Source organism: Papio anubis, chromosome 14, assembly GCF_008728515.1.
Source record: "Papio anubis isolate 15944 chromosome 14, Panubis1.0, whole genome shotgun sequence".
Lineage (NCBI taxonomy): Eukaryota > Metazoa > Chordata > Mammalia > Primates > Cercopithecidae > Papio > Papio anubis.
In genome coordinates this window covers 35,912,597-35,984,685 of record NC_044989.1, presented here as the reverse complement: position 1 = coordinate 35,984,685, position 72,089 = coordinate 35,912,597, and positions in this window count along the sequence as shown.

Below are 72,089 nucleotides of genomic sequence, written 5' to 3'. Positions count from 1 at the left end.
ATGTAACATTTATGATTTTTTGTATCTTTTTTGATAGGTAAAACATTTTCACTCCACCTAGGCATCTAATGTTGCTTCTCTGCAGGAAAGGCATATTTACACAAAGAGTTCAATAATGTCTTTGGTTACACTAGGGTACAATTAAATATCTACTTTTTAAGAAATGTTTGATTAAATGACAATAATATTTAGCTAAAAGAAGCTGTAAATGTTAAATTCCATGTACCAGTGAGGAAAAGGACAAGTTATTCTGAAAGGAGCAGGAAGTTGATGGTTGTGATAGTTACAGGAAGCAGAGAAATTCTAGGCAGAAAAGTGGCAGATCCCTGGCGGGAAGCCCATCCTCAAGCCAAAAAGCCTGAGACTGCAGCCCAAAGTGAGAACTTCTATCCCTGTTTCCCTGCTCAAATGTTGCCTTTTCCTAGACCACCCATGGCCCTGCCCTGCCCCATCATGTGCCTATAAAGACCCCAGACTCAGCTGGCAGAGAGAAGCAGCTGGACATCGGAGACTACGGCGAGATGTCAGAGACAAGCGGCTTGACTTCAGAGGGACAGCTCGACGGCATAACTTTGGAGAATAATACACCTGGAGATGGTAGGACTTCAGGAGAAGATTTACCCACCTCCTCCCCCGTCCCCTTTTCAGCTCCCCTTGCCACTGAGAACCACTTTCATTGGCAATAAAATCTTCCGCATTTACCATCCTTCAATTTGTTCATGTGACCTCAGCTTATTTTCGTGGACAATGGACAAGAGCTCGGGAGCCACGAGTGCGGATACAAAAGGCTGTCGTACAGGCCCTTTACCCTCGCTGGTGGAAAGCAGCCGTGGGTCCACTGACCTGTTAACATTTAAGCCATCCGTGGATGGCAGAGCTGTAAGAACACTGTAACACGGCCTCTGGGGCTTCAGGCATTGCAGGCACCCCCTGCTAGACGCTGCTGCAAGATGTGCACAGAGTTTGCTCCTGCGGGCACCTAAAAGCGCTCACCCCGGCTCCTGAACCTGCTCACCTGTGCGATCTCTCCCATGAGGGATGAAACATAGCAGGCCCAAGTGAGCGGAGCTCCCTTTTGCTGGTGCTGAAGTGGTCAGCTGGTTGCAGCACTCATGTACTCCAGTTCCTGCCTGGTTCCCTGCCTTGTTCGCTCACATGCTCCCTCCGGCGAGGAGTTGAGAGCAGCGGGCTGAGTAAACAGGGAACCCCTGCCCTGAGTCCCGTGAAGGGGTCAGGGAAATACCCTGCTGCGGTTGGATCCCTGAAGTCAGATTGCAAGGATAGTTGCCTACTCAGCTATCTGGGATGAGTTTAGATCATCGTCATAATATTTAAGAAGCTTTTTAGCCAGGATGGTCTCGATCTCCTGACCTCGTGATCCGCCCTTGTCGGCCTCCCAAAGTGCTGGGATTACAGGCTTGAGCCACCGCACCCGAGAGGCGGAGCTTGCAGTGAGCTGAGATCCCGTCACTGCACTCCAGCCTGGGTGACAGAGCCAGACTCCGTCTCAAAAAAAAAAAAAAAAAAAAAAAAAAAAAAAAAAGATTTTAAAAATATTCTGTGGCTTTAAGAACAGAAATATCTTTATTTCAAAAACTCAGTGGAGTACATTATCTTTTTCCCCATATTGTAATGATGTATAGGAGTTATTGAGACAACACTCTTGATAGCCCTAACACAGTACTTCGGAAATCTCACAATGCTAAGCCAGAATAACAAAGACTAAGAGCACAAATCAAGCAGAATTAATAAAGCAAACTGAATATGAGTGAATGTAGCCCTTAGGTAAACTACTTCCTGGACTGAAAACGGAAGCGACATGGTAAACATTTTTAACAGTGCCCTTGAGAAAACTGGATTTGATTCACAAGGTCACATCTTCAGAAATGCTGTTGAAAGATGCACACTATTTATTCATTTTCATGTTTTCTCTGTCATTTTCAGTAGTGTCAGCTAATCAAATATGTCCATTGTCTTTTTCTTGTAGCAGCCTTTCAACTTGGGGAATAAAAATACTATGTTGAAGTTAGAGATAAATTTTCACCCCATGTTACAGGGCTATAACTGCTTGTTTATAAAGTGATTTTCACTGTTGATAAATATGGTATTCTGTCAAATGTTGGTAGCAATGTTTCCTTTGTCATTTAATGGCAGCGTTGAAACTCCTTGTACCTAAAGGACAAGTAGTAATACTTACACTTTGTGTTTAGGGTTTTATTTTTGTTTGTTTTTGTTTTTTTTTAAAGAACTCAATTCTCCTTTGAGAGAGACCTACCCTGGCACTATGGAATAAACATGCTACATTAACTTTCTAAAGGCCACTAGGGAACAATTTAATGAATTGCAAACTTAAAGGTAAATGTAGTGCTAAGTGGTATATCCTTCTATCCTTCAAAGAGTTTATTGGGCTCCTGTTTCTGGTGATTAGGGTTGAGATACTTCATATGTTTGTTTCACTCAAGGTTGGCTTTTGTGACATGCAAAATGAGAAGGCAGATATACCTAAAAGAGCATAAAAGGCCTAGATTCTCTACCCAGATTATATTTTTACTACTTACTAACTTTTGAAATTAGGCAGTTTACTCAGAGTTTTCTTAGATTCACTTTACTTAACTATTGTAGGAAAAATAATTTGTAGAGGTTTATCTAAATATTTCACATGGATATTCCAGGGACTGAGTCAGTGCAACATATGAGGTATTATGGTTTTGTAAACTACCAAGCAAAATGCAAATGTAAGTTATTATTATCACAAGAAATGAATATCATCAGTAGTGGTAGACAAAAGTTTCTTTGATGCTTGATTTATCCTCTTCCTGTTTGATTTATCTCAGTGGCATTATTATTTTATTATTAGGCATATGGTACCCTTAGGTTTACTTCCATATTCTGGAACAAAAAAGTCTTCCTAGAAAGTGCCTGAGTTAAATTTTCGGTAATTATGATTCTATTTACTCTCCCTTGCAATATTTTCATTTGGTTTTTCATATTTGAAGGCAATATAGGCCTTGATCAGAAGGAATGAGGCTAAAATAATAGAATTCCATGTAGGATGAGACACTTTCTAGAGACAGGGCATCCGTTTTTCCTAGGTCTCTGAGTCAGGCTTTATAAAAGGTTAATAACATTAACAGTCTTCAACCATCTTGAGAAAGGGCTGCAGGTACCTAAACGTGTTAGTTATTTGAAATTTATTTCATACATTTTGAGACCCTTTGTGATGATTTAAAAAACGTTGAGTTGGCACCAAACAATAGCAGAGAAACAACTTAGGAACTTGGGAGATGAAATCTGTTACGTAATTTATGCTCACAATTTGTCTGTGAAAATAATGAGGTTATAAATCCTACCTTCTACCGATGGAACAATTGAGTCCAGAGAAGTTGAACAACTTGTTGAAGATGACAGGCATCCCTGTGGAGGAGCTGAGATCTGACACACGCGTTGTGAGCACTTTCTCCGTGGGGAGTCTAAAGGAGTGGCTGGCAGGGAGCAGATCCCTTCTCCAAATGGAGCAATTTTGTGTGGGCTTTTTCTGTTTTATATTTGATATTTTGTTTGAGAAAATTAAAAGTGTGTGGATGCACACTTATAATTATAATGTAATTATAAAGAATTGGTTGTTCATTCTCCCTTCCAACATATTTACTGATTATATAAATAAATAATGAGCAGAAATTTAACATGAAAATATTAATTGTTGTTACCAGACACTTTTGGATTGAACAGACGTGCAATATACATATATTACACAGTTTAATTAAATCAACAAAACTAAAGATGACAAATACTTGGCATGCAAGCTCATTCTTCAACAGTGGGCTCCAGGCAGACATCCATCCCTAAGCACCAATCTTTCAAACGAGCAGTGGCTAGGCCTCAGAGTCCTCCCTAACATGTCATTGTAGGAGACATAATTTGTTCATTAGATTTGGCATTCTAAGTAGTGTAGTACTTTTCTGCACCAAAATGAATTCAGTTGTTCAAAATTACTTTTCTTCCTAGCTCTGGTTTACGTTGAGGAAAATACCAAAGACACAGCTAAGTGAACTGCAGTGAAAGCAAAAGATTTGCTGGAGGTGGTGTCTGTTGGCTTGTTCTCTTTCTCTTACTATTATAAACTTGAAGCTGCTTTCTTCCTTTTGTCTTTATTAATTGTCGAAATATAAGAAACCCTTTTCTGGATATGTTGTCTTAGGGAGACTGTCATACCTTTGATTTCCATTTCAAGGAATGCAACCATTCCTTGAAAACCTTCCTGGGCTATCAAATTCCCAGGCATCACAGATAGAAATTAGCATCCACAGATAGTGAAAAGAGAAAACAAAATCACAAAATTTTATCCTATGCTCATGCCTGAACCCATTTCTCAGGAAAAGGAATGAGACCTCTGCAATAGACTTAGACAGGTGAACAGATTCACTCTTCTCCAATAATTGTTGAAAGCAGCTCCCTGAAAATCATGGTTATTTGAAAGAAAGTAACGAAAATGGGGTTCAGTTAGAAGGAAAAATGAGGAGGAAAGTTGAATAGGCAGTAGACAATGTCTGTCACATGGCAGCAATGTGACCATCTGATTTATCACGTATAGTCAATTACCGCCACAGACTGCCACAACACTGACTCCTTAGTCCCATGTCTTGCTGTCCCTCATGGAAAGCAAAAGAAACCTACTAATATCTTAGACCTAGAATCGATTAACTTTTATTGGACATATTATGGCTTAAAAACTGATTGATAGAGGCTTGCACATGAATTTTATCATAATGTTTGTGCTTGGTGGTGTGTGGGTAGGTGATTGGAGAAACATTTTCTAAAGTGTAGGAAGTGTTATACGGACTCATTTAACTGAGAGTCAGCCCCTGATCTAAAGAGCCCTTATTTTCTCAGAAGAGAAATAATTTTGAAGATGAGATAGAAGTGATTATTACAGGAGCTCTATATATGGAACTGGTCATGTTACATCAACTCTAACAGAAAAATCCATTACATATGTATAGTAATATCTTCAGTATTACAACTAAGTAATGTATCCAATATGTGTAAAGACTAAGACTAAAGATAGCATATTCAAATTTAAACTCAGAATAATAGATCTACACATCTATATCTACTTAAATTATGCACAATCTGTATTAAGTTCTATTTATATATTTTTTACTCTATTATCATTGCAGTTCTGTTTCTTGTCATATTTTAATCTATTGTTGGGTACATTTGGAAATTGCTGTAGAATGTGATAATATGCCTATAGAATCACATTACAATGATTTGCAAATAATGTCACTGCCACTATTGCATTCTCCATTTGGAAAATGTCTTACTTAGAAAATTTCTCTTAAGGCAAGCAGTAAACGATTTCATCTGAAATAGTTATTTTTTAAATGGTATTTTTCACAGTTATTGCCAAGTTTTTTACGGGGTGTGTCATCTTTGTAAATTTGCAAGACTCCAGTGATCAGTTTTCTTCAATTCTTCTGTATCCTCTATGATATGATTGTATTTTTCTAAGCATCAAAATCTGATTCATCATGAGATAGTGAATGGATAGTCTTACTGTAATGGTCTTCTATCTACCCTGTAAACATAACCTTAGAGGACCAAATAAATTATGTATTACAGCCTCATTCCTTATAGATTTCCTAAGGCCTCTAGGTGCAGAATGGACCTGGGCTCTGTTGGATAAATTTGGTTGAGAAAAAAACATTTTGTACTTACAGAATTAAAAGGAGAAGAATCTACATCATGTGAGGTTAGATGACTTGATTCACTGACGTCTGTGATGGGTGTGTTATGGAGATGAGCTGAGAAGAAAGAGCCTGCTTTTTCTTCTGTTGAACTATTCACAGGAAACCACCCATGTCTGTGTTTTTCAGAAAACATGAAGATATCTCCAGCTAGTGGAATAGCAGCCTCTTTTCAACTGCCTTTGACTTTTCTTTCTGCTGCTTTTGAAATGACTCTAAAAAAGTGAAAGATTAAAGGAAAGCAGTCTGCCAAATACCTGAAAGAAACCCGTTTTTGGAGCTGAGCTTATAAATGTAAGCTTATAAACAAGAACTCAGGCTCCAACAGAAAAAGAAAGGATAAAAGGGCCAAGGAATTCCTCTGTCCTCTGTACTCAGAGAATGTTGCTTCTTTGTTAAAGGGAAAAAAATGAATAGAATGAACAGCTCTTGGCCCCAGCTTGTGCCAGGATGGTGTTGAGGAGGAAGATGAACTTTCAGACGTGTGTGAAGGGTAGCATTATTTTCCCCATTATCATTTTAGACTGTGTGAATTCACTCTTCGCAGGGGCCACCCTGCACCATTGCAAGGGCAAGGCTGCAGGAGAAGAGGGAAGTCACATGCTTGGGCTTTTTTTGTAATTGTTCATGGGTTCGTAGTCAAGCTAATTTTGAGGCTAAGAAAGACGTTTCCCAATGGATCTATGCTGCCAGCTGATGTGTTGCTTTCCCCTTTAAACCTGACACAGCGATACTCTTGCCTTTATTTTTCAGTGTTCTTTTCAGTTGAACCCTTCATGCAGAGTATGTGGCTTTTTATGGGTGTCTAGTCTCTCTCAGCATTCAGCCAAAGTTTCAATATTGTTTAAAAAGACATGAATACAGGGCATCTTGGCATGATGAAAGAAATTCTGAACAATTATAGCTCCCTTTCTGAAGTTTCTGCTTTGAGAAGACTATTTCATATCTCCCCTTAGTGCCTTCATATTGTCAGTCCAAACCTTGGAGCATCTTCCTTGAATAAGTCTGAATTCTTTTGCTCTACCTATCTTCAGTACTTTATGTTGGTTCTCACGGATGATTAGGTTCCACTTAAATATATTTTTTCATATGCTGTGCTCCTCCTAGCATGGTAGAAATTGTTGGAAAACTATTTTTTGAACCATTAGGAAGGCTTTCTCTTATTTTGATATTCATCACTGCTTTTATTATTACCACAATAGCAAAGTGTGATCTTGCCCAAAAGGGAGATCATTATTTTACGTTCATAAATTTAGAAATACCTGTCATGCAAAATGCTGAAGGCATTCTTTAATTATTATTGTTTCTTTCCGATAAGCAAGAAAGGTACATCATATGATTCATTCCTGTGTCTAAGCCACATGAACATTTTAATTATGATAAAAAAAGGATATAATTTAAATTAGTGGGTACCTGGCATAATTCAAGTTTTGTAAGAATGAGTATCCTCTGGCAATGCAACTGTCATAACAATTTACATTTCTATTGCTCTTCTTGTGATTAATATCTTTAAATGAGAAGCAGTGGGAAACAATGACAACAAACTCTTGAGAAGGAGGAGCAATTTAAAAGTTATACTTCCACTATGACTATTTTTAAACTTAACGATGAACTATAGAATGGTTAGGGAGAGTATTGAAAGGTACTTTTTAGTGCTCTGACTGAAGGCTTGTGAAGAGAGGGACTCATGGTTTATGAATAAGTAGAAGAATAAAGGGGATCTGGTTGCAAAAGGCTAATGATAGGGAGGAGACCTGTAAGCACGGAAAACATTGCTGCCATAAAACAGTGCATGGAAGCTAGATAAGGAAGGAGGAAATGAGGACCATAGATTATAGTTGCAAACTCTCCTCAAATACCTCTTCAGATCACTAGCAATTCTCACAGTGCACACAAATATGAAGGTATTTTGCTCGTTGTGGTAAACTCCCAAGAATGATTTGATGAGACCTAGGCTATATGTCAAGCACTTTTAATGAGCACTCTTAAATGACTGGTTTGGCATGTTGAGTAGAAACAAAGAATTTTTTTAGAAGCAGATTGAATATCTTTTCAATAAATTCACCTTTATTTTCAGGGTTTTGAATATTAAGCTCAGAGCATCAATTGTTAACATCAGTCACAATCATTACAAATTTCTCCAACTCTTTCTTGCATTCTTAACATGGATTTCAGGAAAATTTTAGTGGTAGTAGTTGCATAACACTAGTTCCAACCCTGTGTCATGGCTCAAAAATACATCAGAGTCTAGAAGAGATGAGTGAAAGGAAAAGCTGCTGTGTTGTGTTTTAGAAGCAGCGTCTTAGGAAGTGGCAAGAGCTGAAAGAGGTGGCAAGAGTTGAGGCAGGTGGTACAGGTTAATGGTGTTAAATGTTTAATTTTGTGTAGGAAGAGCAAGTGTACAATGGAAAGTACTAACTTGTCTGCTCTCACCTCTTTGATGTTTCAGTAAAGAGATCATGAACTATTCCCACCTCATTCATATCTATTTTACATTCATCTAACCTGTCATATGGACAGAAGAGTGAATGAAGTAAGCATTTCTTTTTCTTTGTTTTTGATGAGTAGAGATTATTACTTGCTGCTTGACAGTCAAATTGTGAGTTGAAACTTATAGGTTTTGGATTCTTTGAGTTATTTAACTAGCTTACTTGTTTATTCAGCTGTTGGAGATCACCTTGTTACTAAGTGCATTAAAATTGTTAATTTATATCTTAGAAAATAAAAATAACCAAACTCTAAAAGAGATCAGTATATTCATAAAGATTTCTTTTTTGAAAGCCAACTATAGGTGCTCCTTGATGTGAGATTGGATTGGATAAACTCATTGTAAGCTGAAAATTTTCTAAGTTGCAAATGCACTTAATACACCTAAGCGACTGAACATTATAACTCAGCCTAGCCTATCTTACATATGCTCAGAACACTTAGATTAGCCTACAGTCAGCTAAATCATCTAACACAAAGCCTATTTTATAATAGACATATAAAAATTTTGAATCAAAATTTAAAGTATAGTTTCTACTGAATGCATATTGCATTTGCAACATTGTAAAGTTGAAAAATTATGCCAAACTATTATAACATGGGGATCATCTATATAAGACTATTTTTAAAGTTATACTTTTGTGAAAAGTCTTTTAGTCTTGAAGATAGCACATCTAATGCAACATATTTTAATTATTATGAAGTGGGGTGACTATTTGTGTATGCATAAATCCTGGTTATATTCTTCAACTGGTCATAAGATGCTATTGACTCTATCCCCAGCTTGACTTCCTGTTAAATAAAAGTATTTGTATTAAATTAGTATACAGAATATGGTAGTCCAAATATTTTTTAGATTATAATATCCCAAATATTTATAAAAGATTGGTTGTAAGAAAATTGTTCTAAAAGTTGTCTAGAGAATAATTGTCAGAAGAATATTTGTGGAAGGTTGTCTGCACAATTCTCTATCGTATTTTATATGTATATATAAAATATAAGTTTATATAATGTGTGTGTTTATGTATGTGTGTTTATGTGTTTGTGTGTGCGTATGTGTGTATGTGTTGTCTATAGCTTTAGAACAAACTAGGTTCCCTGAATCATGGTATACCCACAAAGAATAAAAATAAAAGGTAAGAGTTAGGGTGTTTGTATTAGTCCATTCTCACACTGCTATAAAGAAACACCTGAGACTGGGTAATTTACTAAGAAAAGAGGTTTAATTGATTTAAAGTTCCGCAAGGCCTCAGGAAACTTACAATTGCAGGAAACTTAAAATTATGGTGGAAGGAAGCAGACACGTCTTACGTGGTGGCAGGCGAGAGAGAGCATATGTCAACCCAGGAAAAACTGCCATTTACAATACCATCAGATCTTGTGAGAATTCACTATCATGAGAACAGCATGGGGAAAATCGCCCCCATAATCCGATCACTTCCCACCAGGTCTCTCCCTAAACACCTGGGAATTACAATGCAAGACGAGGTTTGGGCAGGGACACAAAGCCTAACCATATCAGTGTTTGAAAAATTTTCAGGGTTAATTTATTTGTGAAATACTGGGTTTCAACAATGTTTTCTAAATCTTCAAAAGGAGAAAGCTGTTGCTGTTCTAGCTACTTTAAATTTCAATCTTAGTGTAATTTAGGATATTAAATCATTATAGTCTTGGGACACAATGTTTTGGCTTTCATTGAGTTGTAGTTTTGTGAGTCATTGTCCTTCATCATGGAACTTCCTAGACTAGACCTCTGAAACATTGCTAAGTGGTACTTCAGGAATGTTGAAAAGTTGATTTATTACAGTCAAACTTTCCCCCTTTATAAGGTCCCATGGGACAAAATTCCCTCAGGCCTCACTGTCAAGAGCAGATTTTCTTCTTTAAAGAAAGGTTATTACTATTCATTACTATTTTAAATTCTTAGGAGACTGATAAACTGAATGTTTGAATATACTTTTCACTTTATGCTATCAGCAAGTTCAGAGTCAAATTTGCCACTTATCTCTAAAAAAGCTTCTCGACCTTTAGTATACTTTGGTATACTCCTAACTTTATTTTATTTTCCCTCATTTTACTTCAGCATCTCCCAATCTTCACCAAGTTTTTAAAACTAGTTTTATTGCATCAGTCTGTTTAGAGTGATTGATATCTTTTTGGAATGAGATGGAGACAGATTCTATGCCTTTTCTTATCAACTACTCAATTATAAGCTTTCCCATGACAGCATTCATGTCTTAATCGTGTGTTATTTCTGTCACAGATAAATAACACTATCTTGTTCATAGTACATGTTTTATTCATTTGTTTACCTGTTACATCTTAATCACCACATAGACCCTGGAGAAACAGTACAATGCAGAGTGTGTCCTAAGGAACTTACAGGATGGAGTTGCTATTTACGAAGATGAGGAAGACTGCAGGAGCCCGAGTTTGTGCTGAGGATGGGAAATGAGAAGATCAAATTTGGACAAGTCAAGTTTGAGATGAACACATTTGCAATTACATTTTCCTAAGAACGCTTCTAGTCCTTCTTATAAGCAATGACTCACATTTAAGAAAAACAGTGGCATAGATTTTGGCCATCGCCCATGCTCTTTTCCCTCTTTCTCTGCACAATCAAGCAGCATCTAGTTCTTCGGGGCACACCAAATACATCAGGTCCTCTGAATCCAGGTCTCAGAGCTTGATTACTAAAAAGATAAATGAATTTGCAGTGACGATGGGATGGGTTCTTGACCTTTCGTGGTCTAGAATCAAGAGAAAGATCTGAGGATTCCAAGCCGAGATCAACGATCACCACAACATGTTTAGCAGAACTCCAGGACTCAGCATGCTCTGCTAGTCCTTACTCATAAAGCACTCACAGGTCTTCCCCACATTTTCTACCCCCAGGGAAGGACAGAATCAGACCACTGAGGCACTGACCTCAGGGTTAAAAGCTTAAGGAGGCACTTGTCAATCTTAGCAACCAAGATCAGTATTATTTTAGTGCAATGTTTTTAAAAATCAGAATTATTGCAAAAATCTATGGATTAATAACAGTGCCATGCCCATGCCCATTGGAGTCTGGGACAAAAGGAAAACATTAGTAATACTGATTCTACTTTTACTTAAAATTCTGATAAGTTTTTTTTTTTTTTTTTTTTTTCAGAAACTCATGGCTTGCTCATGGTCATTTGTTTATCATGGATTTTAAATGTTGGCACTACTTTAAATATTACCACTGAAGTCAGTGCCTTACTCCCCCCAACCCAAATCCCAGACATGTCTAGATTGATCCATTTTTTTCTTTTATCTCTGTTTGTGTCCATTGCCACGGGACTATCAGGTTTCATACCCTGAGCTGTCAAACTCAAGGTTTCTCCCTTTGTCTCACTCCATCCCACTGTTACCTTTCACCTTGCCTTCCAGAATTCTTATAAGACCTTCTAAGAGTTATATTGAGTTTATCTCTTATATCTTCAAGTTCATTTCTGACTGCTTTCTTCACTTTTTCCATAGTTTTACTGTTTTCCCTGTTGTCCTCTCTAGTGATGGCTGTTTTCTTTCTTTCTTTCTTTTTTTTTTTTTTTTTTTTGGAGACAGTCTCCGCTCTGTCGCCCAGGCTGGAGTGCAGGGGCATGATCTCTGCTTACTACAAGCTTCGCCTCCTGGGTTCATGCTATTCTCCTGACTCAGGTGATGGCTGTTTTCTTTCTCCCACATCTTATAAAACTGGCCTTGGGATGGGGTAGATGCAAAGGCCCGCTATAGCTGCGTCCAGGCCCCCTTTCCTCCCTTCTCTCTGTAATCTCTCAATTTTTAATATCATGTGATATAAATATACCATAAACCACACCTTTTTTTTTGTAGTTACCCACTGACCCCAATATTTGTCCTACTCAGTTATGGTCCTTGCTGATTTCAATACTCATTTCACTAAACCTTCAAATAACCTAGTCACAAAATTATTTGCCTAACTTTGCTCCCATGATGACATCCTTCACTTTAGCACAGTCGTTCACTTCTGTGACCATAACATAGTTCGCATCATTACCAAAAGGCAACACATTTATAGCCTTAATTTTAAGCATCTGCTTATCAAACATCTCTACATATGGCTGGGTGTGATGGCTTGCACCTGTAATTCTAGCATTTTGAGAGGCCAAGGTGTGAGGGTTGCTGAAGCCCGGAAGTTCGAGAACAGCCTAACCAACAGAGTGACACTCTGTCTCTACAAAAAGTAAAAACTCCTAGGCATGGTGGCACATGCCTGTAGTTCAAGCTACTTATGAGGGTGAGGCAGGAGGATCATTTGAGCCCAGGAGGTCTAGTCTGCAGTAAGCCATGATCGTGCCACTGTCTTCACTCCAGCCTGGCGACTGAGCAAGACTGTCTCAAAAGCAAAAAGAAAAATATCTGTCCATGTCTTTTCATCTCATATTTCCTAGTATCTCCAATTCAACAAGTCTTTGAGCACATTGGTATAATCTATGGATTCTGCCACTTTTTTACCCTCGTTCACCATCCTCTCACATCTGTAGATGCTTTCTTACTCAGGTTAGATTCTGTCATGTGGCATCAAATATTTCCTTTTACACATATTCTCCACTTTCTTACTCATCTCATCTTATACTTTCCAGGAAACATGTTTAAATATGACTCTCCACCTTCACTGTCCCTGCACCTACACAGAAAATGCAGTTGGAGCAACATATGTAAAACCATGCTGACTGGTCTCACTTTACATTTATGACCTTTAATCTCGAGGGAGCCCTCAGTACTTCAGAGCCATTCTCTTCTTTTGCCCTGGTTTATTGACTATCACTCTCATATACAAGTGTTCAATACTTCTCTCTTTTCTAAACTTCTAGTTCTTCCATCCTCATCCTTAACCAATTATCTCTCCCTCTACTACACTGAGAAAATAATGAAAATTTGCAAACAATGTCTATAAGCTCTCATCACTGCATCTATCTATAATACCTATATCTGCACCCATATATTATGCTTTTTACCTCCATGGTTGGACCAACTGTGCATCTAGTAAGGATGAAATGTCCATTTGTGTAATTGATCTACTCTCCTCACACCTCCCTGGCTGAAGACATCCATCTAAATATTTTCTTCCTGCTCTCCTGATACAAAAGTTTTCCTCTTTCTACTAGATTGTACTAGTTGATTTATAAATCTTTGCAATTTCTCCCATCTTTAAACAAACAAAATGAAAAACAAAATGCCCTGCATTCTCTCCTGGTGACTTTTCATTTCTTTGTCACCTTTTAGAGAATAATAGTTGAATCATTGTCCATACCTGCTGCCTCTGATTATGTCCAGCTTTTGTCTGGAACACTCCTCGGTCAAAGTTTTCTTCCACCTACTACTTTATCAAAGCTGTTCTTTTTGAGGAACCAAATCCCTTTTATTTATTAAACTGAATAATCAGTTCCAAGTCTTGATTTTTCTTGACACATCAGCTGCACTTGACCCAAATGTCAACCTTCTTCCTTGATGTATCTTTCACACTTTGTTTCTGGACAACCACACACTTCGGGTCACTCTTAACTCACTGAATTACCCTTTACTTCTTCTTACCTATCCTCTCAAACTCTAAATATTGGAATACTGAGTTGGAATATTCAGTCCTCAGAACTCTACTCTTCTTTTTCATACACTCCCTTGGTAATACCATCCAGCCTCATGGTTTTAATTAACATCCTTAAATAGTAGAATCCCCAAATTTATCTTTAGCCCATTCGATTATCTGATAAGCATCTGAAACTTTGTGTCCTAAAGTAAAATTTTGATTTACCATCTTTGATGGTTAGTTTTATATGTCAACTTGACTGGGCCATGAACCACTTGACAGTTGGTTAAATATTATTTTTGCTTGTGTTTGGGGGGTGTTTCTGAAAGAGATTAGCATCTGAACTGGGAGGCAAAGTAAAACAATGATCTTTCCAAATGTGGGTGGTGGCCTTCATCCAATCTGTTGAGCAACTAAATAGAACAAAAATGCAGAAAAAGATTGCATTGGCCCTCTGCCTAAATCCGTGAGCTGAGACATCAATCTTCTCCTCCCCTCAACACTTGTAGTTCTCAGGCCTTCAGACCCAGACAGGAATCTCCACCATTGGCTCTCTAGCTCTCAGGCCTTTCAACAACACCATTGGCTTTCCTGGGTTTCCGGCTTGCAGACACCAGATGGTGGGACTTGTTGCCCTTCATAATTGCTTGAGCAAATGCCTTATAATAAATCTCTGCATATACCTATATCTATATTCTATTGATTTGGTTTCTCTGGAGAACCCTGAATAATACACATCTGCTCACCCCCCTCCAAATGGAATTGTTTTAGTCCTCTCCATCTTAGTGAATGACTAATTTACCCTCTAAATTCTCAAATCTAAAAACCTTGACCATATCTATGATCAAATCCTACCTTAAAATACATTCTAAATCTAAGGATTCTTCATCATTTCCATTGATTTTAGTTTGGCCCAAATCAATATTCTCTCTTGGCTGGAAATTCTCAAGTAATTGTTTTGTTTTCTCCTCTTTCCTTCCTACAGTCTAATTCAACATAGCAGCCAAAATTATCCCTTCAAAATACAATATCAGATGATACCACATGTCTGTTCTAAATATTTCTTGGCTTCCATCCCCCTCAGAATAAAGCTCGGGTACTTAAAATGGCATATAGGAGCCTACATGGTTCACCCTCCCACAACATCCCTGGCCTCGCCTTCCACTACTGTCTCTCTAGCTCATTCATCCAGACACACTGCCTTCTTTTCCATCCATTGAACACATCAGTCATGCTTACATAGTCTCAAGCCCCTTGTCCTTGTTTTACCCTGTTTGGAAGGTTCTTTTTTTAAAGAAATTAACATGGCTTATTTCCTCAATATCTTCCAGTGTTGTCTTCTAAGTAGCACTTTTCCTGACTACCTTATTTTAAATGATCTTGACCCAGATTTCCCTCTTCCCCTTTTTTGCTTTATTTTTCTTAAAACCAGTCATCATGATTTGATCTATTATGTTATTAATTGTTTATTACCTATTTGTTTCCTTGCTTTCCCTAAACACAAACACTAGACAACAAAATCTACGAAGGCAGAGATTTGGGTCTCTTTTTTTCACTGCTAAAATCCAACATCATGAATAATCCTGGGAAGTACGTTCAATAAGTATTTTTTCAATGACTTGGTCAATAGATATATTTATGTGTGGTTTATTTAGATTTAACACATTCATTTCCCTTTGTTCATTGGTCAACTTACTAGTTCATGGCACCAAAATATGAGATGAGAAGAAAGGCATATTTTTCTACTGTCAACAGTCTGGTGGGAAAGAACCCTGAGCAAATGTATTACTTATATCTTTTATGTAAAAATATAATTAATAATATTAAATAACCATAGCTGCAGTGGTTTATCTCCTAATGACTACTAATACTTTAAAGTTGATGACATTTTCATATATGCAAATCACCTACATTGAATATTCTAGATGACTTTAGTCAAATGCCTTCAGAGTTCAAGAAAAAGGCATACATTTGTGAGAGGGGCTATTAAAAAAAACAGGAAATGCTTTCCCCATCTGAAGTAGACATCCCCTACTCAGACTCAGCCTATAATTGCTATGTTTTTATGTAAGTTAAATATTACCAGATCCTCAGGGTTTAAATTGGAAATTTGTATTTCTATCTGAAATCTCACCATGTTCAAAAGTAGGCAATAAATTACAAACACGAACAAAAACATTGGAGCACACCAAGGACCTCCTCAAGTTGCATTTGCCTCCTGGGTCTCCTGCTTGAAACCTTTACTTTTGGTCCTTGTGTGTTCATCTGGACAAGCCCAACCACTGCTAAGGTTTAATGCCTATTGTTAGTGTATGGACAGAAAGCCCTCTGACTCCTTGATCATGGCTTATAGTGTTTTCAGTTTCTGGGCAAATGGGGTCGGAATTTGACAGGCTCTTTATTCCAGATTGTTATAGTGCTTCTAAGGTTTATAAAGAATATCTTCTCTAGATAAAGTCTGCATTTTCAATTTTGAGATGGGACTTTACAGGGTATTGTACTTTATAAATTTGTCCCATTATGTTGTGCTCTGTTCTTATCAACATAATTCTAGAACACTCATTCACTTGTCCATTAAAAAGGTATTTAGTGAGGGTCTATTATATGCTATGCACTGTGGTGGGTGTTTCTATGTGCTTGCTCAATGACAGATGATATTTGTTAAGACAGGGAATCAATATGTATTCTCTTTTCCCTTAGTAATAGCACCAGGTTAATTTGGGATGGCAATGTATCTAGCTAAAGATGACATTTCCCCTCTTGATTACAGATTGTTACAGCCGTGCAACTAATCCTGCCTAGCGAGGTTCTTATGAGTTGACTTGTGTTCCTCAAAAGAATATGCTGAATTCCTTAACTCTAGTACTTTGGAATGTGACCTTGTTTGGAAATAAGGTCTTTGCAGTTGTAATAAAATAAGGTCACTTTGGAGTGCAGGAGCTCAATCCAATGGCTGCTGTTTTTATAACAAGAGGAGATGAGACACAGAAAATGCCATGTGAAGACACAAAGGAAGAACACTATGTAATGACAGAGGCAGTGATCTTCGTGATGCAGCTGCAAGGAAGGAACGTAGAGCATTGAGTTGCTGACAGTGGCCCTCGAAGGAGGAAAGGAGGGATTCCACCCAGGATCTCAGAGGGAGCATAGCTCTGCTGACACCTTGATTTTGAACTTCCAGCCTCTATCACTGTGGGAAAATAGACTTCTGTTATTTTTAAAAAACCAGTTTTTACATGTTATTACAGAAGCCTTAGGGACCTAATACAGAGGTATAAGAAAAAGTTTTCAGGAGGAATTTCTGGGAATACTTCTTTATATGAGCCTTACATTTAACTGGAAATCTGACCATGTTAATCTGTGTTCCTGCTAGCAAGTTAAACAACGTGGCATATTTGAGGATGGGATCCACATGCTAGGGATGGTAGAGAACTGTGGAAGAAGCTGGGTAGATGGGTCGTGTTGTAAAGCTGCTATACTAGTCCTGGAAGCCCTACCTCTGGCCTTGTTTAATATGATATTTAGATAAACCTCTGTCTTATGTAAGCGTAGCATTTGCATTTGTTGGTTTTCTCTCTCTCTCTCTCTCTCTCTTCTTTCTTTCTTTTCAGTCTTGCACCCAGGCTAGAGTGCAGTGGCAAGATCTCAGCTCACTGCAACCTCCATCTCTGGGGCTCAAGCAATTCTCCTGCTTCAGCCTCCCAAGTATCTGGGATTACAGGTGCCCACCACTGCACCTGGCTAATTTTTGTAGTGTTAGTAGCGGTAGGGTTTTGCCGTATTGGCCAGGCTGGTCTTGAACTCCTGACCTTAAGTGATCTGCCTGCTTCAGACTCCCAAAGTGCTGGGATTACAGGCGTGAGCCACTGTACCTGGCCCAGATTTCTTGTTATATGCAACCAAACCTAATTCCAACTCATATACTGGATGTGACTTATAGACATATATCATTATACACAGATGTGAGTATAGTGGAGAGCAGTGTTGGGGAGGCAGGCAGGGAAATTCAGGAAATGCATCATGGAGGGGGAAATTTGTGAGCTGGGGAAGGAAGGTAAAAGAAAAAAAAACTGACACAGACAACACTTCTGACACCAAATGTGTTGGTTCCCTGCTCCTCCCACCCCCCCTCCCGCCCCCCGCCAACCAATCAATTCAACTCTCGGTGAATAGTGAGTGAATGTGCTACCATTCAACTTAATTCTGGCCCTAACTGCTCAGCGTTAATTCAGACTCCACAGGTTAAGGCTCAGTCCCACAAAACTGCCCCATTTAGATTCCAGTCTGGCCTCTGGAACTTCGGATCTACCAGCTTCAATCGGGGGTCCCAAGACTGCCTCCTTTGATTTGATCATTTGCTATCGTGGCTCAAAAAACTCAGGGAATCACTTACTTCTATTTACTGGTTTGGTATAAAGGATATTACAAAGGATAAGGAGAAACAACCAGATGAAGAGGTACATAGGGCAAGGTATGGGGCAGGGGCAAGGGCAGGGGCAGGGAGTGTCCATGCCCTCCAGGCACATCACCTTCCCAGAACCTCCATGTGTTCATCAACCCAGAAGCTCTCTGTACCCCTTTTTAAAAAAGTTTTTATGAAGGCTTTATTACATCGCTATGCTTCATTAAATCGTTGGGCGCTGATGATTAAAGTCAATCTCTAACTCCTCTCTACCTCCCCAAGAGGGAAGGTGGGGCTGAAAATTTCGACCCTGAAATCACATGGTTGGTTCTTCTGACAACCTGCTTCCATCCTCCTATAGTCATCTCATTAGGATAAACTCGGGTATGGTAGAAAGGGGCTTATAGTGCTCCTCTCATCCCTATCATTCAGGAAGTTACAAGGGTTTTAAGAGCAGAGACATAATCCTGTGCCAGGAACTGGGGATAAAGGTCAAAAACGTATTTATTATTATGTCATAAGGTCACAGAAGGAAGAAATGGAATTGAGAAGGCACCAAAAATTAAGGTCATTTCTATTATATAATTTTCTGATGGCTTTACTGATATCAACTATCACGGTGACACCAAAAACTACCTCATATTCATACTGGCCATTATGTGCAAATGCCTGCTTTGGAGAGTTGATTCCTAAAAAACAGTGAAATGTTAGAAAAACAGATTTTCTTAGGTTCAGCAAGTCTAGGCTGAAGTGTTTCCTCCCTGGTCCTCGTTAACTGTGATTTATGACTTGTTATCTAATATATCTCACCCTCAATTTTCTCATCTATAAATTGGAATAAAAACATTTGACCTACAGACTCTTATGAGAAATAAATGAGATACATGTAGAAGTATCTAATGGAAAATACATGAGAAATTCATCTAGAATTAAATGAGGTTTAAATGAGACATGACAAACAAATGTAGACATTACAGGTAAAAGTGCCTTAACACCTGATTATGTATTAGATATTCGATAAATGTTATTTCTCCTCCATTCTTCTTGTGGGGAGGGAAAGGCAATTCTTAATGCAATTTTTTAATGCTTTGCTGTGTGTAGCATATAATGTTGCAATATACTAAAAAGCCAAACTAGTGTGTTTAAAATATAGCTTCAGAGCAGATAATATTTGCTAAAAGGGGTTGATAGGCATATTTAGAGCTTCTGGGGCCTGCTCAGTTCAATCAGCTTAAGAGTATATTTATCTCTCAGGTATTAAAAGGAAAATTTTAATACCTGAAGAACTTCTTTAAAATACCCTGGGAGATATAAAATACATGTGGGAAAAAGCTATATCCATAACTGTAGCCAACTGTGTTATTTTTCACTTACATCTTGTTATAGAATAGTGTTTTCTAAACATAGTGTGGCTCCCAATGGAAAAAATATAGATACTCTTAAGCTTAGCTTGACCATTTGGTTAATATGATTAGGAAATAGGATATCTCTAAAATATTATATTGCTTACTTTTAGTAACATTTTCTTTCTTCGAATGTAGCTTAGGACCTGGGAGTAATTAGGGAATCCTCACACTGTATCATGTCTCTCCATTTCATTTAGAAGCTTCATCGTCTTTCCTACCCCAGTCTCAGATTTTTCTACATTTTGAGCATAATTCTTTTCTTGGATTGGAACTATCTAATTTGTGACTTGAGTAACGCAGAGTAACATTTTATCTTTGATTAATGACCTTCAAAGCTTTCCTAGTTATCTTCTCTAGATCCCAGTTAAAGGTGCCCAAATAAACTGCCACATGGTTCTGATTTTGCACCCACTTGTTTATTTCTGTGACAATTTCCTCTATTCCCTTTGACTTGAGCCACCTTTACTTAAAGCGCTTGCCCCACTCTAGGTTTGCAGAAATAACTTAGCTCCCAATGGGAAAAATAGAGATTCTTCTTGGAGACCTGTCTTATTCTGACTGTTAAGATGGTTTTAATAATCAGGCCATGTGCTACACTTAACTAGATTTCCTATTCATTTTATTAGGCGTGAGTGCATTTCTTGGTTTTCTTCTTTAGATCTTCATAAAGTCTCTTTTATTCTGTGCATTTCACATGGGAAGTGGCTTTCCAACTTTGTATCCCCATGCACTTCTTTTGTGTTTGATCTACCTGACTCTGACTTCTGATCTATATTTCTTTTAGTGCTAATGTAAGGGCCTGCCTTTTGCTCACCGTGAATATACTTGAAATCAGCTACTTGTAACTAGCCATGGCTGATGGTATGCACTTAACCTTGCTTGAATGAGGAAGAGGAAGACTGCTCCAAGTAAATCTTCCTCCTGCCAGATTCTGGCCACTTCTGATTTAATCCACACTCTTGACTGAACCCCTGCTCTGACTTTTTTGACTTAACTGATTTTCTTATGTTGGATTCTTCAACTTTCATGCCTGTACTCGTAAGAATAGATAATGAGCTTGAATAATTATATTGTTTGTTTTATGTGCATATAGGAACAAAAGATTAAAAATGTTAAAGTGTAGCTAAGCAGTGTCTAAATGTGGCCTTTGAGAAAGCTGTAATGCAAGTCAAGTGTCTTCTTTTTTTTATATATATACTTTATGTTCTAGGGTACATGTGCACAACGTGCAGGTTTGTTACATACATATACATGTGCCATGTTGGTGGGCTGCACCCATTAACTCGTCATTTACATTAGATATATCTCCTAATGCTATCCCTCCTCCTCCCCCCACCCCACAACAGGCCCCGGTGTGTGATGTTCCCCTTCTTGTGTCCAAGTGTTCTCATTGTTCAATTCCCACCTATGAGTGAGAACATGCAGTGTTTGGTTTTCTGTTCTTGCGATAGTTTGCTGAGAATGATGGTTTCCAGCTGCATCCATGTTCCTATGAGTGCCCTTCCATCTCCTCCTGAGGTGGTCCTTCTCTTTCTCTCCCTCTGCTCTCTAAACCATTCTGTAATCTCTAACTGCCCCAGGTCGTCCCAGTTGGAAGTTGAGGGGAAAACTTTTCTATACTGAGCTGTTAATGATAACCTGTTAATTCTCCTGGGATATTTGCAGGATGAAAGAGCACTACAGAAAGGATTCTTGAGAAATGTTCAGGTTGCACCTTCTACTGCATTACTTTACAGAAAAATATCTCCCATATGGTTTGATTCAAATGACTATATTGATTAACCAAAAGTTAGGAGGATAAACATATGGTTATTAACCTTTTTACTTTAAAAAGAAATGACACACAAAAATGGATCATGCATCACCATCATTTTATAAATGAAAGAAAATCTTAAGAAAAAAGAGACGACATAATCTCAGAGTAAAGGACAGTGTTTTTGATGAAAGAACATACATTGTTAATTCCCAATGCCGAACACTTACATGAAATTTTGTTTTGTATGTGTTTTTGTGCTATAAGTATTTTAAGTTGATATATTTAATAGTAACATAAATAAAAAGAAGGAATAAAGGAAAGAAGAAAGGAAGGAAGGAAAAAAAGAAATAAAGTAAAGAAGTGTGAAAGGAAAATAAATATTGGGGCTCCCAAATCACAAAGCTAAAGGGAAAGTCAAGCGGGGAACTGCTTAGGGCCAACCTGCCTTCCATTCTATTGAAGGTCACCCCTGTGTTCACTGAGATAAATGCATATCTGGTTGCCTCCTTTGGAGAGGCTAATCAGAAACTCAAAAGACTGCAACCGTTTTTCTCTTACCTACCTATGACCTCCAAGCCCCCTCCCTGCTTCAAGTCTTCCCGCCTTTGCTTTGAGTTGTCTTGCCTTTCCAGACAGAACCAATGTTTATCTTACATATGTTGATTGATGTCTCATGTCTCCCTAAAATGTGTAAAACCAAACTGTGCTCTCACTACCTTGGGCACATGTCATTAGAACCTCCTGAGGCTGTGTCATGGGTACGAGTCCTCAATCTTGGCAAAATAAACTTTCTAAATTAACTGAGACCTGTCTCAGATTTTTGGGATTCACAGAAGAAAGAAAGAAAAGAAAGTGAAAACCAAATGTTCAGTTTTCTCCAGGACACTAATTTTTAAAGTCACATACATTGTTGAAAATCTAATTGCAGGTGGGTCTATTTATGATAACGTAGGGGCCAAGGGCCCTCTGAAAGTTTGCTGGAAAAAAGAATCGACTCACAAATGCAAATAAATACGAGAAAAGGCATACACATTTATTTCATTCTGGGATCCTTCAGAATGAAGACTCAAACCTCCAATAGGGTACAGAAAGAATGTGGGCTCAGAGTGTAGCAGGACAAGCCACAGACAAAACTCCTCAGACACCGAAATAAAGAAGGAAAGAGTTTATTCGGCCGGGGGCATCGGCAAGACTTCCGTCTCAAGAGCCGAGCTCCCCGAGTGAGCAATTCCTGTCCCTTTTAAGGGCTCACAACTCTAAGGGGGTGCGTGTGAGAGGGTCGTGATTGATTGAGCAAGCAGGAGGTACATGACTGGGGGCTGTGTGCATCGGTAATTAGATCGGAACAAAACAAGATAGGGATTTTCACAGTACATTTCTATACAATGTCTGTAATCTATAGATAACAGAACCAATTAGGTCAGGGGTCGATCTTTAACTACCAGGCCCAGGGCGCAGCACTGGGCTGTCTGCCTGTGGATTTCATTTCTGCCTTTTAGTTTTTACTTCTTTCTTTCGAGGCAGAAATTGGGCATAAGGCAATATGAGGGGTGGTCTCCTCCCTTAAGAGCATGGCCAAAAACAGGTCTTAGTGGCATGACAGGTTACCACAAGTGGCCTTGTTATGTAGACAAAGCCTCACTGGTAATAGCCCTCAGAGATAATAGATGGTAAATGTGTCTTTTCAGACTTCAAAAGGTGTCACTTTCAGTTAATTTCTCCTGGATGTGGGAAAGACCTAGAAAGGGAATGCCTAACCGCATTAATGAAGATTATCTACATATACAAATTTCTCCCACAGAAGACAGTTTTGCAGGACAATTTCGGTCTGCTGGCCCTGTGGCAGCCATCTTAAAATATTTCAAAAAATATACTTTGGGGTAAAATATATTGATGTCCTTCAATAGCAATGGTAAACTTTATCTGAGTCCTGTGCTCCTAGAAAGCAAGGATGGTTGAAAAATTAATCCCCTGCTTTTCTGTTCTGAGAAATGGCTCGGTTGATAACTAAGACCCCTGTGATGACCTAGCATATTGCCAGGTGTTATCTATTTGCACCCTTCTTCAACTACTCTCTTGTTTTATAAAACCCTAGGTTCTCTCTCTCCCGTCTTTGACACATTCCTCATTAATGGATGTTCTCCCCCTAATGCAAGAGCTGAACAAAATAATCTCTTTGTCTGTGTATTTTGTCTTTCACAGTGAAAATACTGAAATTCACTCTCACTCACCCGTTTCTGTTATAATTCAAGTATTCTTTTTGAACCAAGAAAAGTCAAGGAGTAGCTGCTTTGTCTCTTTTCTTCCTGCTGAGAGAGAACAAAAGTTGGCAAGGCGACTGGCTACTGCTGGCTCCCAGTGGCCCTGTAGACAATGGATATTCAGCCAGGGCTGACTGGTTATTTACTCAGTATGGAACAGGCAGGTATTTTGCTGATGAGAATGCCATACATTAGTGTTTTTTTCTTATTTTTCACTCATGGGTTGAGGGAGAAGCTTCTGTAAGCAGAAAAAAAAAAAAAATTGCTCCTTGAGACTTTACATTAGAATTCAGTTTATTAATGTGATAGTTTAAAGCTTAATTTCCTTTAAGCCCTTAAATTCGGCATGTCAATTTTATTATACCATTTATAAATCTAGTAAACTTTAAGGATCACTATGCGGGGGTTAATAACATTGAATAAACTGAAATTGAAATGAGTAAACTTATTTAAATAATCAGTTTCATTTACAATTCTCTATTAAAAAAATTTTAAACCTCTTAAAATATGCGTACATTCTGTCATCTCCTGACTTTACAAAGGCTTCCAAAGTACAAAGTAAATTTAATCATCTATATTTCTAAGTATTGCCAGCATTGAAAAACACTTTTCCACTGTGAATATAGCTTTACTATTCCAGGTAAGTTGTGGTTATCATCCCACAAGAACTGGGATAGCTTCTTGGCCTAAGGTTTTTCACCTTCTACCACTGAGAAAACATATATTCTGGCTTCTTGCTGCTTTTATAACAGCAATTTTTAGTCTAATTGTAACTGAAACACAGATTCAGTTGCTGGCCACTTGCAGAGTTCAATTAACAAGAGTGAAGTCTGGTGTAGAGGAAGTGACTTTTTATTCCAAAGCTAGCTCAGGAGAAGAAGTACAGGCTTTCTGCCTAAATGGTACCACCTTCCCTTTGGAGCAGAAAGCAGGTGCTTTTGAAGGGGGCTTGTCATGAATGGCACACAGGGAAGGAAGTGAGCAGGTGGAGGGTCCCTGTGCTAACTTTGCTGCCTTATCTTCCAGATGGTCAAGCTGGTGACTGCTGTACCTTCGTGGGCAGGACTAGGTCGTAAAAGCAGCTGAAAACTCTCCAGGTGGGAGAGTTTCAGAGAGAGCATACTCTGGGTTGTAGATTGGCTATTGTTTCTTGGGGCAACCACCTGATGAGTGAGAGTTTCATAGCAGACATACTTTGGGTTGTAAACAAACTGTTATCTCTTGAGGCAGTCTCTTGGTGGGAGGGAGTTCTGCTCTGGAGCTTCAAAGCATATAGTCAGACGAATGTACCCTATGGGAGGTGTCTGGTGAAGGGGAGGTAAAAGGTTATAATTTCTAAAGGGCTAAGTAGGAAGTGGGGAACAGGAGGAAAAAGAAAAGGGAAAAGTAGAGAAAATAAAAAACAGTAACTCATTCTTTTTTAGAAAAATGGGGGTACTCAGTTACATAAACTCTTCAAATTCAATTGGTTTCTGTTAGTTTTAAGTTGTAGATTACCATTTTTTTTTCTGATTTGAGTCTGCAAAATCTCAAAGAGCTTGTAGATAACTTCCTTTAACAATCTTTCACTGATTAATTGAATAAGGGATTATTTTTATGTTCTTCCTCTCTGCCTAGCCATCGCTGTTTTGTGGATATTAAAAAGACCTGCAATTACCATTGTCATGCGCGTCCCTGTGAAGAGACCACCAGACAGGCTTTGTGTGAGCCATAAAGCTTTTTAGTCACCTGGGTGCAGGCGGGCTAAGTCTGAAAAGAGAGTCAGCGAAGGGAGATAAGGGTGGGGCCGTTTTATAGGATTTGGGTAGGTAAAGGAAAATTACAGTCAAAGGGGGGTTGTTCTCTGGCGGGCAGAAGTGGGGGTCACAAGGTGCTCAGTGGGGGAGCTTCTTGAGCCAGGATGAGCCAGGAAAAGGACTTTCACAAGGTAATGTCATCACTTAAGGCAAGGACCGGCTATTTCCACTTCTTTTGTGGTGGAATGTCATCAGTTAAGGAGGGGCAGGGCATTTTCATTTCTTTTGTGATTCTTACTTCAGGCCATCTGGGTGTATACGTGCAAGTCACAGGGGATGCTATGGCTTTGCTTGGGCTCAGAGGCCTGACAACCATTATTCACAGTGGCCAAGATCTGGAATCAACCTGAGTGTCCATCAATGGCTGAATCAATGAAGGAAATGTGGTGTGTGTGTGTGTATAGTATTACATACTATATTTATACATATATAAATATATACTATATAAATACATATATAAATATATACTATATAAATACAATAAAAATGCTATATTTATACATATATTTATATGTATATTTATACATTATATTTTATACATTTATATATTTGTTTATACATATATGTATATATATGAATATATACATAAATATATTGTATATTTGTGTACAATACATAAATATATTGTATATTTGTGTATATATTCATATATATACATATATGTATAAACAAATATATAAATGTATAAAATATACAAATGTATATAAATAATGTATATATGTATATAAGTATATAAATGTATATATATAATATGCATACATAAAAATGGAAATATAAATATATAATATGTATATATAATGTACATATAAATGTATATATAAGTATATAAAAATAAATGCATAAAATATATACATATATGTATAAACAAATAAATTTATACATATGTGTATAAATATAGTATTTATATAACTACAAATAAATATATATTTATATGTATAAATATATTGTATATTTATACTATATATGTGTATATATTATATTTATACTATATATACATATATACCATATATGGATAAATATATATGTATATATGTATAAATAGGTATCAATAAATACATATATAAATATCGTATTTTGTATTTATATAGTATATAGTATTTTATACAACAAAATATTATATATATACACAAACACACACATACAATGAAATACTGTTTAGCCTTAAAAAAGAAGATTCTGTTATTTTCAACAACATGGATGAACCCAGAAGACAGTATCTTAAGTGACATAAGCCAAGCACAGAAAGATAAACACTGCATGATCTCACTCAAGTGTGAAATCTATAATAAAAAGTTGAACTTGTAGTAGAAAGTAGAATGGTCACCTCCAAGGGCTGTGGTGGTTGGCAGGGAAAAGTTGGGAGCTGTTGGACAAAGGATATAACATTTCAGCTAGATAGAGAGGAGGAATGAGTTCAAGAGATTTATTGTATAACATGATGACTATAGTTAATAAGAATGTATTTTGTTCTTGACAGTTGCTGAGAGTAGATTTTAAGTGTTCTCACCACAGAAGAAAGGATAGATCTGTGAAATAATGCATATATTAATTAGCTTGATTTAGTGTTTTCATAATGTTGCATATTTCAAAATAAGAACTTGCATGAGATAAATAGATGGAATTTTTATATGCAATTAAAAATAAATTTAAAAAAAGAAAGAGATTTACAATTGGATTCTGTGTATTTCCCATGACTTGGTATGTCTCTAAGATCACAACTTCTAAGATTCCACTAATTACATCAATCCACACGTAATTCTTCATGGACTAGTGTTTGTAACCCACTGGAGAAGACTATCACAGCCTAGCCCAGTGTGGAAACCCAAGAATCGAAGATTCTAAAAGCTAGGGAGAAGATAGAGAAATATATGTTGTAGCCTAAATGCCAATGTAATTTTTGGTGTTATACAATCTACAGCCTCATTTCTTGACCTGTGTAATACCTATTAAAAGGTGCATAACAAAAACTCAGTGAAATCACATGCTTGGAAATCTAGTAACTTTTTAATCAAATAAATTGGCAAATTGTATTAGTACATTTATGTTTATCTTCATTTGGATATAAAATAATTCTTTAAAAATAAACATCTAAATTATATTTGATTTTTAAGAAATTTATTATGAATGACAGATGGAATAGAGAACACTATGCAATAAGAGGAGTCCTTCAAATTTTGTGCATGAGTATATATCACAGAATAAATAGTTTGGGTAATAAACAACCCAGCTCTGCTAAATAGACTATGTGACACAAAATATGCATTGCTTCTGAAGTAAATTAAGTATGACTTAGGAGAATGAGCTAAAGAGACAATTTCTGGGACCGAGGGGCTAGAACCTCTTACAATAAATAAAATATATCCTAACAAGCACTCCTTTTTTTCCCCTTCAGGCCTTTCCTATTAAAGTGATAAATGATTACAAAACAAATATTCAGCTACATAACTAAAGAGAGTGAATAGAACCGAGGAACATTTAGAAAGAGTAATTTTCATTCAAATTTACTTCAAACTTCTGGAAACAAAATTACTTTTGGATAAAGTATGAACTTTTAAATCAGAATAGCAAATGATGAAGAAACCTTTAAATCTGTCTTTTTTTCTTTCTTTCTTTCTTTTTTTTTTTTTGGTGATTGCATCTTTTTGGATCCTCACACTTAATCTCACGAGCGAGCTAGACTTACAGCCACAAATCAAATGTTGAGAAGTCCTTGGCTGTCTGAGTCTGCCTGCCCTTACCCAGCCAGCTGGGCTATAAAGCACCTGGGTTGATTCTATCCTAGAGGGGAGAAGCAAAGTTTCTTCTCCCCTCTAGGATAGTGCAAACCACTATGAGAAATGACTTCACTAGGGAAACTGTTGTGTATCCAAAATTTCTTTGTCTTCCCATTGTCTTTGTGGCATCTGTTCTCTCTCAGCCTCTCACACATTCTCAGTATCTTAATGTTCAGAGTGCAGAATCATGCTTCCTGATCATAGCAGCCGTTTATCAGTCCAATGGTTTATTAATAGGATTATCAACTCCACCATTCACACAATCTTCTTAGTTATCTGTATCACTCCCTCTTTACTCTGCTTTTTAGAAAAAAAATAGGTTTTTGTAAATGTATTTTCTATAAAATCATCAGTGATACTTCAGATTGCTCAAACAAAATACCATAGACTAGGGGTCCTAAATAACACACATTTATTTCTCACAGTCTGGAGACTAGAAAGTTCAAAATAAAGTGCCAGCAGGGTCAGGGTTTAGTAAAGGACCTCTTTTTAGCTTGTGGGTGGCTGCCTTCTTGATGAATTCTCATATGGCAGAATATAATAAATTCTAGTCTCTTCTTCTTGGAAGGACAGTCATCCCATCATAGGAGCTCTCGTCTCTTGACCTCCTCTAAGGCTAACTGCCTCCTGAATATCCCACCTCCAGATATCTCACATTTGGCATTGGAACTTCAGCATATAAATTTTAGGTGGACCCATTCAGTCTGTAGGAATCGGTGAATGAATTAGCCATTTTGTTGTCTTTCCAAGACAATCTATTAAAACTCTGTCCATTAAGTTGTCATTTGAGTATAGCAGGGAGTGGCAGAGAAATGAGTAAGTAACAGGGAGGGGTGGAAAAATTAATAAGTAAAGAAGATATTTTAGCAAGGGCCATATTTTTATTTAGCCCTCTTCATATACATACATATAACCATTCAGGAGACATTCTCCTTTGTCTGGGGCTGGTGCAAAACATGTAAGGTTTGGTCGGAAGCGTGCCTCATATTTTTTGTATTTCATAAACAAAGGGAGAGCTCTACTCTGTCTTTATGCCCAACTACATTTCTAGATAGCTGTCTTAGGGACAAGGTGACTGCCTGCAATAGACTATGCTTCTGCACATTCTAGCTAGAAGTCAGTTATTCTAGTTCTGAAGAGGAAAACACCACCACCTTCTGTGGACATTTCTAAAAGAAGAATGTGGATGCTTTTTTGGTGTTGGCTTAAGGGAATGAAGAAGAGGACCTGGAAAACACAGCTTAAGAAGCCAATGGCAAGACCTAGAACCATCTGAGCAGAGGAGATTAGACTGGTAGGACTCAGCTGTGGGAGAGAGAAGCTGAATAAACAGCTCTGGCAGAGGAGTCCACATCCACAGCACAGAGTAGGCAGGGATCGGAAAACTGGAATAGAGCTGCCAAGCAAGAAAGAGCAGGTGGCAAGACCAAAGTCAGTCTGAGGTTTCAGGGAAGGGGGCTGGAGAATTCATGGGAATCGGAAAAGTAGGGTAACATAAATATAAACCAGAGCTGAGGAGAGAGGCTCATTGAACTGCCTTTCCAGGCTTTCTCATGGGAGGAGGCAATGCCTGGCAGTAGAGGAAAGGGCAGTAGGTGTGTCCAGGCTAAGAGAGGCCCTACAGAGGACAGCAGTTTTCTGTTAGATAAATCCTGATGTTCTGTGTAGCTAAATCAGCTCATATCCCTCCACCTTCCATAGTCACTAGCTGCAGTAGTTAGAGGAATTCTTCAGAGCATTCAGAACAATCAGAACTTTTCATCAGACCAGAGACAGAGGAGAGAAGTGTTCCATAAAACTACCCGTTTCTTTTTTGTTTGTTTGTTTGTTTGTTTTGAGACGGAGTTTCACTCTGTCATCCAGGATGGAGTGCAATGGCATGATCTCGGCTCACTGCAACCTCCACCTCCCGGGTTCAAGCAATTCTCTTGCCTCAGCCTCCTGAGTAGCTGGGATTACAGGTGCGTGCCACCACACCCGGCTAATTTTTGTATTTTTACTACAGATAGTGTTTCACCATGGTGGTCAGGCTGGTCTCGAACTCCTGACCTTGTGATCTGCCTGCCTCGGCCTCCCAACGTGCTGGGATTATAGGCGTGAGCCACCGCGCCTGGCCTGAAACTACCCATTTCTGAGAATCAGGGAATCTCAGAGTGGAAGGAGTCTGTGCCAGTGAGCAAACTTCCTATACTGAGATCTCTCCTTCAGATCACCTGAAAGCTTTCCTTTCCCAAAGGCAAAAGCCCAGAGTCCACTGGAAGAATCCTGAGCCATGTCCCTTTGTCTTCAGTATTGCTTTGTACCCAAGACATCCTAAGGTAGAAGTGAAGTTAGTTTTGACAGTCTTATAATAGGTATATTACTCAGTATAAGGCAGGGAGCCTTCTGCTTACTTCAGCTCCTATGACACGCTACCATATGGCATCATTTCCTAGGGCTGTAGTAACTACCACAAAGTGAGTGGCTTAAAACAGAGATTTGTTGTCTCACCGTTATGGAGGTTAGAAGTTCAAAAATCAAGATCTTGGCAGTGCCATGCTTTAAAACCTGTAGGGGAGTTTTTCCTTGCCTCTTCCTAGCTTCCAGTGGTTTGCCAGGAAACTTTGGTATTCCTTGGCTTGAGATTCATCACTCCAAATGCCTGTCTTCATATGGCGTTCTCCACGTGTGTCTCTGTGTTCACATGGCCGTCTTTTATAATACGCCAGTCATATTGGATTAGGACCCCATTCCACTCCAGTACAACCTCAACTAGGTAGTTTTTAGGTAGTGGGGTTAGAGACTTCAACATATCAATTTGGGGAGATAGAATTCAACCCACTACATCTTACCTGAGGCTGTTCTGGCGAGATGAGATGAGGAAGCACTCTAGTTTCAGCCCTAGTAGCCCCAACACTGCATTTGGGTTATATAAACTGAGGACAGAAGAACTGATTTTATTTTTACAGGATTTGTTTCCAATGTTAACTGAAGTCATTCAGCAATAGTATGACACATAACCCCCTCTTATGGTTGACCCTGGACCCATAGTGAAGGCATATGTCATCAGCTCCTGTGTATTACAGATATTAACAGTACATACTCCTAAGTCTAGGAGAGTTATACTATACTACAAAGAGGAATATGATTTAAGGAAGGTTTTCAGGTTTCTCCAATATGCCGTCTTGAGCAGCTTTATTTCTAGTTTCAGTATAAAAGTATCTAACGTCAATATCAAGAGTTGGCAGTCAAACGGGAGATGGGCAATGGTGGTGTCTGCTTTGGAGTGCATACTTGTGTCCATCCCAAATGCATACGTTGAAGTCCTAATCTCCAATGTGGTGGTATTTAGAGATGGGGCCTTTGGGATATAACTAGATTTAGATGAGGTCATGAGGGATGGCCCTCATGATAAAATAGGACCATATAAGAAGAGACACCAGAGAACTTGCTCTCAGTCTTTCCAATATGTGAGAACATGATGAGAAGGCAGCCATCTGCAAGCCAGGTCAGACTAAAATCTGACCATGCTGGCACCCTGGTCTCAGACTTCCAGCCTCCAGAACTGTGAGAAAATAAGTTTCTGTTGTTTAAACCACCCAGTCCAGTCTACGGTAGTTTGTAATTGTGTTAGGCCACTCTTGCATTGCTATAAAAAAAAGTCTGAGACTGGATAATTTAAAAGAAAAGAGGTTTAATTGGCTCACAGTTCTGCAGGCTGTACAAGAAGCATAGCATTGGCATCTGCTAAGCTTCCGGGATGCCTTAGGAAGTTTTACTCATGGTGGCAGGCAAAGCAGAAGCAGGCATCTCACATAGCAGGAGTAGGAGAAAGAGTGAGTTGGGGAGGTGCCACATACTTCAAACAAACAAATCTCATGAGAACTCACTACCATGAGGACAGCAGCAAGCCATTGATCATCTGCCTCCATGACCTAAACACCTCCCACCAAGCCCTAACTCTGACATTGGGGATTACATTCCAACAAGAGAATTAGGCATGGACAAATATCCGAACTATATTGGCAACCTAGGCAGACTAAGATATGTTCTATTTTCTCATGCTACCTCACAATTTAATTTCTAAGTTTATTTAATGTTCTATATTCTTATGCTACTTCTTTATTTAATGGACACTATTAAAGAAGCTTCTTGTAGGCAATAGACCGCTCTTTCATGCATAATGCATTATAATGCTTTACAGTTAACACATAACCCCCACATTTGTATTACACTGTGTATGTCCCTATTTTACAGATAAAAAATGAAAATTAGAAAGTACAGAAAGTTGCTGAATTTTAGCTGAATTGAAATTTCTCTCACAACCTACTGCTCTTCCCTATTCCCATGTTTATAGCATAGTCTCAGGGTCTTAAGCATAATTTTGTTAAATTGAATTCTGGCTTAGTCACTATAGAATGTTGTAGACTGTGTGGGAAAAGAGGAGACTGTCAGGGCCGAGTCCAGTAAAAAATGCTGTGTTTAATTTTGTTTCTTGGTTTTCCTTTGGTGTGTACTTGTAATTGGCATTATTACAACTTTATAGATATCCTTGTCTCCTAAAATCTGTAGAGGCAACAGAAGTTTGGAAAGGGCAAGAGCAGAGATACTCATCAGCAAAGGCAGGGAAGTCAGGGAGGAAAGAGAATGAGCAGCCCTTTGTGATGGGGAGGCAGGTAGAGTATCTAGAGAGAAGAGTTGTAATTTCACAGGTTCATTATGCACAGCAGGGCTTTTGCCTCTGCTGTGGTTCTGTACTTTCATCTCCCTGATTGGTAAAGGCCACAGACAGTTTTGTTCTGGTTCATGAGCATGATGACATGTGTCCCAGCATGGACAAACAAATGGAGGAACCTAATCAAGTGGCTATTAGGGTCTTGAAGTACAAATCAGCTCTAAGAGGTATGATATTTAAAATAATCTATTATCATTCAGTTACCAATTGTGTTATTTTTCTTTGTTATAACTAACATCCTAAGCCTAAGTATTTAAAGAGAGATTAAGCAGAGTAACAACACTCTCCTTACTAGATACATATCCTGTATCTTCTTTGGCTCCTTATCTTGAAATTCACAGAGGAAAGGAAAATCTTAACAGAATCAATAGGATCTGGGAAGGAAGATCCAAAGTTAGCCATTGTAGATTCTTTGGGGATTGGGTGAATGTTCCACATTCTGAGAAAGCAAGGTAAATTGGTAGTGATCCTTCCTGTTTGTAAAGCATTGTATTAGGTATCTTTAGGCAATACTGAGGAAATGAATGCTGTTCCAGACAGTGAATAATTAATAATCTGCAGGTCACTGGAATAATTTAGAATGGGTGGAGCTAGGAAGACCTATTTTCAGAGGGAAGTTTCGAGGACCTTCATTTCATCAGATCTAATGTGTGTATAGATCTGTAGGTGGGTTGTTAATAATGCAAATTTCTGGAACTCACCCCCAGAAAGTGATTCATTATGTTTGAGGAGGGCATTTTAATAATTATCTCGGGTGGTTCTGATGAAGATGGACAGAGCTAAGAAACATCGGTTTTGAAAAAAATAGAATCTTACGGTTTGGCTGAAAGAAGCTCTTTTAAGTAATAAAACAAGTGGCATAAGATGAATACAAAAGTGAGGCACCATAACTTGCTAGGCTAGAGGCAGAAGACAAATGCAATGGATGGGTGAAGAAAATTTAGCCAAACCAATGTAAAATTTGGAATACTTCTTTTTTAAAATCCAAAGTTAATTACTACCTCTATTCTTTCTTCAGTAATTTCCTTAATGTCAGCCTATAAGTTACAATTTTAATATAATCATTGCTACCATCACTATTGTTCTGCTGGCTATTTTAATGCTTTTGAAGTCAAGAGACTATTGTTTTTCTTCTTTACCCGGCATGGGACAATGCTCATCAAATATTCACTAATAGTGTAGTTGAGAAATACAACACAGATGCATAAGGCTGACTTACCTCTTCAGATTTAAGCAAAGTTATCACTTCATTTCTTAATTTTTTACTATCATTCATGTCAATTTAACTTCCCTTGCATATTTTTCATCTCATTTCTTTCTGTTATATTCTGGATGGTTTTGCCAGGTATTTTCAAATTTATATATTTCCTTTTTTTGAGATAGAGTCTCTCTCTGTTGTCCAGGCTGGAGTGCAGTGGTGCGATCTCAGCTCACTGCAACCTCTGCTTCCTGGGTTCAAGCGATTCTCCTGCCTCAGTCTCCTGAGTACCTGTGACTACAGGTGTGCACCACCACGCCAGGCAACTTTTTGTATTTTTAGTAGAGACAGGGTTTCACCATGTTGGTCAGGCTGGGCTTTAACTCCTGACCTCAAGTCATCCACCCACCTTGGCCTCCCAAAGTGCTACGATTACAAGCATGAGCCATTGCTCCCAGCTACATTTTCTTTCAACTGCATCAGTTTTCCATCTAAGCATCTCTTGAATGTTTTTAAAAAAGTAAAGACTAGATTTTGTTTATATTTGATTATTTATACAATTTTCTAAAAAAATTAGTCTGTTAGTTCCCCCATAATGTTTTATCCTTATTTTATGAATTCTCTTCTTTCCTTTTAAAGAAATGTTTTAATATTTTTTAACATTTATTTGCCTTGAGACAGAGTCTCGCTCTGTTGCTCAGGCTTGTGTACAGCAGCACAGTCTCGGCTCACTGCAACTTCTGCCTCCTGGATTCAAGTGATTGTCCTGCCTCAGCCTCCTGAGTATCTCACTTTTCTTACCTTGCCTGTATTTGGCGCTGAATCTGGGCCCCAGTTCTATTCACAGCCACAATAGACTGGCTCATGCTTAACAAAACTCTGGTCTTTTGGATGAAGATTTTTTGGTTCCTGGTCACAGACTTGGAAATTTTTTTTGTTGTTGTTCTTAGCCTTCTGACTGTAACTTCTGTCTGCTCAAACATTAAAAATCTAGCCTATAAGGTGTGTATCTGATCCTGGTGTCTCTGTGGGAGATGGGGACTTTATCTTATCATTTTTTATGATTTTTCTCTTTTATGACATTTGCTATAGAACATTTCCATTTTTTGGATATCGGCTTTTCTTTCAGATTTTAAAATGTTGTTTTTTATCAAAAAGTACTATGTATTTTTAACCAGATGGGGAGGTACATATGTCTGTTTAGACTATCATCTTGTCTGAAAGACCTAAAGGATTTTATTATTATTTCCATTTTATAGATGAAGATAGAGGTGGTTGGAGCCAGCAAAGGCTGTGTTAGAAGTGCAAATTTGCTGAAGCAAATTTTATATTTGCCTGTTAATAAGTAAGCAAATTTAGGTGAACAACGGAAGTCTTATGGGAAGTTGGAAGCAAGGAGAGTGAAGAATTACAAATGCAGATTATGAGAGTCATGAGAGCAAAGTCATCAAAGCAAAAGTTACAGGTTCAAATATATTTAAGTGGCAGGACAGTACAGTGAGCAAGCTGTAATATGATAGAGAGTGATAAGGACATGGTCTAACTGGGAGCAGTCATACCCAGCTAAACATTCAAACACAAAACCTTTTCAAATAATATGCTGGTGAAACACCACATCTGCCATCTAATTTCAGATTGGCCATTATTTTGCCACCTGAGATTTAAATACTTTGGAGTTTGTCTGAAGCAATCGGGGGCAGAAAGTACACAATCCCTTCTTTAATGTCCCCTGAGATATTCTTATTATAGCTGATTTTCATAGCAAATATCAAAGTTAGTTTGCATTCCATAAGCACCTACAAAGTGAGGGTTGGGGAGGTTCCCAAATATATACTGAGCAATATGAGATAGCATATTAAAACAACTCCTTACAATATGGATAATTGCTCACAGATTTTTGAAAATGTGTATATTGTGATTTGCAGACCACAGAAAATAAATATTGTTTGATATACTACTAAGTTACCAGGAGGCAGATTTTGCTTCTCTGGTAGAACTTTAAGGTGCCAAAGGAAGAGAAAAAAAGGGAGATGGGAAGGTATATGCTGATTCTATAAGCCTCTGTGCAAAGAGGAAGCAGGGCTAAGACAAGTTGGTATATTACAAGGATAGACTTGATTAGATATGGTCAAAACAGGATTAGATATGGTCAAAACAGGGTCAGTCTTTGCAAGGTTAGGCTTTTTCAGTCTCTTGTCCTAGACAAAGATGGTGGTTCTCAAAGTGTGGTCCTCAGACCATAAGCATCAGCATCCCCTGGGACTTGTCAGAACTACAAATTCTCAGTCTCCTTATACTTACTGAATCAGAAGCCTTCCAGGTGGGGTCCAGCAATATGGGTTTTTATAACCTCCAGGTGATTCAGATGCCCACTGACATTTAAGAACCAGTCTCCTTGGACAACCCAATTTGTGTAATAGACATTTCTGTTAGTATAATAGACAATTTGTATAATAGACATTAATGAATCTTTAAGGATGGAGTCATCAGTATTGGGCAGAACTTCAAAAATAGCCAATCTGAACTAATAAAAACATAGCAACTGATTCTTATTGAGTGCTTACTACTATTCTAAGTACTTTACATGCAAGAACACTACTATTATCCAAGTATTATAGAATAGAAAATCCCTTTGGGAGACCAAGGCAGGTGGATTGCTTGAGCCCAGGAGTTGGAGACCAGCCTCGGCAACATGGTGAAACCTCATCTTCATCAAAAATACAAAAAATTAGCCAGGTGTGGTGGTGTGTGCCTGTAGTCCCAGCTACTTGGGAGGCTGAGGTGGGAGGATCCCGTGAGCCCGGGAAGGAGGAGGTTGCAGAGAGCTGTGATCACACTACTGTACTGCGGCCTGGGTGACAGAGTGAGACCCTGTCTGAAAGAAAGAAAGAAAGGAAAGAAAGAAAGAAAAAGAAAGAGAGAGAGAAAGAAAAAAAGAAAGAAAGAAAGAAAGAAAGAAAGAAAGAAAGAAAGAAAGAAAAAGAAAAAGAAAAGAAAGAGGAAGGAAGGAAGAAAGGAAAGAAGGAAGGAAGGAATGAAGGAAGGAAGGAAGGAACGAAGGAAGGAAGGAAGGAAAGAAGAGAAGAAGGAAGGAAGGAAATCCCAGAAGCCCACAGAAGTTAAATAACTAGGCCTAAGTCACACAACATGGCTAGCTACATACCATAATCAATTCTTGTGCCATCTCTTATCAGCAAAACTCGGACTGTTGTTTAAACAAGAAATATATTTCTTCTGGCTTTTACATTTAATATATTTTTGGATTTTTTTTATTCCAAAGGAAATTTTTTAAATTCTCTTTTTTCCTTAAGTTATTGGGGTACAGGTGGTATTTGATTACACGAGTAAGTTCTTTAGTGGTGATTTGTGAGATCTTGGTGCACCCATCACCCGAGCAGTATATACTGCACCATATTTGTAGTCTTTTATCCCTCACCCCTTCTCATCCTCCCCCCAAGTCCCCAGAGTTTATAGTATCATTCTTATGCTTTTGTGTCCTCATAACTTAGCTTCCACATATCAGTGAGAACATACGATGTTTGGTTTTCCATTCCCGAGTTACTTAACTTAGAATAATAGTCTCCAATCTCATCCAGGTCACTGCAAATGCTGTTAATACATTCCTTTTTATAACTGAGTAGTATTCCGTAGTATATATATATATACCAGAGTTTTTATCCACTTGCTGATTGATGGGCATTTGGGTTGGTTCTATGATTTTGCAATTGTGAATTTTGCTACTATAAACATGCGTGTGCAAGTATCTTTTTCGAATAATGACTTCTTTTCCTCTGGGTAGATTCCCAGTAGTGTGATTGCTGGATCAAATGGTAGTTCTACTTTTATTCTTTGAGGAATCTCCACACTATTTTCCGTAGCAGTTGTACTAGTACATTCCCACCAGCAGTACAGAAGTGTTTTCTGTTCACCGCATCCATACCAACATCTACTGCTTTTTGATTTTTTTATTATGGCCATTCTTGCAGAAGTAAAGTAGTATCGCATTGTGGTTTTGATTTGTATTTCCCTGATCATTAGTGATGTTGAGCACTGTTTTTCATATGTTTGGTGGCCATTTGTATATCTTCTTTTGAGAATTGTCTATTCATGTCCATAGATCACTTTCTGATGGTTTTTTTTTTTTTTTTTTTTTTTTTTTACTGATTTGTTGTTTGAGTTCATTGTAGATTCTGGATATTAGTCCTTTGTCAGATGTATAGATTGTGAAGATTTCTCCCACTCTGTGGGTTGTCTGTTTACTCTGCTGACTGTTCTTTTGCCATGCAAATCTCTTTAGTTAATTAGGTCCCAGCTATTTATCTTTGTTTTATTGCATTTGCTCTTAGGTTTTTGGTCATGAAATCCTTACCTAAGCCACTGTCTAGAAGGGTTTTTCCAATTTTATCTGCTAGAATTTTTATAGTTTCACGTCTTAGGTTTAAGTTCTTAACCCATCTTGAGTTGATTTTTGTATGAGGTCAGAGATGAGGATCCAGTTTCATTCTCCTACATGTGGCTAGCCAATTATCTCAGCACCATTTGTTGAAAAGGGTGTCCTTTCTCCACTTTGTGTTGTTGTTTACTTTGTCAAAGATTGGTTGGCTGTAAGTATTTGGGTTTATTTCTGGGTTCTCTATTCTGTTCCATTGGTCTATGTACCTGTTTTTATACTAGTACCACACTGTTTTGGTGACTATGGCCTTACAGTATAGTTTGAAATCAAGTACTGTGATGCCTCCAGATTTGTTCTTTTTGCTTAGTCTTGCTATGACTATACAGGCTCTTTTTTGGTTCCATATGAATTGTAGAATTGTTTTTTTCTAATTCTGTGAAGAATGATGGTGGTATTTTCATGGGGATTGCACTGAATTTGTAGATTGCTTTTGACAGAATGGTCATTTTCACAATATTGATTCTATCCATCCGTGAGCATGGGATGGTTTCCATTTGTTTGTGTCATCTATGATTTCTTCAGCAGTGTCTTCTAGTTTTCCTTGTAGAGGTCTTTCAACTCCTTGGTTAGGTATATTCCTAAGTTTTTTTTGTTTTGTTTTTCCTGCAGCTATTTTAAATTGGGCAGAATTCTTGATTTGATTCTCTGCTTGCTCGCTGTTGGTGTATAGAAGAGATACTGACTTGTGTACATTAATCTTGTATCCGAAAACTTTGCTGAATTCTTTTATCAGTTCAAGGAGCTTTCTGGAGGAGTCCTTAGGGTCTTCAAGGTAAACATTCATATCGTCAGCAAACAGTGACAGTTTGACTTCCTCTTTACCGATTTGGATGCCCTTTATTTCTTTCTCTTGTCTGATTGCTCTGGCTAGGACTTCCAGTACTATGTTGAAGAGGAGTGGTGAGAGTGGGCATCCTTGTTTTGTTCCAGTACTCAGAGAGAATGCTTTCAACTTTTGCCTACTCAGTATTATGTTGGCTGTGGTTTCATCATAGATAACTTTTATTATATTCAGGTATGTCCCTTGTATGCTGATTTTGCTGAGAGTTCTAATCATAAAGGGATGCTAGATTTTGTTGAATGCTTTTTCTGCATCTATTGAGATAATCATGTGATTTTCATTTTTAGTTCCGTTTATGTGGTGTATTACATTTATTGACTTGTGTATGTTAAACCATTTCTGCATCCTTGGTATAAATCCCACCTGATCATGGTGGATTATCTTTTTGATATGTTGTTGGATTTGGTTAGCTAGTATTTTGTTAAGGATTTTAGCATCTATGTTCATCAAAGATATTGGTCTGTAGTTTTCTTTTTTGGTTATGTCCTTTCGTTGTTTTGGTATTAGGATGATGCTGGCTTCATAGAATGAATTAGGGACGATTCCTTCTTTCTCTACCTTGTGGAATATTGGATTGATACCAATTCTTCTTTAAATGTCTGGTAGAATTCTACTGTGAATCCCTCTGGTTCGGGACTTTTTTTGTTGGTAATTTAAAAATTACCATTTCAATCTTGCTGCTTGTTATTGGTCTGTTTAGGGTATCTAATTCTTCCTGTTTTAAGCTAGTAGGGTTGTATTTTTCCAGGACTTACATAGTAGCCTTGAATGATCTTTTGTATTTCAGTGGTGTCAGTTGTAATATCTCATTTTATTTCTTAGTGAGGTTATTTGGATTTTCTCTTTTTTCTTGGTTAATCTTGCTAATGGTCTATCAACTTTATTTATCTTTTCAAAGAACTAGTTTTTTGTTTCATTTACCTTTTGCATTTGTTTTTGTTTCAATTTCATTTAGTTCTCCTCTGATCTTGGTTATTTCCTTTCTTCTGCTGGGTTTGGATTTGATTTTTTCTTATTTCTCTAGTTCCTTGAGGTGTGACCTTAGAATGTCAGTTTGTGCTCTTTCAGTCTTTTTGATATAGGCATTTAGGGCCATGAACTTTCTTCTTATCACTACCTTTGCTGTGCCCCAGTGGTTTTGATAGGTTGTGTTATTATTGTAGTTCAGTTTGAAGAATTTTTTAATTTCAATCTTGATTTCATTTTTGACCCAATGCTCATTCAGGAGCAGGTAATTTAATTTCCATGTAGTTTCATGGTGTTGAAGGTTCCTTTTGGAGTTGATTTCCAGTTTTATTCCACTGTGGTCTGAGAGAGTGCTTGATATAATTTCAATTTTCTCAAATGTACTGAGGCTCATTTTATGACACATCGTATGGTCTATCTTGGGGAAAGTTCCATGCGCTGTTGAATAGAAGGTATATTCTGTGGTTGTTGGAAGAAATGTTCTGTATATATCTGTTAAGTCCATTTGTTCCATGGTATAGTTTAAATCCATTGTTTCTCTGTTGAGTTTCTGTCTGTGACCTGTCTAGTACTGTCAGTGGAGTATTGAAGTCCCCCACTATTATTGTGTTGCTGTCTGTCTCATTTCTTAGGTCTATTAGTAACTGTTTTATACATTTGGGAGCTCCAGTGTTAGGTGCATATACGTTCAGGATTGTGATATTTTCCTGTTGGACAAGGCCTTTTACTATTATATAATGTCTCTCTTTGTCTCTTTTAACTGTTATTGCTTTAAACTTTGTTTTGTCTGATATAGGAATAGCTACCCCTGCTTGCTTTCAGTGTCCATTTGCCTTTTTCTGCCCCTTTACTTTATGTGAGTCCTTATGTGTTAAGCAAGTCTTCTGAAGGCAGCAGCTAGTTAGTTGGTGAGTTCTTATCCATTCTGCATTCTGTATCTTTTAAGTGGAGCATTTAGGCCATTTACATTCAGTGTATTGAAATGTGAGGTACCCTTGCTCTTTGTGGCTGTGTACTTTGTTTTTTGTTGTTTGTTTTTGCTTTTTAATTTGTGTTTTTGTTTTATAGGTCCTGTGTTATTTATGTTTTAAAGAGGTTCTGTTTCAATGTGTTTCCAGGATTTGTTTCAAGATTTAGAGCTCCTTTTAGTAGTGCTTTTAGTGGTGGCTTGGTAATGGCAAATTCTCTCAGCATTTGTTTGTCTGAAAAAGACTGAACCTTTCCTTCATATGTGGTTTCACTGGATACAGAATTCTTGGCTGATAATTGTTTTGTTTGAGGAGGCTGCAGATAGGGCCCCAATCCCTTCTATCTTATAGGATTTCTGCTGAGAAATCTGTGTTAATCTGATAGGCTTACCTTTATAGGTTTCCTTTATCGCTTCTGTCTCACAGCTCTTAAGATTCTTTCCTTCATCTTAACTTTAGATAACCTGATGACAATGTGCCTAGATGAAGATCTTTTTGCAATGAATTTCCCAGGCGTTCTTTGTGTTTCTTTTATATGGAGGTCTAGGTCTCTAGCAAGGCCAGGGAGATTTTCCTTGATTATTCCCCCAAATATGTTTTCCAAGCTTTTAGAATTCTCTTCTTCCTCAGAAACACCTATTATTCTTAGGTTTCATTGTTTAACATAATCCCAGACTTCTTGGAGGCTTTGTTCATATTTTCTTATTCTTCATTCTTTGTCTCTGTTGGCTTGGGTTAATTCAATGACCGTGTCTTCGAGCTCTGAATTTTTTTGTTCTACTTGTTCGATTCTATTGCTGAAACTTTACAAAGCATTTCACTTTTTGAAAAGTGTGTCCAAAGTTTCCTGAATTTTGTATTATTTTTTCTTTAAGCTATCTATTTCCTTGAATATTTCTCCTTTCACTTCTTATATCATTTTTTGGATTTCCTTGCATTGGGCTTTGCCTTTTTCTGGTCCCTCCCTGATTAGCTTAATAACTACCCTCCTGAATTTCTTTTCAGATAAATCAGGGATTTCTTCTTGGTTTGGATCCATTGCTGGTGAACTAGTGTGATTTTTGGGGGGTGTTGGAGAGGTTTGTTTTGCCATATTACCAGAGTTGGTCTTCTGGTTCCTTCTCATTTGGGTAGGATCTGTCAGAGGGAGGGCCTAGGGTTGAAGGCTGTTGTTCAGAGTCTTTTGTCCCATGGGGTGTTCCCTTGATGAAGTTCTCTCCCTGTTTTCCTATGGATATGGCTTCCTATGAGCTGAACTGCAGTGATTATTGTCTCTTCTGGGCCTAGCCACCAGCAAGTCTACCTGGCTCTGGGCTGATACTAGGGGTTATCTGGACAAAGTCCCGTGACGTGAACCATCTGTGGGTCTCTAAGCTGTGGATACCAGCTGTTCCAGTCAAGATGGTGGGGGGAGGGGGCAGTGCAATGGACTTCTTTAGGGTTCTTAGCTTTAGTGGTTTAATGCTCTATTTTTGTGCTGGTTGGCCTCCTGCCAGGACGTGGTACTTTCCAGACAGTGTCAGCTGTAAACCAACTTGTTGCAGTTAACCCTACAATGACTTTCTGGGACAGGCCTCAACTATCTGAATAAGTACCCTCACCTACCCCAAAACCATCAATGGTTTCTCGGTATCTTATTTCATTACAGAGTTAGCAGTAGGTCTTGCTTTTGAGTCCAACTTCAGGTAATCTCTCAATTACCTGAGTGATTCAGGTAATCACTCAGCCCAGCCTCCCAGTGCCACTGTACACTCTCCTTTTCACTCATTCACTCACGCACAAGCTGAACTCACTCAAAAAATGTAGGCAGTGGTGGCACCTCACTCCCCCTTGCTATTTTTTTTTTTATATTGAATCCTGGGCTACCCTAACAAACATACACAACACATAAATGGCAGAGCTTATATTTGAGCCCAAATAGTTTGATTTTGGATTTTATGTTTTTAATTCCAACATTATACCACCTGTTCAGAACTGCCACAGATGCCAGAAATGCACTTAAAGAATTTCATTCCTTTTTTCTTTTATCTTGTCTATTGATCTCTGCCCTAAATTGAGCCTTTCAGTTTGATGATTTTATGCAGCACCTCCAGGATTGTGCCTTATACAGTGATGCAAACATTTATTTTTCTTTAACTTCTTAAGGTGTTTTTCCCATGAAATCCCCCACCAATAATTGTCAACAGGCTATTTTATGGTCTTAATGCTCTTTTTTTCCCATTTATGTCATTTTTTAAAAAATGTTTTAACTCTTCTTTCAGTCTCTTTTATCTCTATTCATATAAAAACAAATATCTCCTATATTAGGAATTTAGGTTGTCATGGTTAATTTCAACTATATTTGATAGGTTTCTTTACATTTCGTAAAAATGTATGTATATGTAAAGCACACAACTCTGAACATGCTCATTAATTTCCTCTAATATAACTTTGGCTAGTAGCACTGCAATATATATCTATATACAATATTTGGTATCAACCATGCATATGGTTTCATGAAGCCAACAAATATACCATAGAAGAAATATAGAACAGTGGGAGCACACTCAATATGGCCAGAGCTCGTCTTGGCATTCCCATTTAATAACTGTATGAGACTGGCCATGGAACTTAATGTATCTGGGAAATAGCTCCTCATTTCTGAAATGATGTGCTTGGGCAATTCCGAAACCTCTTTCTAGAAACAAAATTCTATGTTCCTCATTCTGTGCATGAAGGTTAATTTCAATGACATTTCCCACTGGGACAGATTTCCCAAAGATAGGCCACTGATGCTTAAGCTTGTAGAATAGGAGTTCAGCATATCAGAGTGAGGCCAGTGAAATGGAAACCATTCTAAACTGTTCGGTAGAAGGAAATAAATACAAAGAACAAGTTTAAAAGGTTTGAGAAGAGCTGAAGGGGCAGAAATTGGATGCTGTTCCAAGCCCCTGTGGGAGAAGGACAATGGGAGGAGGTAGTGTTGCCAGAACCCATGAGTAGGGCTACATGGAAAGAATAGGAATTACCATGGTAGGTGCCTTGCTAAGCCACAGCTGGAATTATGATAGGAAGTGTCCCTTGCATGAGGTGAAAATACGGTGAAAGGACTCCAGTGAAATTCAGCTATAAGGAGATAAAGCCATTGCCAGAGACAGTTCTGAAAGTAGAGCCATGAGAGAAATTCTATGGCTTCTCCCTTCCTCTGCCCTATCTAATCCCCTTCCAGTGACTCTCATTTGTCAAATGTAACTGTAACTGGAAGTCGGTGGATAAAAGGTCTAGCAACTGTAGGTTGCAGGGCTCAGTCCTTCAGACAAAGGACACATTTTAACTGCCTGCTGCAGTGAATACAGGGCATCCATCACAAAATACGTCACTTCCATTTTCCACAAATTTCTTACCTAAATTCCAGCCTGGGTGGCCATTTATTAGCCCCAACTGATGAATCAGCTATGGCAACTATAAGCCAAACGTACCTCTCCTGAATATTCCTCTACAACTCATGTCAGCCTAGTGACCTCCACATCACATACTGATAAGATGGATAAATCATCCACGAAGGGAGCCAGAATAAAGAGATTTGCCCTGGAGCAAATTATCAGAACAAGGCTTTTGATGTAGTGAGGAGTATGGACCTTCTGTGGCAGCAGGAGAATCCTGCCACTCTATTCTCACAGGCAAAATCCAGTGTCAGAAAAGGCAGCAAGGTTTGGTCTTTGTGGAGCCTCCCAGTTAAGGGAATCAAGGAGGCTCTTGCACTGAGACTGCAATAGAACTATATACAAAACTACAGTGCATAAGCTGAATGGTATCAATGGCATTCCTTCCCTTTTTCAACTTCCCACCAACCAATAATTTGATACCATAATAGTGGACAGACTTAACAGATTTTCCCAGTTCACACTTCCCCTTTTGACTCATTTTAACTTGGTAGCGTGGTTCTCAACTGGCTTAAGTTAAAGGTTGAGACTTAAACATAGCATTTATCAGCTTTAATGCATATAGATACCTCCTAAGATCTTGGTAACTTACAGATTCTAATTTGATAGGTCTGGTATTTGCTCAAGTTTCTGTAGTTCTATAAACCTTGCAGGTGTTGTCTTTTCTTTCTCTCTCTCTCTCTCTCTCTCTCTTTTTTTTTTTTTTTATGGAACCTCACTCTGTCTCCCATGCTGGAGTGCAGTGGTCCAATCTCTGCCCACTGTAACCTCCACCTCCCAGGTTCAAGCGATTCTTCTGCCTCAGCCTGCCAAATAGCTGGGACTACAGGTGCACACCACCATGATGTCTGGCTAATTTTTGTATTTTTAGTAGAGATGGAGTTTTACCATGTTGGCCAGGCTGGTCTTGAACTGCCGACCTCAAATGATCTGCCCACCTTGGCTTCCCAAAATGCTGGGATTACAGGCACGAGCCACCTCACAAGGCAGTGAGTTTTTTGTTGTTGTTGTTCCTGTTCTAGGAGAGATTCCTGAGGATCATACTCAGGGACAACCACACTGTACAAACCAAAGCCCAAACAAAAAGCAACAAAAGCATGTATATCTGAGTGGATGTGGAATCTAGACCACTGTCTTCCACTGATTTACTCTGCCTAATGCTCTCAAAGTGACAAGAAGTTTACATAACTCTGGTGAGTCTGGGCAATGCTGATTTACTTGGAGTAATAAATAAAGATGCTTTACTTCACTGTATGGTGGATTCATTTTAATAACTGGCCAGAGAATACCCTTCAGACAGAGCAAACAGGGCAGAAATAAACTGAGATGGGAAAAACTGTTAATGGATCACAGCTAAGTCATGAACCATATGGACTCTCCCAAATTACCGTCACTCTCTTAATTCTTGTCAGGTCAGCCAGCTGAGTTTTCCTCTAGGATATTGCCAGTACATCCAACTCTGTTTTCTTTACTTCCATAGACATTATGATGACTATCTCAAAAGGAAGAACCTGAGAGATAAGTATCTTAAAACTGGAGATTCCTTCTTAACAACTATAAGGGATTTTGACAACTCTATACCTCTGAAAATAAGATTACATTATTTCACAGGGTGTTAGTGATGGCTGATAGATTTGTGTTTGTTTTGATTTGTGCTGTGCCTACATTTTGGGTCTAACAGTTTGTTAGCTCCTTGTCTATTTTTCTAGATTTTCTAGATATTTCAAAATAAACTATAACATTATTCTATAGGGAGATAAATAATACAGTTCCATTTCTATTTCATTCTCAGACTGAAGCAAGTGATAAGTAAAGCTAATCATATCAGTAAAACAGCAAAGTTGATCAAACTCCTAGGGGAGAAACACATGAGCAAAGAAGCAAATATAAAACGATGATGAGCTGGAAATTGGTACAGCATTAACAAGAGACTCTCAGGGCATTAGGCGCCATTCCTCAAAATTCTTAATGGTTTTGAGGTCCTTTGTTGACAATTAAAAAGCTTACACAGACAATCGATGACTCTATGCCTGAACAAATTTGTTTTTATCTGATTTGGTTGGTGTCATTTGAAAAGAGAAAGGAGACTCTAGGGAGTCAGCTTCAATTTCTTCATCTATGAAATCAGATAATGTAATTCAATTTCAGGACAGATTTACTAATTGAATAAAATTATATCTATATGTATTTACATTTTGATCTGCATATATTCGCAAGAATTTTCAATAATCAAGGAGTATTCCATTAGCTTCCAACTCTGCCTCATATAATCTTGAAGGCATTCTTATGAAGTAGATCTTGTCTTCTCTTGAAAATACCTGTATATATGAAAGCCTAGAGGGGTGAGGGAATCTGCCCAAGGTTATATACCTTGGAATTTACAGAATTAGGTTTAAGCCTTAATTCTCTGCTACCAAATCCACGATATATTCATTTTACTATACTGTCTTATATTCACATACTGTTAGAAGGTAAATGATGTTTGGATGTCAGAGAAATGTAAGAATACTCCCTTCCAGGATCTTGGAGTATGTTGGCGTGTGAGTGCTGAATGAACTTCTCTCTGTTATGATGGTGTAACACCGTATCAGAGGTGGTCTGATCCTGTTGAAAGTTCTTGAGGATAAATTCTCTTGGTTCATTTCTGAAACAGCAACAATCAATCTCATTAGTATTTTGTTATCTGTTTGTAGACAGATTGATTGTGTTAACCGTTTCCCATTTGAGTTCTAGTTATTTATTCTGCTTAGAATTCAGCTGAGTGCTTGTTTTGTCATCTCTTCCACAGGCTTTCCTACTCTTCATCCTCACTGAATCTTAACTCCTTTATGTAAAGATTCGTGTTGTTTATTTCGTTTACTACTTTACTTTCTCTATTCTCAGTGCCATGCAGGATTGATTACCTTTAGAGCTGAGTTAACTCCATTTTATTTATCATTTGAGATGTGTCTTTAATTGCTGAAGGGACTGCCTGCTATTTCTTCTCAAATTATACTAACATTGCGGACTGAATTTCTGTACAACTACCTGGAGGCAAATTTGGTGGAAAATATTTTATGTTACTTCCCGAGCCCCTTAATGAAACACACTGTGTTTGTTTCAAACTACCAGAGCTGGCCTTGGTCCTAAATAAAGTTTCTGAAATTATTTTCTAGCCAAACATTTAATTGTTTGTATTTTTAAAACTGCCAGCTTGAACTGCTAGGTTCTTCCAACTGTGCTTGTGAAATATCTGTTCTCATTTAGAAGAAAATCACTCACTCCCTTTGTCAGAGGACTATTGTTGATAAAATTAGGGCTCCTGTATCTGCTGAGGTACTTCCTCTCCTGTGTGTGGGATTTTTAATGGGATAGGTGAAGTGCACGCCCCTGACCTGTTGGAGACCACATTGCTTATTGCTTTCTGGTTAGCACAGGAAATCACTCCATCTGCACTTGTTCTTCCATTTTAGCCTGAAAGATCAAATACTACCTCCACCCTCTACCACATGCCTGTGGGTTGGATTTGGAATCTAAATGTCCTCTACATCTTCAATTTTGTGAAAATCTTGTAAGGAAAGGTACTCAAGTGAAGTCAGTGTGAAATATACCTGGTACTCATTTGCATGAACAAACTTTATGAGAAAGTATCTGGAACTTGCCTTCTGCATTTCCCTCCTCTTTTAGTTTCCCCTTCAGTTGGGTCCTTGTAGTGGTAAATTTCCCGCTCACTGACATACTGTATTCTACTGTAGGTAGAGTGCATTCTGGGAGTTGGGTAATATTTGTAGTTGCTGAATGTTGGGGATGTGTTACAACTGGTGGGAAAGTGTGTGCTTGGCTACATCTGCAGATGTTACCAATTAGGGCCGGTGCCATTTTCCACAGCTGTGGGCTCTAAAACTCTCCCACCTGCAGGCTCAAAATTATCTAATCCTTAAACCAGTGAGAGCCTTGACTGATGGAATATTTGCAGCTCTTTTTAAAATTCTGGGTGGGTGTCCTTCCCAATCTCCTGGCTAGACTCCCACTTGGGACTCTGACATATAATTACCATTCCAGTAATGTTCTCGGCCGGGGCATGGGGCTGAGCCTGACCCCGACCCTGACCCTTATAAGGGATCCTAAATCCCTGAACTGGTTCTTGGACCCCAGGAATGTCCTCCACTTTGGATAACTCTCTTAGAACTACCTAATGATACAGCCCGCAATGGCCCAAACTTCTACTTGTACCTAACACATCTGTCAACTAGAGCTGTGCCCTGCCATGCTTCCTCAGGGCAGATCTCTTGAACTTGAATACTGACTCAGATTGAAATCAGGAGCACCACATACCTTGGGCCTGATAATTTATACTCTTAGCTCCTTTCTGGAACACATCAGTCATTTGCTTCTGTCTGTTTTTCCCTATCCCTTTTAAAAACTGCCCTTGTTTCATAATCTCTTGCCAACTGGGACTTCCAACATGCCACCATTTAGAAAAGTTTTTCATATATGCAAAGTCACCCAGTGTCATATGTATAATTTAGGGTGAACTAAAAGCATCGCACACAATGAAAAGGCAAAGGAAAAATATTTTTAGAATTCTCATCTTTATTTGTTCCTATTTGATCTTTCTGACCACCTCCCCCAAATTACATATAAGATTTCTTTGTTGTTTTAAAACAAATCTTACTCAAGAATCTAATAGGTGGCAGATGCTTGTAAGTATTCTTTTATATTTCAACCAAATAGCTACATTTTGAACTAGATGTTCTTTCCCTCCAGGAAACCCAGGTACTTCTGTGTTACAAACCCATTTAACTCTTCAGAGCCAAATTCCTTAATTTTAAAGTTAAGGAGAATAACACTAAGAGAAATTAAGACACCTGCACAAACTAGTTGATTGCATTATGTAGGCTTCCTGACTCCAAAATCAATATTTCCTTCTTCAATTAACTGCATTTCCTTTGAACCCAACCAGGTAAAGCAATGAAGCAGATTATACTAATATCTGTGCAGTGGTGGAACAATGTCCTTTGTTCTTCTCTCCCTTGGCATGTTCCTACTATTTTTCCTGCTACTTGTTTCCACCTTTTGTCCTATTCCTGGGGACCATGCCTTCCCTATGTTGAAGGGCTGGCAGCCTCAGGGAAAATTTGAGTTGCTTAGACCTGAACAAAGTCACTGCTGTGTTTTAAAGAGAAAATTCTGACAGAATAAGCTCTTTCCTACCAAGCTAGCTTTCTTGTCCCTATATTTCTTGCACCGTGAAATTGTCACTGTTTAAGCATCAGAAGCCTCATCCTAATTCAGCCATACAAATTAGTTTACATCAATATCCCAAGGGTCTGAAAGAATCAGTGAAGCATAGAATATTTGAGCTGGAAGGGATCTTCAGTGCAAGTCTAAAGGAATTTAAGGAGTGGCTCTATTGAAATGTGGGCATCATGCCTAAAAAGAACCGGATATATTTTGTGTCTGCTTTCAGTCCCCCTTTGGTTTCCTTTTATATGTGTTGGCGCAGGTATAAACTTGTGCCCTCTTAATCCATTTTTGTGAAAAAGCAGTAGTAGAATAAGGTGTGAATAGCCTGGAAAGCAAAGCACAGCTCTGTTACGTGTGTGTAAAGCCAATGCATATTTCCAGACAGAATGCTTTTGAAAAGTCTGTACTAAGCAAGATTGATCTCTGTGACAGTGGTCTTTGTAGTCAGCTAAATTTAAAAAGCACCTTCTGTAACTAGACAGAAATGCATGGTGGGACTTACCTTGGAAAGCCTTTATACTAGTTTCTCTGCTTGCTCCAGTCTCTTGAATACAACTCAGTGCGTTTATGTAAAACTCTGACTTTTGTGAATTTAGAGCCTAATGAGCAACCAATGAACAGTATGACTAAAAGATTTTTGCTACAGAACTGATACTAAAAGAATTTAGAGATACTTTTACATATAAAATCCTTCAATATATACTATCATTCACATTTGTTTGCACATCTGTGACTCCATTGTCACAGTTCCATAACGTCACTATATTATGAAGTAAATATTTGAACAAGATGTTAAGGGACTAAATCATTTAGTCATGTTTATTTTCAAATAATTTTTCATGACCCAACTCCATTGAGCTATGCAAGATTCATAAATTGCATTGGCATTTAGAGAGGAGACATTGTGCCCAGAAATAGTGTGATCATATTAGGTAAGCCCAGAATAGAAAATATGTTCATATTGCATTAGGTAAGCAAAGGTTACTGGGGAGAGAAGAATGTGCTTTCAAATCTCTTACCACATGATGCAGAGAGTTGCTTTGGACCACGTAAGCTAACTAAAGGCCACATTTATAACTGACATTAATTTTGGAACCTCAATAAGTTTTGCTTTTCCTATGGAACCTGAAGATACAAAATGAGAGAAAGGAAGTACCAAAAATGTTTATTCGTTTAATATTTATCTATTGAACATAAATTGTTTGCTAGGCAGTTTTTACAGGAGCTGGCGGTACATCAGAGAGCAAAACTGTCAAAAATTTCTGCTTCTGTGAAGTTTACATTCTAACAGTTAAAACAGCAATAATGTATGAAATTAAGTGAATCAGGAACAGAAGAAAATAAGAACTATGGAAAAAACTAGAGCAAAAGAGGGGCTCTAGGTGTTTAGACATACTTAAGTAGAATATTCTGGTACCTTTCTGAGAAGGCAACTTTTAATCAAAATGTTGATGGAGAAAGAATGAGCAATAATAATATCTTGGGGAAGAGAGAATCAGGATGAGTGAAGAGCAAGTATAAAAGCTCTGAGGTGAGAATGTGCCTGGTTAGTTCCAGAAAAACTAAAGAGATTATCTAGAGGGGAGTGAGCAAGAGCAAAAGATCTGAGAGATCTAGATCCTTGAGGAATCGCCACACCATCTTCCGCAATGGTTGAACTGGCACACCAACATAGCACATGTATACATATGTAACAAACCTGCACGTTGTGCACATGTACCCTAGAACTTAAGGAGTAAATATATATACTATATATATATAGATCTGAGAGATAACGTGTTGCTTTGAGCAGAGGAGCAACATAATCTGACCTTCACTGGGAAACCTCTGGCTGCTGTGTTGAGTGCAGTGTGTAATGGGGAAGGATAGAGACAGAGAGATTAGTAAGTAGCTTAGGCAGGGATGTCAGGTCAATCTGAATGCAACAAGAATATACCGGTAGGACAGTATAGCCAAAGTCATTGCAATAGAGATGTAAATGAGCAATAATTTGTTTGATTTACAGTAATGTTGGATCAATAATAATGGAGCAGGGTGTTCAGGAAAACCAGCTTATTTACTTTTCTATAATACAGAGCAGTGTGAATAGAATAACTGTTACTGTCAGAGACCAGATAGTTTTTAGCCCAGTGTGATTGAACTATGCCGCATAGTCTCCTGGCTAAATGTTCCAAACTCCAGTCTGCTGATATGAATACAAGTATTACTTTAGCAACCCTAATTTTAAGAGTGGCAAGAATTAATTTAACCATAAGTAGATACTAATATCCCAGCATGAAATTATATATTGGGCTGTTGAGGTGAGGGGTAGGGCTTGAGAGAACAGAACTTGGATGCAAAGTTTTGGTGGGTCAGAAGGAGGGAATTGTCTTGTGAGGCTCACTGTGAGCATTTCAAGCAATCAAGCAAAGGAGAAAGCTTTCAATGTTTGGAAGCAGACAAGGCCACTGAGAGGGGGAGTAAGGAATCAGCTAAAAGAAACTCTATCTAATTCATACTTCTGTTTTCAGGCTTCTTAGACCCCAAGTGCTAGAAAAAGCTGGCCCCCGTGTGTTTAGATGGAGCCTGATTTAACAACCTTTGCTGGAATTCTTTATACCCAGTGTGTTCTCTTTATGCAGGGGAAATCTGTGTCTGATGTGTTTGATTTCATTAGGTGCAGTCTGTAAGGCAATGATTAAAACATTTTAGTGGAAAATTACTTTAGCTCTTTATTTGGGTAGAAACCTTTTGGTTAAAGTAACACTGGTCTAGTTTTGATAGCTGGACTGAAGAAAATGTAGAAAAAGGTGGAGAGAGAGGAGAGATTTCATGAATGGGTCTCAAATTCAAAAGAATTAGGGCAGAGGAAATGTCATGAAGTGAAGCTGGCAGAGCTAGGGAAATTTGACCCCATGGAACAGGGTGACCTGAGGCTTACATCCTCACCATGTCCATGTTCCTCCAGTTTCCACACTTACTGCCACTGTGGGAAGTATTCTTACTAGGAATTTTAGTTAAAATAACTTTGAACCAGTTCTTCTAAAGAGGCTCTTTTAGATAGAAAAACACATTTGTCTGCCTCACACTTTCAGCAAGCAACTAAGAAATGCAGAAATGAGAGAGGAATGTAAATGACGAGGTGATGGGTGCAGCACACCAACATGGCACATGTATACATATGTAAAAAAACCTGCACGTTGTGCACAGGTACCCTAGAACTTAAAGTATAATTAATAATTTAAAAAAAAGAAATGAGACAGGAAAAATATTGTTAAACAGACAAAGTATACTTTGCCTTAGATGAACCTGTCAGGAAGCCCAAGCTGCGTGGAGAGCTTACGTGTCGATGTGCCGGCAGTTAGCTCCAGCTAAGGTCCCAGGCAACAGTTGGCATCAGCCACCAGAGATTTGAATAATCAAGGCTTCAAGTGGTTCTAGTCCCTAGCCATTGAACTATGCCAACAGATGCCAAGTGGAGCAGAGATGACTCATCCCTGATAGCTGTGCCCATATTGAAGATTTTTAAGTAAAATAAATTTTGGTTTCAGCAACTAAGCTTTGGGGTTGTTAAAAAGCAATAGATAACTGCACAAGGAACCAAAACTTTTGTTCTAAAGAGAGGAAATTCCAGTCTATAGCAACGACAGTTTTCCTTCTAAGAAACAATAATGATATCTCATGTATAAAGAAGCAGGCTCAACTTCTTTGTCCCTTTCATTTTCTTACCATACTTCTCTTAAAAATTTTCCTCTTAAAATTAAATCACAGGACGATGAAGTAAAGAACTGTTAAAGACTCTGCTATGGCTTCTAACATAGGTTAGGAAAAGAAAATAATACATAAAGTATTAAAAACTCTGCTCTGGCTTTCTAACATAGGCTAGAAAAAGAAAATACATAAAGTATTAAAAGCTCTGCTATGGTTTCTAACATAGTCTAGGAAAAGAAAAATACTTATACTTCTATCTATCTACCTATTTATCTATCTATCTATCTATCTATCTATCTATCTATCTATCTATCTTATCTGTTACTGGCAGCAAATCTGTATTCATACAGGTCTGCAGCAACCTCAATTCTTGCCATCTCAGAAAAAGAATTTGACTGAGAGGCATAAGGCAGAAGGAGAGACTGGGGCAACTTCTGGAGCAGGAGTGAAAGTTTATTAAAAAGCCTCAGAATGAAAGGAAGAAAAGTAAGCTTTAGAATAAAAGGAAGAAAAGTACACTTGGAAGAGGGCCAAGCAAGTGAGATGGAAGGTAAGTACATGGTTTGACCTTTCGACTTGGGGTTTTGTATATTGGCATACTTCTGGAGTCTTAAGTTACTTCTCCCCACTCGCCCAACTCCTGAGATCTTATCAGGAAGCTCCTGATTACTAGTTTCAAGTGTTTCCTATCTATTAGGAGACTGCATTTCCCTGGCATCATCTGTGACCAACTATTACTTTAGAGAGATAGTTAATAACTGCCTGACCATCACCTGATGGTCACCCAGCACTCCTGGAGTGTGTGTTGGGGGGAGCCCTCTCCTGCTCTGCACATACCTGACTAAATACCTACTAATATATCTATCTATCTTATCTACCTACCTATCTATTGGTTGGTTGGTTGATTGAACCTAGATACTACTGTGCTTTCCCCTGAAGATATAGCACAAGGGGCTCTTCTTTATTTGGAAGTCTTTTAATCTAACACTCTCCACTCCAAGGGTGGGCCCTAGGCTCTATCTTCCTCTTTACATGCAGCTGTCAAAAATGCCACAGAGGTCACCAGAGATTATCAGGTGCCTTTGAAGTAGCAGGAAGCTTTAGAGTTTCTTTAACTCTCTACTGCTTTCATTTTTTTTTTTTTTTGTACTATCAAGGGCATCTCTTGAATTCTTGTAAAATTTTTTTAAAATTTCAAAAAAATGTAGTGTTCATCGTTGTTTTCAGCAGGAAGGTTAATTTTTACATGGGGGTACACATGTGCCAGAAATTTAAAAAATGATATATATGTATTCTTAAAGGGTAGTTGTCAGGTTCTAATTGAAGGCCGAGGGGAGTTGGTGGGCAAGTGGTGGGTAGCTGAAAAAACACTTGAGGGATTGTAGATAGTTTCAATATGGCTTTACTCTCTCCCTGGGTGCAAGTGAGCCTGCGCATGAGTAAGCTCAGGCACGAGCCATATGTACAGCATTAGCAGGGTAAATATGCCTTTTACAGACAAGAGTGGCTCTGAGTCAAGCATGCGCTCACGTGGGTGATCACCTAATGTGCCTCATGTGGCGTTTTTACATAATGAGCAGAGTTGCACGTCTGTGCTCCAAACTCACTGAGTTATCTGGACTGGATGTATGCCTTGGCCTGTTCTTGACCGCAGCACATCCATTTTTCTTATACTTCACCCACTCGGCCAAGGGAGACATAGGCCTTGGACACACAGGTCCGACACATCGGTCTTATACATAGGCTCTGAGCACACAGGTCCCAGACACACAGGTCCGACACATAGGCCTTACATTGCACTCCCTAGGCTGAGGGAGTTTTTCTAGTGGGGAGACATGCCCACAGGGCAGAACCCTGGACCCAGAGGCCACAGCAGTAATACAGGAAGCAACAACTCCAGGTTATGGCACACAACCACCCCATGGTGATGTTACCCTAATATTGCTTTATACATCAAGCCAGGTTTTTCTTTCCCTACCTTTGGGGGTGCTGGGACAGGCAATAAGAGGTTACCATTCATCCCCATACCTAGACGGAGGATGTCATCCTTCCTCCTATAGGTCTTGCCACATGGCCTGTCCCCACATGGACCAGTGATCAACTAGTCACTTTTGTAACTTCTAGGTAGTTAACCACAAGGTTAGATTCAGTAGACTGCCCAGCTATTGGTACATATGTGTATCATAACTGTACATAGGTGTACATAGGTACATATTGACACCATAGGTGTCACCTCCTTGGTGATCACCATACACACTGCTCTAAGTTCAACCCATTGGCTACTGTGTCCACATCTGATTTCAAGTCATATGGTGTCAGTATTTGTTTGGACTGCATCAGCAGTCCAGACGGCAGTAGCACCTTGGCTACTTGGATACATCTGTGTATCATGCCACATTGGGAACTGGGGAGGGGAGATGGGGGCAGGGCACCCTTTCTTAAATGGTGAAGGCTCAGGGTCTAGGGGTACCTCAGACCCCGTGGCCTTATCTTGCATTAGGACTACAGGTCCCAAGACCTCTTGCAACTCTGCTGCTAAGGGGCTGTACTCAGCATACTCTGCTGCTCCAAGTAGGTGCCCCACTTTGCCAGAGTGGATGTCTGTGTCATCCCAGTCCAGGGGGTTATACCCATGAATGCACCTGTCCTGCTATCAGGTAAGTAAGTCATCCATATGATGACTGCAGCCCATCCTGTTACACTCTCACAAGACTGAAGGGCCGCATATACAGCTGCTAACTGTTTCTCTATCAAGAAATACTGGAGCTCAGCTCCCTTCCATAGTTGGGACCAAAAGCTCACTGGCATTCTCAAGCACTCCATGCACTGCCACAGGCCCCAACTGAAACCATCTGTGGTCACATGCACAACCAGCTCAAATGGGTGCCCCTGGTCAACTACCCATAGGGCTTGTGCCTCAAGAATAGCCCGCTTGGCTGCCAGGAAGGCAGTCTCAGTTGCACCATCCCAATCTCAAGCAAGAGGAGCGTTGCTGCTCCTAAATCTGCAAGAAAATCAGAGGTAAACATAATATTACCAAGACCATGACATACGGTGGGGCTATGCACATAGCCCTGTGGTAACACTGAAAGTCCATTGTTGCCTTCTCACGAAGGCAAATGGTTCCTGGCTCTCTAGAGCAATGTTGAGAATACACAGCATAGCTGCCAAGCTGTGTAAAATATCCACCCTCAGAATGTATTCAGGTATGGGAGAGACATACACAGTACATAAGCAGAGAGCCAAGTGGCCAGTGCCAAGGTACAAAGATACAGGTTTCACTGACTGACTGGTCTTCATAGCCGTCTATGCAGCCTTACTCAGAAACATCCAGGTGCAGGAACCAGTGCATTGCCAAATCCACATGTGGCCTCTGGTCGTCCAGTGTCCCTGCAAGCTGGGCACCTCGGCCAGTACCCTAGTCAAACACAGAAGGTTTTACAACCTCGCCTGGCTACAGGACATAGTCTTTGACCTGGAGCACCCAGGCAGGACTGGGTCACACAGCAATGTCCTTCTCCCTTTTGGGCATTTTCTGGAAGTGCTGCTCCAGGGACAACTGTCTCCACAAAATTAAGAGAACGTTATTTGGCTGCTTATCGATTTTCTTTTAGTCAGTCCCGGTCAAAATCAAATCTATCCACATTTGTGCACATGTCGCTCATCGAGTGCCTGAAGTTCCTCATTTGTGGCAACTTCTAACCCTTTTTTCTGAGCTGTGTAGCTGGACCTCCAAGCAGCCAGCCTGTGCCTGGAGGGCCCTTACCTGTACTGCATCCCTCAGGGACTAGGTGTGTAATTCTTGTAGTGCAGTCAAAAATGCCCATCCAACTCTGCAGGCAAAAGCTCACTCCTTCTAGATTCTCTGTGCTTCCAGCTGCTTCAGCACCTTCTCCATGCTTGTGGGGCACACATGTACTGTTGCCCAGGTTTCCACCAGAGCCCATTTGAGCAGCATAGTTCAGGATCCTGTTTGTGATTCCAATTGTCAGGTTCTAACTAAGGTCCAAGCCGTGTAAAAAGGGGAGTAAGTGGGCAAGTGGCAGTTAGCTGGCCAAACACTTGTGGGATATTTTGACATGGCTTTACTCTCTCTTTGGGCACAAGCAAGCCTGGGTGTGAGCAAGCCCAGGTGCAAGTCATCTGTACAGCATTAGCAGGGTAATTATACCTTTTACAGACAACAGTGGCTCCGAGCCAAGCACAAGCTCATTTGGGTGATCACCTAATAAACCGCACATGGTGTGGTTACATAATGAGCAGAGTTGTGTGCCTGCACTCCAAACTTGCTGAGTCATGCTGTACCAGATGTCTGCCTTGGCAGACTGCAGCACATCCGTTTTCCTTACAGTAGTTTATATTGAGTAATACCGACCCTTTTATTTGTTTCTTCTTACGCTTCACAATATAGATTTTGAAGTAGTTAACTGGGGATGAGAATTCAATTGAAAGTGAAAACTTGAAGTTTATCTTATATATAATTCTTTCAAATAATTAGGGGGTGGGAGAGGCAATACTGACTTTTCTTTCTCAACTGTCTTTGACCAAATCAATTTATAGGCACAAACTAGCTTTCCTGACTCAGCTTTCTTTGAGCTTCAGTTTTGATGACCACACTTGATTGAAATCCTTGTAGTTGCTTTTTTTTTTTTTTTTCCTTTTTTCTTATGGATGTGATCTTGATTGCCATGAGGACACACTTAGGGATAACCTGCACCATAGTCTATTTTGTAAGTAGAATCTGTTACTCTATTTAGAAGCAATTGCATAGCCCTGAAAGACAGAAGAACTAAGGTGGGTAGAATCAGCTTTCAGAACATTTGGAATACATGGACAATTTTGGGATCCTTGCTGAGACCAATGAACTTTCCTGTACATAATATTTCTTTGGTGTTTCCATTAGAAAATATTTTCGCATGTGGAACATATTTGCCTCAAGAGTGTAGAGAAATGCAAATTAAGCATACCGGTGGATTCCAGGCACTTTGTTAAAATTTTAAAGCTTGCAGGCTAGATGCTATTGTTTAAATGGCAACTATTGCTTCTGAGGTATAATAGACATTATCTCAAGCTAGCTCATTTGTTTTGGATTCTCTGTATTTTTTAAGGAAATTTTTAACGAAATCACCTATCTGGGAAGACCTAGGAAATGAATGTCTTATCTTCTATGGCTTGAAGTTTACAATGCACAAATCATAAATCAAACATCAACAGATGCTACGTGAGGCAAACTTTAAACTCAAAGAACTATAGCTTCAAATAGAAATTTTGTAGGACAGTTGAAATACAGTCAAGGAAGGAAATAAAAGTGATTGAGAGAAAAATAAGCCAAATAGAGCTGTAGACTTCAAGGAAATTCATTCATTATACTATCTGTGTATGGAGCAGTCTGGCTAATATGAAGTGAAATGTATTTGCAATAATAATTAGAGATTGTTTGATTATTAGATAACTTTGATCAGCCATAGTAACTTCAAATTACAATAAAACTAGCTTAAAATTTTAAAAAATCATGATTCTGGTAAAATTTTACTGAAGATCAGATAGGTATTTTCCTCCAGGCTTATGAAGAGAAACTGGTTTGCTGAAAACTGGAAGTATTGCTCTGAGGAATATAGGAGAATTGTTACTGTGTTTCAAAGTTATTGTCCATAATTCCTCAAACTAGAATTCATTTAAAATAAACTTAAGAGCTTCTGACTTTTCACATTACAAAGCTCTATCAAAATAGCAGTAAACTCAAGAATAATTTAAATGGAAACTATCAAAGTTTCCTTTTAAAAACAATTAACTTGCTCTTATCACACTGGATTTAAGTTTTATAACATATAATACTGTGTATAAATGGCATTTAAAAGCAAGACACCTAAAGTACTTCATTAATCAGAGCTTTTCATAAAATTAGTATTTCAAACAGAAGCATTTTCAGGTAGGTAACCAGGAACCTCATCTCAGACAAAATCAAGCCCTCGAGTAAAGTGTAAATTAAACTCAATGCTTGAGGACTGTATACTTGACCAATGAGAGGGGAAGCAGGAACTAAAAGCAGAAGAAATATCACTCTGTTGCTCCTTTCCAAAGGTTTTGGGGATTGACAATGCTGCAAAGATTCTAAATGGCTGTGCCTCTTGGCAATGTGAAAAAAGATGATAATCTCCACCCTGTGCCTCATTCTTGTCCATTCTTTAATGCAACATTTATTCATTCAACAAACAAGTTTGTCATGGACAGTCTTCTAGGTGCCAGGTCCACTGGAGTGAACAGAAACAAGTGTCCAGTCATGGGGACAGATAATCTATTGCACAAAACCTGTCAATTCACTACTCTAATATTTACTCTCCATTAATTGGGTACTATTTACTCAACCATTAATTCATCCCAGTAATTAATTTATTTTGCCAAGCATAATAAGATCTAAATTCCTGCCCATGTCTGAGAAGTTTATGATCTAGCCAGACCAAAAAACCAAAAGCTTTTGTAAATCAATATTATAAGTGCTACAATATGGGTGAACACACGAAGTCATATAAACAATTAGGGTGAATGAATAGGTCACATCGAAAGTGTCTCGGAAGACTAGTGAAGAAGACTCATGTTTTGTTTTTGAAAGGTGAATGCAAGTTAGAAGGAAGAAGGTGAAGGGGTAGAACATTCTAGGCCAAAAAAAGAGGTGCATGCTCAAAATGTTAAAGGCATACAGGCTGAATCTGTGGTTAGCGAATGTGGCTACAATACAGGTGGGAATGGGACACCTGGTAAGAAAAGATGAGGTCAGAAAGGCAGATAAATCCAGAAGGATTTAGAGTGCAATGTTAAGAACTGTGCATTTTCACCTGAGCACTAAGGGGAATGACTGAAAAATATGTAGAGAAGTCACCCTGGTGGCAGGGTGAAGCCTAAATGCCCACTTGACTGTTCTATTATGAAATTCATTATTTAAGTATAGGTTCTTGCTATTGTGCTGTTTATTTTACTATTCTTTCTGCCTACCTTTGTATGCTTTCTCATATCGTCCCATCCTAATCACAGCTGTTTCTCAAGGCCTAGTAAAAATCTCACTTCCTCATTCAGCAAAATTCAAGAGATGTTATTGATAACCTGCAAAATCAGACATGTGGAGAATTTCCTGATTATGCCAAGTAGTGAATTATCTTCTAACTCCTACAGGAGTTGGTTCATACCCCTCATATGACATGTGGAATTTTTTTGTATCCTCAAGATTCTGTCAAATAGGCAGTCCACTCAAATTGGGCAATTAGAGAAGAATTGAATAAAAGGACTATTTACAAAGACATGTGTAGGTGCTCTGAACCACATCTCAGTGTAACAGACCACCCCAAACTTAGTGACATAAAATAATAACCATTTTATTATACCCAGGGATTCTGTGGGTCAGGAATTAGAGAAAGGCACAGAGATTCTTTTCTGCTCTATGACGTCTGAGGCTTTAAAGTTGGGGAGATAACCTTGATGGGTGGGATTAGTTTCATTGGGAGGCATCTTTATTCACATGTTTACATTTGTGCTGGAGCTATTGCCTGGAGCATGTACATGTGTTCTTTCCATGTGGCCTGGCTGGGCTTCATCACAGGAGCTTTCCACAGGTTAGCGGAGTTTTTTTATATGGCCTTGTAGGGCTCCAAGTGCAAGTGTCCTAACAAGTAAAGCAGAAGTAGAATGGTCCTTATGAGATAGCCTTGGAAGCCACAGAATCCTGGTTCTGCCGTATTCATTAGTTATGAGCAAGTTTTGAACAAGTCTCTAAGGTCAGCCCGAATTCAAGTAGAAGTGTCCTACCCATCGCCAATCAATAGGAGAAGTGACACAAGATTTGCACATGTTTTAAACTGCCACAGAAGAGTTTACAGAAGCTAACAAGGGATAGCGTGGTGCCTTAGGGCTAGGAATAGCAGGAGCTGAGTTTCTTCTTCTATGAATAAAGAAGCAAAGGGAGGAAGAATTTGCCAGATCGAGAGCTTCAGGAGACAGCCACATCATGGTGCTGTAGCCATCAATAGAGAGATGGAGCTAAAGGAGGGAGAGGAAGAAGAAAAACTGGAGGAAAGTAAACACCTGAGCTCACTCTGTTCATGCCCTTGGGAACCTCCCTATTGGTCAAACCCAGATGGCAGCCCAAGAATGCATCCCATGTAGATCAACTTCCTGAAGCTAACAGCAGGGTGAGTAAGGTGGAAAGTGGGTCTGGAGGGACAAACAAGATATTCAATACAGCCTTTTATTACAGGTAGTTTTTAATTTGTCCTTGGAAGTGGAATTTTTCCACTTCCAAATATATACTCCTATAATTCTTCCCCCATTTGACAATGTAAAAAGAGACAAGCTGTGTTTTATATAATAGGAGCTTAATTCTTGTTTGTTGAATAATGAATGATTGATAGCCACTTCTGTGAATGAAAAAATACACAGAGAAGTTCCTTTTCATATCAGATTCCCATGTCTAATTCTATGTGGATGTAGAGATAAGATACTAATTTGTTATCTACTGGATAATGAATAAGTCACATATTTTCACCAAATTATTTTGTCTTTTTTAGGATTTAAATCATAGGGTTTACAAAAGCTTTTATCAAAAATGTTGAAAATGGAAGCAGCCATGAGCATAGATTTATTCATAATAAACAAAGGGTCAATAGTTCTAACATTTAAGGTGAGTCAAGAGGATAATAGAACTTTGGGTTAGCCTAATTCTATTGTCTATGGTGGCCCAAGGCAGAATTGCCATTTCTATGTGCATGGATGCTATAGTATCTCCTCTCTTTTTATCAGTTTTCTAATAGAGCTCTAGGAAAATCATTAGGAAGCGAAGGGAGAAAAGAAATTTATCAGACAAAATATGCATTAGACTCTAAAAATCCAAAGTAGATTGAGGGGGTGGGAGGCAGTGTAGGCAAAAAGACATCAATATGGTAAACAGAGTTTAATGTATCCTGTTATTGCATTTCTACTAGGTTGGTTTAAACACTGTTAATGAAGAAACTAATGTAAGGAGAGAAGATGAGTTACTTGTTACCAGGTACACCCCAGCTGAAGCAAAAGACTGAAAGCATTTATTATCTTTCTTACCTGTTAGTGCTGCATTGTGGAACAAATAAAACAATGTGTTTGAAAACCATAAGGTACTGCTGAAAGATAAGAATTTATTTCAAGACATGCAGAAAAAATATTTGGCTGAAATCACAGCTACTTTGTTCAAGGCAATGTTCTAAAAACAAAGTGCTAATCAAAATGGCCAGAAAGCATCTGTTTTGACCCTGAGTGACCCTGAACTCCCCTAACTACATTTTTAATTGACTGATGCAAATATTTGTCCCCTTCTAATGCCCCAAGAAACTTTGACTATGAATAAATAGACGAAATAAGCATCAGATCAAGGACAGAGATCCAGAATCTTAAAGTTAATTCTGTGGCTTTTCCCCATAATCATGTCATCTCCCAATTCGTGATAAGGTAGTTCACTAAAAAATGAAAAAATATATATGATTTTGTATGTCACCGGAGGGGGTGATAATTACATTTAGAAGATACCACATTAGTCTGTTTTCACTCTACTGACAAAGACATACTCTAGACTGGGAAGAAAAAGAGGTTTAACTAGACTTACACTTCCACATGGCCAGGGAGGCCTCAGAATCATGGTGGGAGGTGAAAGGCACTTCTTACATGCCAGCCACAAGAGAAAATGAGGAAGAAGCAAAAGTGGAAACCCCTGATAAACCCATCAGATCTCTTGAGACTTAATTCACTATCACAAGAATAGTACAGGAAAGACTGGTCTCCATAATTCAATTACCTCCCCTTGTGTCCCTCCTACAACATGTGGGAATTCTGGGAGATACAATTCAAGTTGAGATTTGGGTGGGGACACAACCAAACCATATCAGGTACTCAGGGCATCAAATTATATATATACTATATATATACACACACACACATACAAATATATATGACTTGGCTCTCAGTTTTTTAAAATCATGGTTTGATGGGTTTCTGAAATGGCATACAATGGTGTGCATATTATGAAAAATCTCTATTTTAAGTAGATCAATATGAATTCAGCATCTTGATTAGCAGCAGTATTGACATTTCTAAAATTCCAGTTTCACAACATCCCAACATCTAATTATGAGTAAAAATGAGTTCTTGGGTGGGTGATCAAAGAGTAACTTTTTCTTAGCCTTTACTATAATTTGAATGCCAACACAGAAAGCAGAAAGCATGGATGCATATTTTAGCTGGCAGAATCCAGTTGCTTCTCAAGTCCTTTTATCTGCCTTGCATCTCATGTATTAAATATTACATATTGTATTCCTGTACCCCACACTAGATTGAATATAATGGCATGAAGCTCTAATGAATGAATGTGTTGCATTCAAACTCAGTAGTGATAATGTATATTTTTATTTTTATATGCCACCATGAAGCTAAAGCATTTCACAAAAATTTACTACCTTGTGAGTATGAGCAAGAGCTGGCTTATGTATTTTAACAATATTTAGATTCTATTTCTCTTAATGTATTGTGTTTCTAAAGTTGAGTTGAGGACAATTAATGTCAGTTTTAAAAAGAAAAATGAACTTACCTAACTAGAGATGTGCTATGATGTAGATGGAAATAATATACTATCGATTCTACTTTCAAAAAGAATGGTTATATGGTGGCAATTTCTATTATGGTGTTGCTTCATCTCAAAGAAATGGCTATACACAGGTTTAACTCCCTTTAGTAAATAGCTTCCTAAACTTTCATGTCATATTTTAAATTAAATCTATTTAGATTAAACAAGTTCATACTGGAACATTACTTTTTCCTTCCTTAATCTTCACTTGCCAGTCCTTATACCTAACTCCTCTGCCTTTGTCAATGAGTCTCTATTCTCCTTGAGTAATTGATTTTAAGCTAACGTTTTTATTAAACAAAGACCCTTTTTAGTCATCATGCCCTATCACGTTTCCTTTAAAAAGCCTCTCATATTCATATTTTCTCTGTCTTGTCATTTTACTGTCATTGTAATTTGTACCTTAGGTAACTTGCAGAATTTCTAGGAGGCTAAGAGAACAATTGTGGATGTCACACAGGCCCTTATTGCAACCACTGGAAACACCACAAGTTACAGTCTTCATTTATAAAACACAGAGGCTGAAACAGAGATAAGTTGAGGGTTTTGTCTAAGGTTATGAAGTTAGTAACTGGCAGAGCTGGACTTCCAGCCTTGGCCCATGTTTATCCCACTCTGCTATCCAACTTAAGAAGAATGGCTTGTCTGTAATTATAATGCTTGTTATTGTTTTTCATGTGCTAGTTTTGTTTTCTAACAAATCATAATTTCTTTGAAAGGCAATTTTATATGCTAGGGTTCATTGGACTACCTAGTACAGGTGTAAGGACATTTAAGGACATAGTGATAGTGAAGAATTTCTTAAAAATTATTTAAATGCTAATGCAGCAAGCACGAATCTTTGTGACTTTGAATATAATCCAAAGAATGTTATGAGGAAAATTAAGTTTTTGTTTCCCAGATCCTAAATCTTTAATCTCTGGATATGACAATGTGATGCCTAGGTAAGAATTCAGCTTGTATTGTATTTAATTGATGCAGAAAAGGGGGATATCGTGGAGGCCACAGTGGGACATATGAAAACAAATATCAACCATGGGATTACAGAAGAATCTTTAAGCTGCTGGAGGCAGAGAAGCTGAAATTGTTCCATATAGTACTCTAGCTAAATGTTTAATATAGTTCTATGTTTAATATAAATTCTAATGAATCTTGTGATCAGCAAAGAAATGTGTTATAATTCAGAGCCATACTCTGAAGTGAGAGTTGTAAGTTTATATTTTAGTGTATTGTATAGTGTTTTTTGGGGTTTAGAGAAGCATCCTTTATATAGAAAATATTTATCTAACCTTTCCAGGGATATTTGAAGATGCTCCTAAAAAGTTAAAATATTACCTGGGTAATATTATACAATCAAGTTATGCTCATTATTAAAAGTTTAATAGCATGTCACCAAACTTGCTCTTTTCTCTCTGCTATATAAGGCAAGGTAATTATTATTCTTAGTAATGACTACTCTCCTTTCCTTTCTTCACCAAGAGCTTAGCCAAACTCTACTTTGATCATTTCTGTTCAATTAATCCCTTCTTTTGCTTAATTAGCTTGTTATCGGTTTTTTTTTTTTTTTTGGTACACACTCTGCTATTGAAAAATAGACAGCTTTCGACTTCAGATAGGGACCAAAGGTGCCTTAGGTTATTTCTGGCTTCAGATTTCTCAGTCTACAGCTAGAGCTTTATGAGTTGTCTCATCAGGCCTACTCATTAAAGAGCAGCTACTGCATAACCCATAGGATTATCTCTTCTCGCGGCTTGTCTAAGGTCAGTGATTCTTTCTAGGTTATTACTTCCATGGGTCTTTGCTGTTAAACATTTGTGCTTTGCATAATTTTTCCAAGATAATGAAACCATCATTTTAAAAATGTATAATACCATTCCATGTTTTTAATTCATATTTATATTGTTATATGTGGGCCTTGCAACTGTAGAGAAAATCTTATGGCTTATCTATCTATCTATGAGGATTTATCCTATAAATAATAGAAAGTTCTTCACATTATTTAATTATACATTAATTTATTTGTTCAGAAATTAGTTGTTGATCTCTTTTGTTAGATACTATAGTTATTACAAAGACAGCTGGTAACAATATCTGCCCCTATGAATTTATGATCTCATAAGAATGATAATCAATGTACATTCATGCTTTGTGCTTATTGTTCATAGTCCAAACCTACCACTTACACAGTGAGATATTAGACAAGCCATATGATTTTACTTGAATAGTTTCTCAGGACATTATTGTAAGCATTAAACAAGAAACATTGCAAGCTGCTTAGCATAATTCCTCAATCATCACTATATGTTATAGAATAGATCATAGGGACATGAGAAACATATACAACCATTCCAGTGCCCTATAGTGAACTGGATTTTCCCAACCTAAACCTCAGAATTACTTGAAAAATCTTCATCAGTTGAAAAATGTATTTCTACTTATTGTAGTCAGTAACCAAGTAATGTACATGAGTGAAAAGTAAACCTCTGCTTTTTTAGGCTATTGAGATATGGAGGTTATTGTTTACCATGACATAAATCGTCCCTATCCTAACAAACTGCTGGACTTGCCTTCCTTGGGTAAAATTGCTCTCCAAATAGAACATGTTAAGTGTTCAGAGATCACAGCAATTTTTGACCCAGAGGTTCTCTAATTTCCCAGATGGATAGGGTTATGCCTTTACAGTAACATTCTTATCTTGAAAAAAACCTGATTTATAGAATAGATAGTTACCTATTATTGCGTTATACAAATAGGTGATTTATATACTTTTCTTAAAACCTCTGCTATGTAGTCAGAAAATACAATGTTAGTATTCATTTATATATGTTGGTGATATTGTCAATGTTTAGTTATTCTTCCAGGCAGTCCCCAGATCAGTCACAAAATAATGGATGAAGCAAACAGTCACATGGGTAACTCCAATTTAGGAATTAACATTATGTCAAAAAATGCAAAAATAATACTTGCCTTACTAATGTATGAATGTTATAGCAAGTATAGGTAAAAAAAAATGAGAAGAGTTGGGCTCAGGTGACTAGATTCGATCATGAGGATGAGAAAGCAAAGCAGGTCATGAGAGAGAGATGCCCATTTTATTATTGATCACGTCCTTTGGGTAGACCTTGTAGTGTTCCCTGAGATGAGAGGAATTATTGAACCCACCCGGAATTAAGCAGATTTCATCTTCAAGTTATGAGCCTATTGAAGACACAACAAAAATGGCCTTTTACAGGCAATTTGTATTTAAGGCTCATTTGTAAGTGCATAATTTCCCCTTTCCTTAGGAAAAAAAAAAAAAAAAGGGAGGAATATATCCTAGAAAACTGTGCTGTTTGAAAGTTGAGAGAAACTTCTAAATTTCAAAAATCTCCTTTAAATATTAACAGCAAATTTTGGGAAATGGAACATAATGTTTTATGTTTTATGTTTCCTTATTTTTCCTTCTTTTTATGCCAATCAACTAAAGGGCTGAGCTCCAGGGAAGCATCCAGAGAAAAATCCTAAAAATTATGCAGGCAAAGTTGTTGGGAGCTTATTTCTATTTCCTTTTCTTTCTTAAATCTTAAAGACACTTCAATCACCAATAACTTTTCTATATTTTCCACTCTATGAATCTTGGAACAAATGGAAAAACAATTTGACACAATTTGAATTAACTTAATTTCCTTAGACCTCTGCCATTAACGCTGAACACATTCTGTCTTACACTCTTGTTTCTTGCACAATATTTTCATTAGAATTTATGTATGTTCTAAATTATAATCTCCTTCTTGGATTCATGAATGAATATGAGAGTAAACTTTTGATCCCACTAAAGTATCTAACTTCTTAACTTGTGTTCATAGGTAAATTCTATCATACTTCTAGCTACTTGGGCTGGACATATTGGAGTCACCCTTAACTCCATTCTCATCTGTCCCCTACTCCACACTACCATCTCTGGTTGGTAAAATCTGGGTAATTTTATGTCAGTGACAGCCTATATCAATATTTTCTTCCAATGCCATTGCATTTTTCTAATTTAGACTCAGAATCTGCCTTCTAAGTGCTTTTTAGTCTCAAGGTTTATCCAAGTCATTGTTCGTTGCAACATCAGAGTAACATGTTTAAGGATCAGCTCTGAGAAAATTACCACATTGTTAGAAAATTTTATTTCTTTACTATTGCTTGTAAAGTCCAGGCTATAAAATCTGTTGTAAACAGTTTCTTGTATTTATCCTCAACTTCTTATCCTGTTGTTATTTCACATTGTCCTATTTATGCTCTAATGATTCCATCAAATCCATCTATCTTGTTTTTGGTCCCAAATATGCATGTATAAGTCCACAATGATGTTTTTGTTTATATTTTCCTCCATACCAGAAAGTATTGACTTTTCTCCATCTTTACTTTGGGGTCCACTTCAAATTTTACTTTATGAAAATGTTCTCTATCCTCTGAATGGTCAAAATATGAACAAGGTGCTTGATTCTGTAGCTCATGAGCATTGTACCAATAACAGGTAACAAAAATATGGCACTAATATCTTTTTCTAAACTCCCCAAACACTCTTTATAAACTGACCTTTATTGGATTATATATTATATTTATTTATATTATTGGATTATAATGGCTTTGTGGGCGGTGTTTTTATCTTTTTCAAGCTTTTAACCCCACACCATATAGTAAAATTTTCATTCATGTATTCTGCAGAGAGTTCAATAAATTTGAAAAGATTAAAGCATACATTTTTTCATTTATTTTAAAAATTATGATTCCCTACTCTTCTTTATTAACTGAATCAATGAGTTTCAATGTTTTCAGAAAAGGAGGAATATGGCTGGGCACGGTGGCTCACGCCTATAATCCCAGCACTTTGGGAGGCCAAGGTGGGCAGTTCATGAGGTCAGGAGATCGAGACCATCCTGGTTAACATGATGAAACCTGTTCATCGTGTTACTAAAAATACAAAAATACAAAATACCAAAAAAAAAAAAAAAAAACAAAAATACAAAAATTCTCTACTAAAAATACAAAAAATTAGCTGGGTGTGCTGGTGGGTGCCTGTAGTCCCAGCTACTCGGGAGGCTGGGGCAGGAGAATGGTGTGAACCTGGGAGGCAAAGCTTGCAGTGAGCCGAAATCGCGCCACTGCACTCCGGCCTGGGCGACAGAGTGAGACTCTTGTCTCAAAAGAAAAAAAAAAACAAAAAAGAAAAGGAGGAATATATCCTAGAAAACTGTGCTTTTTGAAAGTTAAGAGAAACTTCTAAATTTCAAAAATCTCCTTTAAATATTAAGAGCAAATTTTGGGGAATGGAACATAATGTTTTATTATAAGCCATAGGTACAGAACTTAGATTATAATGAAAAAAAGTTTCCATCACAGATAAAAAAACAAAAAAGAAAAAAACTTGCAGTCAGAAAAGGGAGTGAGTTGACCAAGGCAAGCACGTGGGTGACTTATTCAAGTACCCTTCCTTCCTCCCATTGTGAAACTTCAGGAATATCTTAGGTTGTTGTTCTCGGTATTGCTGTTGTTGACGGTGGTAGTGATGTGTATGTGTGTGTGTGTAGTCGTGTGTGTATTCCTTGATACTCGAGATGTAAAGTGGAAAAATATGTATGTATTGGCTAAGTTTCACATTCAGTATGATGTGATAGTACAATGTTACCCATATGGTAGTTGACCAATGGCTGAGAGAAGTTGATGACACAGAGTGACTTTATAGAGCTGCATGGTACAGAGAAGCAGTTTCTAGCTTCTGCCTCCCTCATAGGATGGCATGGTTGATAAGAGGCCCAGATGATTAGAGGAAACTTGGGGTAAAAATGAGGCACCACTGAGCTAAGGATCTTTTCTGATCTAGGGCAAGGGCCACAGACTTTGGCAATGGTCAACAGCACATCATCCAAAAGAATGTGGCAGTATCCATTTCACCTCAATAGAGAAGTGCTGGTGCCAAGAATAAGCCAAGACCAGCCTTCCTACAACAGAGACTAGAAAGAACCCAGATGTGTATCCAGGAGTTTCCCCATTTCCTCTAGATGTCACGTTAGATTGGAGAATGTGGAAAAAATCCCTGAAGAAAATGATTATTCAAAAGACATTGTTACTTTTAATTTGCAAATTTAATAATTTTTCTTTTTTGATATCAGCTGGTATGAACATTTATAAGAAAGATTAAGTTCATTTAACAATAAAAATTACTTTGATTTGCACATAAGTACAATGTACACACTTTCAATATAGCCACATTTATCTATTTAATAGTCAATAAATACGTATTGAATACCTTCTATATGGCAAGCATTTTACTAGGCATTGCAGGCCCCTAAACAGTAAGAAATGGTGGCTGATTTAAAGAGTGTACAAACTGACAAGAAGAAAGAGAAGATAAAAAAATCAAAGATTATAATTGATATTTATAAGTGATAATCACTGCTGGTTATCTACCACCTTATATTTTTCTTTTTACTTTTTCCAGAACCCAAATTTTGTTTGGGCATGGGTTACTTTGCAGGAAATACTGACCTGTAGACAACCCCAAAATAAATTATTATTAGTGTAAATAACTATAATAATTCCACTTTCCTTATATTTTGCAAGTGGGCAAATACTCTATTATGACTGAAACCTGAAAGGAAGTTTCTGAGAAAGACTTGCCTTCTTGATAAAAGAATGAGATGGGCATAAAGAATTACAGAATTATTTTATTCCACTTCTTCTGATTGGATTGCAGTTTTTAGCGGAATTACTGTAGTTATCCGTATGATCCTAAAAGAAAAACCAAGGGACAAGAGAAACAAATTCAGAGTTTTAAGCCTCTTGAGCCCTGAACCAATTTTGGAATGACCATCTACCTTTGAAATTAGTATTGTCTAAGATAGTAAACTCCCATTTTAAGCTACCTTTTTTATTTTGAGCTTGCTGATTGAGTAATCCCGGTTGAACTACAAATATAGTTCAAAAAAGACTTCCAGTTAAGGCAATTCTTTAAGAACTCAGAGGAACTCCAGGAATATGATGAAGAAAGAATATTCCAGGCATTTCCTAGGACACAACCCAATACAATCTCTTCTCAGTTATCCATGGCGGATTGGTTCCAGAATCCAACCCGCAATCCCCAACCCACCATACCAAAATCTGTTGATGCTCGAGTCTGTTACACAAAATGGCACAGAAGTTGCATCTAACCTATGCACAATGTCTTTAAATCATTTATACTTTACTTTAAATCATTTATAGATTACTTATAATATCTAATACAATATAAGAGTTGTTATACTTTGTATTTGTGTTATTTTTTATTGAGTTGTTACCCCTTTCTTTTGCTACCACTGCTGCCGCCACCGCCCCCTCCTCCTCCTCCCCCTCCTCCTCCCCCTCCTCCTCTTCCTCCTCTTTCTTCTTCTTCTAACATTTTCAATTCTTGGTTGATTGAGCCTGCAGATGTGTAACCTGCATTGAGGCCCACTATATGTCATTATGATGAATAAATATATAAATAAACAATAAGAACAACAAATCTCAAGCAGAAGTTTGAGACACGGTCTGCCTCTCCAATTTTGTGTTTTACTGAGCCTAGAAAATTGTGTTTGAAACTTTTGAATGTAAAAAAATGCTGATTTTGTGGCATATGACCTTTTGTATTACATCAAATCTCACATTTGAAATTCATAGCTGAAATTTCTGCCCTTGGGAAAATTAGTGTTTTCAAGAATTAGAGCTTGGTAAAATTATACATTTATAAATACAAAAACATATACAAGTACACTTACATATATAGCTCAACATT